Source organism: Engraulis encrasicolus, chromosome 2 (genome assembly GCF_034702125.1).
Source record: "Engraulis encrasicolus isolate BLACKSEA-1 chromosome 2, IST_EnEncr_1.0, whole genome shotgun sequence".
Taxonomy (NCBI): Eukaryota; Metazoa; Chordata; class Actinopteri; order Clupeiformes; family Engraulidae; genus Engraulis; species Engraulis encrasicolus.
The window spans coordinates 56,855,714-56,927,802 of record NC_085858.1 but is presented as its reverse complement, the minus strand read 5'-3'; the positions used below and the strand labels follow the sequence as shown (position 1 = coordinate 56,927,802).

The 72,089-nt window shown below is 42.6% G+C and overlaps 1 protein-coding gene across 1 annotated transcript; it reads right to left on the bottom strand.

Moving 5' to 3' along the window:
- Window positions 1–15,170: 15,170 nt before the first annotated feature.
- Window positions 15,171–71,659, bottom strand: LOC134465230 (IgGFc-binding protein-like). The gene is made up of 52 exons (XM_063218779.1): window positions 71,632–71,659; window positions 69,960–70,087; window positions 66,377–66,790; window positions 65,878–65,958; window positions 65,458–65,579; window positions 64,917–65,195; window positions 64,220–64,315; window positions 63,920–64,073; window positions 63,530–63,786; window positions 60,507–60,653; window positions 59,834–60,413; window positions 59,166–59,749; window positions 58,506–59,067; window positions 57,815–58,413; window positions 57,130–57,694; window positions 56,338–56,534; window positions 56,038–56,247; window positions 55,740–55,928; window positions 55,333–55,622; window positions 54,910–55,178; window positions 54,627–54,740; window positions 54,355–54,539; window positions 53,268–53,428; window positions 49,674–49,919; window positions 49,373–49,535; window positions 48,977–49,079; window positions 36,417–36,965; window positions 32,754–33,182; window positions 32,559–32,624; window positions 31,438–31,559; window positions 30,807–31,085; window positions 30,013–30,108; window positions 29,579–29,729; window positions 28,610–28,866; window positions 28,373–28,519; window positions 27,694–28,273; window positions 26,943–27,526; window positions 24,405–24,966; window positions 23,709–24,307; window positions 22,980–23,544; window positions 22,672–22,868; window positions 22,371–22,580; window positions 22,056–22,244; window positions 21,662–21,951; window positions 21,221–21,489; window positions 20,944–21,057; window positions 20,672–20,856; window positions 20,139–20,299; window positions 19,401–19,646; window positions 19,117–19,279; window positions 17,042–17,144; window positions 15,171–15,910 (listed from the first exon to the last, which is right to left on the bottom strand). The coding sequence occupies exons 2-52, from the start codon at window positions 70,012–70,014 to the stop codon at window positions 15,795–15,797; spliced, it is 13,851 nt and encodes a 4,616-aa protein (XP_063074849.1). The 5' UTR covers window positions 70,015–70,087; window positions 71,632–71,659; the 3' UTR covers window positions 15,171–15,794.
- Between the last annotated feature and the right edge of the window lie 430 nt (window positions 71,660–72,089).

Genomic DNA, 72,089 nt, shown 5'->3' with positions numbered 1-72,089 from the left:
ATAAATCATTTGGCATTGACGGCTTAAAAAAAGTTAATTTCTAGATGGGTTAGAGTTTATTTGGGTGGGATGGATTACAGTATATTTATTCCAGAAGATTTGTTTGTTACTGTGTAGTTTGAGCCAATGAGTTTACCTAACTCTCCCACAGATGGTTGTTGTACCAACTTGACTCTACTAGCTGCTAGCTAGATGTCATGAACCCATAAGATTCATTGCTAGAACTGCAAGGTAAAATGAGTATCCTACTGACTGGAAGTACAAGAGAAAGGTAAAACTCAATTATTCAACCCAAGGGGAGATGTCAAATAATCTTAAATGGTAAGTTACAGTATCGCTGTAGATGATGTGAGGCCTATGCACTGACTGACCTATCAATGTATTAATACAAATGTAGAGCCCTTACAACTGCAAACAACACAGGTCTACACTCAAGCCCCTCATAAAACAAAATATAGAGCTCTATGCTGCAAAAGGATTGATGTTGCAGCAATGCATTATATATTTCAATGTATGAGAAACTTCTTAAATGCTCTGTTACTGCCCTGTGCAAGGCCTTGTGTCGCTTAGCATGGGCTTTGTTTTGTCCTAAATAATAAAGACACTTTAATTTGGAGTAGTTCTACCTCAGTCAGATAAACTTTCTTCTCATTGTTTTACTCTGGATGTACAATCCCTTGGACTAAAGAGCACCCAAACCCTAGAAGACCACAAATTATTGGATTAAGAAGAGCACATAGTCTACAAAAGTAAAATTTCCTCATATACAGTCCCAGGAAAAAGTTTGTACACCCTTTGAAATTTCTTACCTTTCTGTCAAAATTGGTCATAAAACATGGTCTGATCTTCCCGGAAATCACAAGAAGGAACAACCAGAGTCTGCTTTAACTAATTCAACCCAAACATTTACAAGTTTTCATATTTTCATTGCCCATAAGATGTAAACAGTCACAGGACAGCAAGGCATAAGTAAGTACACCCTTGCATTCAATAGGTTTTAACCCTAAGTTAGTCACAATAACCTCAACCAGATGTATCCTGTAGTTGCAGATCAGATTAACAAAACAATCTGGATGCATTTCGTCTCCCTCTTCTTTAGAAAACTGCCCTTCTTCAGCAGGGTTTCTGGGATGTTTGGAGTGAATAGCTTTCTTGACCTCATGCCATATTGTGTGAAATGTTTTTTGTCAGAGCTTTGACTGGGCTTTTCCAGAATGTGTATTTAATTGTTATGAAGTAATTCTAAAGTCAATTGCCTCTAAAATATGGGTTGTTGTCCCATTTCAGCACCCATCCTCCTGTGTGCTTCAACTGTGTGACAGACTACCTCACATGTTTTCTGTAAAATATCTCAATAAACTTCTGAGTTCATTGTTCCACTGATAATAGCAAACTGACATGGGCCTGAGGCACCAAGGTAACCGCATATAATGTTGTTCCCGCCACCATACTCACAAGTGGAGATGATGTTTTGGTGAAGGTGTGGTTCTCCAGTTCTCCTCTAAACATGACATTGTGTGTTCCCCTGAACAGTTCAACTTTGGTTTCAACGTTGGTCTCCAGAATATTTAGCAGTAATTATGAAGCATATAAATGCTTTTTTGCAAACCTCAAAGGTGCTGCAATATTTTTTTGGTCAGAAACCCCATTAATTTTAGATTGGCAGAAACATTCTGTCCGCTTTCGGATGAGCCTGTGTATGGCCTCCCATCTGTGCTGTCTGTCACTTTAATATTTTATGGCCGAATCTTTAGCCGGCCAAGGTGGATTTCAAATCCCATGCTGGGCTGTTTGCAAGCACAGCGGAGGGTAGGAGGAAATTGCTCCAAAAAGGGAAACAAGTGATCATCAAAGTCAAAATTTTATAGTGAAAGTGAAGGAAGTGGTTCGGGACTGAACACACAGACACGCACACAGCAATAAGAAATCTCAGTGGAGATAAGGAGGGGGTAAACACTCAGTAATACCGGACCATATTGGGCCGGTTTTAGATAAAGCACATAGTAACTACTGCATGCAGCAGCAGAAGGGATGATGGATGGAGTTCATATTGACAACAGAATGCAGCATGGCTCCAGAGAGGGGACTTAATCCCTGTCCTAAAGGCCTGGCAGAATGAACCCCATTTTTAGCTATTCTTGGTTACATCTCCACTTCTGAGTAAGGTGGCGGGAGCATCATTATATGCGGCTACCTTGCTGCCTCAGGCCCTTGACAGTTTGCTATTATCAGTGGAACAATGAACTCAAGTTTATTGTGATATTTTACAGAAAAAAAACGTGAGTAAGTCTGTCACACAGTTGAAGCACACAAGAGGATGGGTGCTGAAATGTGACAACAACCCATACTTTAGAAGCAAATTGACTTTAGAATGGCTTCATAACAATGAAATACACATTCTGGAATAGCCCAGTCAAAGCTCTGACAAAAAACATTTGAGATTATATGGCATGAAGTCAAGAAAGCTATGCACTCCAGACATCCCAGAAACCTTGCTGACGAGAGGCAGTTCTCTAAAGAGGAGGGAGACAAGACACATCCAGATTGTTTTGTTAATCTGATCTGCAACTACAGGACAAGTCTGGTCGAGGATATTGCAACTAACTGAGGGTTAAAACCTATTTAATGCAAGGGTGTACTTACTTATGCCTTGCTCTCCTGTGAATGGTATAGCCTTATGGCCAATAAAACTATGATAACATGTAAATGTTTGTGTGGAATTAGTTAAAGCAGACTCTAATTGTTCCTTCTTGAGATTTCCGGGAAGATCAGACCATGTTTTACGATCAATTTTGACAGAATTGTAAGAAATTTCAAAGGGTGTACAAACTTTTTCCTGGGACTGTATTTGAAAAATACTGTAACAAATATAGATCCTTTTGATACTGCATAGATCCTACTAGATGTATATATCCTTTTGCAATGTACTGACTTATTTTGAACATTATTTTGGTGGGGGCTTTTTGCCTTTATTTGATACAGGACAGTGAAGACGTGGACAGGAAGCGAGTGGGGAGAGAGAGAGACGGGGAAAGGCCGGCAAAGTACCCGGGCCGGAATCGAACTCAGGTGAGCCGCGTACTGCGCGTAGCAATTGAGTGCCCTACCGTTTGTACCACGGTAGGGCCGACTCCTACATTTTTAATGAGGTAATATACAGTATATAGAAACACATAGATGACCAATTGACTATAATATAATATATAGAAACAGATGACCAACCAAAATCAAAATCCTATTTTGCAACTCTCTTTAAGGCTTGTACTCAGTAGCTGAGTATCTATCACCTACTAGATTACGTGGATCTGGAAGCAGTGTTAATTTCGTCAGTTTTTTTTGATTTAGTCTTAGTCTTAGTCACAATGACGAAAATCAATTTTAGTCTTAGTCATATTTTAGTCATTGTCTTCTCAATTTAGTCTTAGTCTTAGTCAAAATGACGAAAATCAATTTTAGTCATAGTCAAATTTTAGTCATTTTAGTCATTTTCGTCAACATTTCAAATTTTAGTCATTTTAGTCAATATTGTGGTGTAAAATAAATAACCTACAATGGCTATTGTTATTTCAGAAAGTATTACTAATATAGCCTATTGCAGCAAATATTCACCTTGTTACTAGGTCATTTTCCACCAAAACCCAAATCAGTCATTTCAACATCATAGAGCAAAAGAGCATCGCGCGCGCGCACACACACACACACACACACACACACACACACTTCCAGGTGCAGGCTGCTCTCTCTCTCTCTCTCTCTCTCTCTCTCTCTCTCTCTCTCTCTCTCTCTCTCTCTCTCTCTCTTGTGCATTAGAAGCTGCTGCATATTATTTGATTTTGAGTTTGATCACGGAGGAAACTACATGCTCTTCTTCACCTGACCGCGTGACTTAAAGCCTGCAGATTAGGTACCGGCAGTGGGAAGACCAGACATCCCAAGTCTCCATGAAGTTCAAGAAGTCTCCCTGATAGTGGCTTCCCGATGACCACGAGTCAGATAAAATATTGCTGATGTTAGACTATGCAGTTAGCGGTTTTTGTTTTCAATTGGCAATGCGAGCAGAGAACGATAATGACTCGTGCGACATGCGTGGAATAGGCTTAAATAGATTGCGCGAGCACACTTCGTATGCCCTGCAAAAGTCCCAGGAGAAATAGTTAGGCAGGGGTATGCAGACTGGACGATAGAAAGGACAAGTACATACAAATATTTAAACACTAATGCTGTTTTGTTTGTCGGGGGACTCTTGAAAAGAGTTTTTGGAACTTAGGAAGACGCTGCAGACGCATGGAAATGCTGTCGACTTCCTTTGGGTCTTTTAGCGTTGCTCTCGACAAGAACAAGTTTCAAATCTCAACAGTTTAAAACTCCTTAGCGATCGCCCATCCATTGATTCTTTTCAAAACTACAGTAGCCGTGCCTCTGTTTAGACAGGCCAACTTTCCCCCGCTGGCGCGCGCTCCGACGGTGACTGATTTAAATAGGCTACATTCACAAATCCGACCTTCATGATTTGCTTGCGAACTGCCTACTCACGTGGTTAAACAACAAATATAGCAAACATTACAAAAAAAGAACAGACAACGAACGCCGGGCAGCCTAAGTGAAAAGGAGAATAGTGGAAGCTCGAGGAGGTTTAACATGACAGTATCAGAGGAGGATTGGCGCGACGACTGTCATTACTGCAGAAACACATGTCTTCGTCATGGACAAGAGGGTTGTTGAACATGTTTCAAAATTACCACTTCCCTCAACGTCGGCTATTTTTTCTCTTTCTCTGGGAATGTTTTAGGACCTAAACTCAACTTAAATGGACTCACTGAACTACTAGGCTACAGAACTACTGACTGAGCTGCGCCATGGACTGGCTGGCTGCCAGCAGAGACAAGCGAGGCAACAGCGTGAGCGCGCAATAACCTATGAAGTTCAAGACACTTTGGCCTATATTACAATTACAAATTAATTATAAATAATTATATTTTTTAATGTCCATTCGTCCATGGCTTGGAAATTTCGTCTCGTCTTAGTCTCCTTGACGAAAATATTTTTTATTTTCGTCATATTTTTATTTGCTGGAGGCAATTTTTAGTGCGTCATCGTCTCGTCATCGTCAAGGGAAAAAGGGGCGTTGACGAAATATTTTCGTCATCGTCGTGGTTGACGAAATTAACACTGTCTGGAAGGAAACTGTACAACACCCCTTTGAGGTTTGTTTTTGGTACAATTCATTAACAGTGTTTCCCATACATTTTTACGATTGCCGTTTTTGTTAAAAACGATTTGAATAACGATTTCCTTCGCATTTTCCTCCTGGAGTAAATACATCCTATAGAGAAAACCACAAGTGCTTGAAAGACAGAGGGATCAAAAGCCTAGTAGCCTAGTTAACTTGGGTTTGGGAGCAATAAAAAAAACCTTCAGAGAAGGGACAGTTGGGATGAGTTTACTAACACTCCCCAGGCTTTGTTTTACAGTTGTAATGAGTTAGGCGACAGGCCTTCATTGACGAGGCAGAGGAGACATCGGGCTACATATAGAAATTAATGTGTAATGAATGTGAATATAGATAAATGTGTAATATGTTGTTCAGCCCTTTTAATGGGAGGAATTTTGAAAAACTGGCCCTGTGACCAGCACCCCTCATGTAGAATGTGTACGCCTATGTGTGTGTGGGGAAAGGCATAGCCTACCCTCTTAGACCCTTTTTGTTTATGCGTTAACAATTTCACAGTAATCTTAAATTCTTATCTCTGCTCCTTTCATTACATAGACCCCTGCATGTGTATTATGTAGCCTTATTTCTCAAAATATAAATGGCTGAAATGTAGGCCTAGGCCTATAGTTTCTCCATGCGCCAATGTCATACTGTACTCATTGTTTTGCCATTTTGCATTTACACTGCGCGAATGCACCACCCCCCCCCAAAAAAAGGCCCACGTGAAAAGACCCCCGTCCCCCCCCCGTCCCCCCAAACAAGGCCCGCGTGAAAAGACGCCTCCCCCCCCCCCTCCCGGCTACCCCCATAGTTTCAAACATTTCTGTGGGAAACACTGATTAAGCCTTACTTTACATTACATTACACTAAGCTAACGCTTTTTTTTTTCATCCAAAGCTACTTACTGTCATTTTAGATGCTGGGTATTGGCTACAGCCCCTGAAGCAGTGTGGGGTTAGGTAGGCCACCTTGCTTAGTAAGGGCACCTCAGCCATGGAGTGAGATAGGGAGTGGAAGGGTGGGATTCAAACCTGCAACCCTTCAATTTAAAGTCCATCTCCTTAACCACGAGGCCGTACCTTTTTTGACATACTGTATGCAGGTGTCCTTGTGTTGAACCCTGGAAGTAGAACCGTGGGCGTCAGAGATTCTTTAGTCTTATCTACTCTCTCTGGTGGGCGTGCTGCTCTGTGACGACTCCAGTGAGTGAGCTATGCTGACATGATCTGCGTTTTTGTTGTGTTTTGGTCGTGAGTGTACGTAAATCGTTTGTTTTAATTTTCAACTTCACTCTCTGACTAGTAACATGATTCTTATCAGTCAGTTGGCTAGGTGACAACAGTAAGAATATGAAACGTAAAGTGTCTGAGTAAAGGCATCATCTTACTTCTGTTCCCATGGCCCACACATTGTCGGCCACTCACCATAAACCAGTAAGTTATCTGATTTTCTCTAAACAGTCTTTGAGTAACCTGAAACACAGCTGGCTTCTGAGTAAATGGAGATCATGTGTGTTAGTTGTTGTCATGGGAGTGGAGAGCTTGGAATGAGCCTGATGATGCTGGGAAACAGGTGCTCTGCAGCATTCCTAACACACACACGCACGGACAGACACACACACACACACACACATGCGCGCGCGCACACACCACACACGCACACACACACAACACACACACACAAACACACACACACACACAAACACACACACACACACCAGCATTGTTTCATAACACCTCATCTTATGATGCTGAACAGCAGCTACATACACACCAGGTCCGCACTCCAGGGGGATATCTGGTGCTTCAGTAGACCTATGATGCGGCCAGTTCCACTCTTCCTCTTCACAAGAGGACACCAAACCACTTCAATAATAGTCACCTATGGGCAGTCATGTAGTCAGACTAGTCAAAAGGTTGCCGATTCGACTCCCTACCCGCCAGGTTGGTGGGGGGGAAGTAATTAACCATTGCTTTCTCCCCATCCTCCTCCATGACTGAGGTACCCTGATCGTGGTACCCTACCGTCCCACCGCACTGCTCCCTTCCGGGCGCCATTGGGGGCAGTCCCCTTGCACGGGTGAGACATAAAAGCAATTTTGTGTGCTGTGGACTGCTGCGTCACCATGACAATGGCAGTTGGAGTTTCCCAGTTGGGCTTTCTCTTCAATTTCTATGCAGCAGTTTGTTTTGGTAGCCTTGGCTGCTTTTGTCTGTCAAAAGAATTGTTGCGTTTGATTTATTTGACATTGTTTATTTAAAAACCTGAAGTTGTCTGGTGCTTTTTAAAAACATTAGATGGAGGTTCCCATTTGGCTAGGCTAGGCTGGGCCCTGTCCCCTTTAGATGGCTGCTCCTATTGGCTAGGCTGGGACCTGTCCCCTTTAGATGGCTGTTCCCATTGGCTAGGTTGGGGCCTGTCCCCTTTAGATGGCTGTTCCCATTGGCTAGGTTGGGGCCTGTCCCCTTTAGATGGCTGTTCCCATTGGCTAGGCTGGGGCCTGTCCCCTTTGGCCTACAGAGAATGGCAAATGGCTAGACGACACAGTATGTTTTTAAAGGGGCCCTATTATGCTATTTAGAATAACTTTCATTGTTAATATTTTGCTTTACTGTGGTTAGTGGAGTTAATTTCCAATGACCACGTGTTTTCATGTCCATTATTTTTTATCATTGTGTACATGTACCCTAAGCCGCCTGTTTGAAACGCGTGGAAGTGCAGAATTTTAGACAGTCAACATTCTGAAATCTCGGCGCAGCATGGAGCGTTTCATCAAGCATTCTATTACTAATATTACGTCAGCAGCACAGCTGTTTTTGACCTGGAATCCAACTCTGTAGCCTATGTCTAAAGTTGAAAGCCAAATAGTCCACCCAATGTTCACAATTAACTTACAGTAATCTGAAAAGGACGCATCATAAGTCCCACGTTATGTTATTAACCATTACTTTTGATTATACAATAGTTAGGTCCGGTCAATTTATTTTGCGATATCTGATTGGATGAGACGCGTTCTACTGGCATTCTACGCGTCGGTAAGGAGGATGATGTCTAGGTGGACATCATCCTCGGAGACTCATCACACCTAATAATCACTCCGCCGTGGATAGAATGTAACCAGGGCCGCGCATTTTGAACTCGCCATCATTCTATCTCATAGTCTATTGCGGAGAAAGTGAATGTAACCAGCGCCGCGTAGTTTGAACCCACCATCATTCTATTCCATTGTCCGCCCGCATGACAGAGAGCGTAGGCTATCCCAGTTGTAGCTGGATTCTGGCAGAGAGGAAAGAAGTTATCTGATTCTAGTGCAGTTGTCTGGGCAGTTGGCAGACCTCTGCGGCCGCTATTTCGTAGTCTTTTGAAGGCAATCTACCACGTAGCCTAGTAGTTTCAAACGGGGGATATGCGAGACAACGGACACTTTTTTGACACAGAGACAGAAAGGCTATGTCAGTCTACTGCAGTGTATACCGCTATAATCGGATCTCATTTGTGCTGCGGGAGAGGGAATGACGAGGAAGAGATGCTCTTAAAAATATAGCCTAGGCTATCAGCAATTGCCGTCCACCACGTGCAAATTAGTAGGCTACAAAGTGGGCATCTGGAAGCAAGATACCGTGTGCCATGCGATTTAAAATCATGGCCGCTTGGAATTGGAATGAGTTGCCTTTTCGTTCAGGAGGGAAAACGCGAACCCCTTTCTCGGGTTCGCACCCACATCAGACGTTTGCATGAGAAAGTGTTTCAGCAACAAAGTTGTAGCCTGCAGTAGCCTAAACTTTAGCAGACATCGGGGTATCATAGGCCTACAAGGGATTGATTTGTGTGGTTGTGCGTGTGAGAACAGCGCTCGGATCTCATGCGGCACTGGAGAGGAAAGGACGAGGGGGGGGTGTCTTTACGCAGCTAGCAGCAAGTTTGCGGTCCACAAAAATGTGAAAATCAATATCGGCTGAAAAAGGCGTATAAAATAGGCATCTAACTAAAATGTTGAAGTTGCACAGTGTTTTCATTTATCATGCATCATTTTAGTAAGCGAAGCCCAGTAGCAGTCCACACAGAAATGCACTTCACACCGTTTCATGGAACTTTGCGCGCTGGCGCTGTCAGCTTGTCAGCTCGTCATTGCATAGCAACCATACAATCAATTCGGAACTACTTTGCTTAGCGGAGCAGGTAAACAAAGTATGATTAAGGTAACTAATAAACAGGAATTCGAACATTTATTCTGGTATTTTGTTGGCAAATGAACTATTGTATAAAAGCAATATGACCCTCGTGGTCGGGATGATGTGCACTGACATCCTCCCTGGTGTGATTGCCGACGGCACTCAGCCTTCGGCTTCGTGCCTATGGCCGAACCACACCAGGGAGGATGTCAGTGCACATCATCCCTCCCACTCGGGTCATATTGCTTAAGCGCCTTGCTGTCTTATTTGCTGAAGCCCATCCTTATCCAATGCGAGTCTTCTGTGCATGGTTCAGTTTGATTTCAAAATCGCTTGGGACAATTGGGCTACCATAAATCTTAGAAAGGTTTGAAAAGTGCAGGGTACAGGCTATAACGTCCGATTTGAGGTTTCATGAAATAATACGCATTGCATATGATGCGTAATAACGCAATATTGCGGCCATATACAAAAACCTAAGCCATCTGCGCTGTCTTGTTTATTTCTGATATCCTGCGCCGAAGTCATATTTATCTTAAACATTATTAACGCAATAGAAGGGGCCTGATTGGTTAACCCGCTGTCTAGCCTTGCATACAGGCCTGAAGTTGAAGTTATCAGCCAAGCCAGTGTCGCGCTGGTCGTTAGGTGGGAGTCTAGATTTGCTGTTGACAGGTGGAAATTTGGAGACACAAAGAATATTTTCAGGGAGGATTGAAATCAGATCACCTTTCCTTGTTAATGGCCAGTTAACCTTCACAAAATGGGATATCCAAGAAGCCAATAATCTGCAATTATTCAGCTTAGTTGTGGCTATTTCTTTTCTTCGCTCCCGCGGCAGCCCCTTTAGCTGTCTGGCTGTCAAAGACGCAAACAGAAATTGAAAGAGTGCGCCCAGTAAGGGACTGTTCGTTATTTATTTAAGGGGCCGTCGGAAGATTGACATAGGGCTTCAAAAAAAATCGCTTGACCCTCCCCCTCATGTATATGAAAAATACATGACCCTCCCTCTAACGGCGAAAATTGTTCGATGACCCTCCCCCACGCACTTCATCGAGTTTTAGACTGCAAAACATTTTCTTTTCACAAAAAGCGTTGCATGACAACGCCAGTCTTTAAAGCCAACGCCATTGTTAAGGTATCTTGAACACTAGACTTCACGAAGGCGGTGGCGATTTCAGTACTGACAAACATTATTTGGCTTTAGACACAATACTAAAACAAAACAAACAAATAACAACTCCTTATTCATGATTATATCAAACATGGAACGTATTGGATAGGATACCTTTATTTGAAATGCATCTAGTGGGCACGCCAAAAGGCAGAACATATGCAGACCATTCAACAAAGCATAATGGGTAAAAGCTATCCATGATTTTGGTGTAACGTCAAAACTGTACGTGAGCCCGCAGCATGGTTGCTATGGCCACTTGGAGAATGAATCAGAATCTGACTAGGGGAGAGGGGGGCACAAAGTAACAGTTTTTGCTTTTGGGCTGATATCTTCACATATAAGGCAGTTACATTATTTATTTTTTAACACATGAAACGTACACATCTCTGTTACATATTAGCACTGGTGGTTCATTATAAAAACCTACCATTGCTTTACATTTTCACCGTTTGTGGAGGATGTAAAATGTTACATTTTACCCCACCAGTAGTGTAAGTTGTAACAGGGGGAGGATTAGTTGTAACACATGCTGAAAATATTTATTTAAAATTATTTATTCAATATCATTTCACCACAAGTCTGTTTGTTTATAAATCTATGATACTTAAAGATACTTTGTTACCAAAGACTCTAATAAAAAATAAATAAATAGGCTTTAGAGGCTTTAATTTTATTAGTCATTAAAAATCACAAAATGCAATTTCACATTATAGCCTAATAATAACTTTTGTAATCATTTAATATGAATAATATTTAAATAAATAAACCCATACTTCAAATAAAATGTGATGGGTTTGCATTTGTATGCCAATTTTATTTCACCTTCGTTTTACCATTGACAAGAATGAGAATTTCACTGAGATTTACCGTGTTACAACCAGCCCCTGGCGCCTCAGCCATGACTGTTGCCAACCTAGCACTGGCTATGAAGTAGCAACAAACTTCCACATGGTATCATTTTGTAACTGAGAAAACACAGTATCAGGCAATATCGGAATAGTTTTGGTAGCTTGCACCCATGCTTCACTAAACAAAAAACAAGCGACATGGGAAAAAATACTTTCAGGGTGCTAAAACACACTTTGTGGAATAACTCAATGAAATCTCAACGAAAACGTTTGAAACTTTTCCGAAGGCTACTGTTGACTGAAACAACCTTGTTTACGGAAGTAGGCAGAAAATGATGGGTCCGTCTTGATAAAAAGTCCGTGTTACATCTTGCCCCCCGTTAGTTTGTGCCCCGCGCTCCCCTACCGCGGTTTCGGCTGGCTCAGAGGGCTCTGGCCTAGCTGTTCTAGCCATCGACCACGTCGATGGATCTAGCTCTACGAGAGTTCTAGACTGTATTCAGCGGGTCCAGGATCAAAAAATGAGAATAAATTCTCTGACTAAGGCACTCCAAATTAAAATGTCTTTATTGATACGACAGGTCCTACATGGACATATTAAAAACAAGGCCCACGCGTAGCGGCATGAGTGCCTTCTTCAGGGCAGTAACACAAAAGAACAGAGTAGTGCATTTGTTAGGGGTGTAGGTAAGGACAGGTGCAGACAACTAGATGATTAGTGCTGAGCTTCTCCAACTGCTGAGCCCGCCTCTCACACAGCTCCCAGCAGTAGAGATCTGTCAATCAAACTGTCAAAACAAACTTTGGGCCCGCCTCTCACTCGGTTCCCAGATAGTAAACATTCACAAAATCAACAAAAGGATACATATTTTACATGTTTACACAATCTACATACATGTACATGAAGTAGCATATAAATAGATATAAGCTCCATATTTTCTTAAAAGACCATAGAATGCTGAATAAAAAGTTACAGGAAAGGTACATAATCTATTTCTTCATTCAAGCCTGGAAATTCCATTGCTTTTAATTTCCAAATCCAAAATGTTTCTCTAAGCAATAATAACTTGAGTCTATCACCACCACGTATTGATGTTTTTACAATTTCAACCCCTTGAATTTTCAGGCTTGAAGGATCACTGTGGTGTACATCCTTGTAGTGTTTGGCCATAGGGTAATCTTCATTCTGGACTCTAATTGCATACTTGTGTTCATAAAAACGCTCTTTAAGTTTTCTTTTCGTCCTGCCAACATAAAAACATCCACACGGGCATTTCAGACAGTACACCACATATTCAGAATTGCAATTAATAAACCCATTTGTCTTGAATTCTCTCTGTGTTCTCGGGTCATGCAAACTTTTGCTTTGGATAACTCCTCCACAGTGGTTGCAAGAACCACATCTATAAGTTCCTTTTAACTCTGTCTGTAGCCATGTTTTCTGTTTGGGGGCTGGTAGGTAGCTCCTTACAAGTGTATCCTTTATAGATGGTGCTCTCTGGAATACAGTAATGGGTGGATCTGGAAAGACATTTCTTAAAAGTGGATCACTCTGCATCATCTTCCAATTAGATTTGATAATTTGTTTCATTCTTTGGGCACAACTGCTGTATTGTGTGACGAAACAAGGTCTAGAGTTGGTCTTGGCTCGGTCGGTTTTCTTATTTTTCTTTTTCAATAAATCAGACTGAGGTATTGAGCGAGCCTTCACTATGGCATTGTCAATTAACTCGGGAGAATAGCCTCTTGTGCAGAACCTTGATTTCATGTCTTGAGCTTGCTCTTCAAAGTCAGCATCTCTGTCACAAATGCGTCTGAGACGCTGAAACTGGCCAAAGGGAATATTATTTTTGTATTCAGCGGGTGTTGGAGGAAGTTGGTACCGCCCTGTGAAGCGGAGAGTCGGGGATTTTACACTGAGTTCGCATGTTTTTTGCCTCATATTTCGAGAGAGAGAGAGAATATATATATATATATATATATATATATATATATATATATATATATATACATATATATATATTAATGAATCTAGGCACACACACAAAAAAATGAATGACCCTCCCCTTTAGATCAAAAAATGTTGGTTGACCCTCCCCTCAACACAGGAAAAAATGGCATGACCCTCCCCCATATTCTTCCGGTGACCCCGAAAATAAATAACGAACAGTCCCTAAGACAAGCGGCACGACTTGTTGTCGGACTCAAACCTATCAATTCAACGTCTTTCAGTGATACCGTGACACCCTATTTGTGATACGAACTCCGTGTTGAAATGCGTCTTGTGGTCTATTTGCAGGCCAGCCTGAATACTGAGCGCAGGTGTTGCTGTTGTTGGCTTTTAAAGATTAGTTCTTGTTTGCTCGTTGTCTGTAGGCCTAATGCAGAATGGCAATAGGCTATGCTTCATAAAAATACATTTCAGACCTAATATTTTCAGGTGCATGGTTTCATTTTAGTAACTGCATTTCTATTCAGTCCCCGGCAGAAATGAGGTGCCCGGTGGAGCTCCTGGTTGCGCAATGGGCTGTCCTCGATTGATTTGTTTCATACTGGGTCTTATAATAACGCCTAGCCCTATCTCTGTTTCGTGGTTTTTCTGTTCACATTTATCGACAGGACAGGAGGTTTTTTTAAGGCCTACAAATCCGTTTCAGTTTCAGTTTCATTAATTGCATGCCGCCCGACGACGCGACCCTTTTTTAAACGACCTCAAGCCAATATCCACGTTGCTGTTGCAGATATGATGAACAAAACTGCGTTGCATTTTAATTACTGAATTGTAGCCTATGCATAGCCTATAGCTACAAACTGGCTAAGCGTTGCCAACATTGCTGATGCAAACGGCTACTGGTCATGTTGTGATAGCCTAGGCTATACCCATTTGGATAAAATCAGCGCACGGTGCTGTTTCTGACCCGTTAGCCATAGGCCTACCTACCGGTATTTTATCAATGTAAATGCAGCTTTAATATCATAATCAAACAAAAAATATATATAACTTGGGCCACAGGTGAGTGTAGCCTACAGCCTAGAGTCCTAGACCGATGCTGTGTAGCCTATTTGACGGAGGCGATTTATGAATTGAAAAAAAAAACAAAAAAAACATGCGTAATGGAATAAACTTGTGGATGGCGAAATCCTACACTATCCTTGTAGGCTACACTATTCTTGTACACTGAGTGGTGTATTCACAAATAGGATACATCTCATCACAATACTGTCAAATTCAGATAGGCTATGTGGCTGCTATTAACAAATGCGCATTGGGTCTACAGTCTCTGCAATTAGTAAATGGTCTGTGACATCGTCAACACTCCATCCCATAAGCAGCAATGTTAGGTACAGCATGACGTAGACCCGTACAGGAAACAAAATCTATAGAATGTTGAAAACCCAACCACGCGTTCTCTGGCAGTTGAGAAATAGCGTTCCTGCGGCAGAGAAATTCTCCCCCAAGAGGCCAATTTGTGAAATGCAGCTTTCACCAAGCTTTTACATACAACAGATGCTGTTTAACCCAATAAATGGGTAGTGGACATGAAATAGCATAATAAGACCCCTTTAATCTAATACTGATGGTGTTTTCTAAAATGTTACTGTTGTCAGCAGTTGTGCATACAGTACATGGCACGGAATAAGCACAGTTTCATAGCAGGGAATAAGTTCAGTTTCACTGTGTGGCCCAATAATATGTTTGAAAGAAAATACTAAGTACCTTATGAGACACAGTGGTCTGCCAAAATCCTTCAACTGACTCAAAACAAATCAATGGAGAGGATTGGTAGTTAGTAGTGTTTATTGGTGCAGTACAGTACAGAGCCAAATGACAATACAGTACACACCCAAATGAAATACAACAAAATCCCCACAGGACCATAATCCAGATTAATGATAAAGTATGTCTCTCAAAAGAAAAAAACCCACAACCATTTAATGAACCCTAACCTGTACCAAATATGGATCAACTATAATGCTGAAACAAAAAATGTATGGTGAAGTCATATTCCCAAATACAGATGGTAAAGCTATAGAGATAATGCAAGACTTTCCCAGATGATTACATCAGGTATATTGTTACTATAGTGAATAATATAGTTTTAATATAGTGAATGGCAGGCACAGCACCTTTCACATACAAGATACAGCACATATCACATCTCTAATGCAAATAGGCAAGGAAAGCATTGGCTGAAGCAGGATGAAGATGTTGTCGGTGGAATTGGTTTCTTGTAATATATTTTGGAAAGTAATTGTATTATGCCTGCATGAGTGTTAAGATCAATGTGGTTGTATAGTGATGTGTGTGTGTGTTTGGGAGAGAGAGAGAGAGAGAGAGAGAGAGAGAGAGAGAGAGAGAGAGAGAGAGAGAGAGTGAGAGATAGTTACATGAGGAGAGTCTTTAGACTCAGGACAGACAGGAACAGCACCATGAGAGATGGAGTCAGACCCGGGGCTTTAGACGCCCGGACAAGGCGGGGAGATCTCATGGCTTTCCCATCTGGGGAATAAAAAAACACAAAACACAAATTCACAATATGTCAGTTGAGGCAATGATAAAAAGGGGATACACATGAGTGAGTGATGTAATATAATGTAATGTAATGTAATGAGTGACACTAAGCCTGGCGGTCATGTTATTACCTCCGATAAGGAGGTCATGTTTTTGGTCACATTGGTTTGTCTGTTTGTCCGTTTGTCTGTCTGTCCGTTTGTCTGTCTGTCTGTCTGTCTGTCTGTCTGTCTGTCAGCAGGATAACTCAAAAACTTGCGAATGGATTTGACAGAAATTTTGTGGAGTTGTTAGTAATGGAACAAGTGTTTAAATTATGGTGGTGATCCGGAGCACTAACCGGAACCAGGACCTTTTTAAAGGTTCTTCACCATTGCTGGCCTATATAGCTAGATGCCCCTAGTGACCAGAAATTGAATTGTGGGGACGCCACAAAAAGAAGACAGAAAGACTTAGGCTGTAACATAGCCAAATGTTCTATCAAGCAGCTTCCTTGGCGGAGGTCTGCACTCTTTGAGTGAGCTTCTGGTTGAAAATACAATCTATCAGACCACTCCTGTTGACTTATACCAGCAGTGGGCCTATGACACCACTCCTGTTGACTTACTGTATACCAGCAGGGCCTAATGCAGAACTAGTGCATCATTACTGGAAATGCTGAAATTTATTTCATTCCCACTTCTGAGAAAATGTGAAATAGCATAGATAGCAGGATAGGACAGGCTAGCTTGACTTGAGGTATGGGTGGCATAGGACAGGCTAGCTTGACTTGATTGGAGGATATGACAGGCTAGCTTGACTTGATTGGAGGATAGGACAGGCTAGCTTGACTTGAGGTATGGGTGGCATAGGACAGGCTAGCTTGACTTGAGGTATGGGTGGCATAGGACAGACTAGCTTGATCAGGAGTTATGGGTGGGCCCAGGTTTAGGGGGACTAGAATAACTAAGTGAAAGATCCATTTGAGGGAAGATAGTGAAAAAACTGATTTCAAACTGATTACTGGTCATGTTTTTGAAGGACATATTTACATGGATACAAATTCTCAAGGTTCTGGAAATCTTGCATGCTGGATGGCTGCATAGAAGTTTGTGGTCAGTATTGAGTTGCTAATGTTACCTGCTGCATCAACGTCCCAAACCAGCGGCCCCAGTGAGATGGCAGCACTGTCATGGAAATCAACAGAACGCTGATGCCTCACGGGGTAACCCGGGTAACAGTGCTGTAAACAAGAAAAAGGAGGTTTGGGGACGATAGTCAGAACTTTGTTCACTTTAACATGTTGTTCCTTTTGACACAGTCTCAGTCTAAACAGTCTCACTACATTCAGGAAAACAATGTGACACTGTGTCTTCAAAATGATGTGTTGAAATTCCAATAGTGCAGTCATTACTTGCCAGCACAAACATGTGACAGTGTGTGTCCACAAAATATAATATTATGGTCTAGGGCGGTGGTTCCCAACCTTTTTCTTAGGGGACCCATGTTTTTACTATGTTAAGCTTTGGTGACCCAACCACGCGAGCGCCCGCACGAGACGGAGTCACAAGATGCCCTCCGTTTCCTGCGATAACTTATTTTAGTTATTTTATTCCTCAATTCGTCTTTGGTCAAATATAGAATAAATGTTTAATGTAGCACTTACAATTTGTTTCGTCTATGCATTTATTAGTTAAATGCTTTGTCTTTTATTCAACATGGGCTATATATATTTAAAACGAAACCCCTTAAAATCAAGAGGGCTCCGCGACCCCCGTTGGATCTTTGGCGACCCATAAGGGGGGTCCTGACCCATAGGTTGGGAACCACTGGTCTAGAACACATAATATATTATTTTGACATTCAGAATATCTGAGATTGAGGCCCAATTACATCCCTGTAGAGTGACCCAGGGTCCATTAAATGTTACCCTCCTGAATGAATGAATGAATGAATGAATGAATGAATGAATGAATGAATTAATGGACATACAGTATACAGCAGGGTTCTAGCTAGCGTAAAAGTGCGTGGCAGCCCGTTACGCTATAATTTACACCATTTACACATATACAAATATACACCATTATTAGAGAGAGAGAGAGGGTCCGAGGCACTCTGAAGTCCGTATTGAGTCGTATTCAGAGTGCCTCGTACCCTCTCTCTCTCTGCTACAAGTTTTTGGGATACCGGCGATGAGCACCTTCTCACATTATTACCCCACAGACGCAACTCATCTATTCTCTCCATACACCATTATTAGTGTTGACAGGTACAGTAAATACTGGAATACTGGACAGGTACAGTAAATATTGGAATACAGAAAAACTGGAAAAACACTAGTAGGCTATATATATAGTATACTGTATGCATTTTTGTCATTTATATTCAGTTATGCCTCAAACCCACTCACAGTTTATCAAATCAGACCCATTCGCACTTTTGAATGCCACTCCGTAATTCTGATTTCTCTCAGTTAGTGTCTTATGATAAATCTATTGACTGTTAATTCAAGTTGCTCTTAAGTGTTGTGAAAGCACGAGAAAAACAGAAATTCTCAGCCTTATGGCAGTGTGTCAAAAAGACAACTTTCTAACCTCAATCTTTGTGAAATAAATATATGGGTACACTTGAACAAGGATAAAGGATTGTTAGATCAGTTAATTTTGGGTAACGTTTGAATCCCTCAATTCTAACTAAATCATGGAGATTAGGAGTCAGAAGACTTCAGCATCTACACTGGTTGGTAAGCTTAATTTCTCACTGTCCATTCTCATACTGCAAAGTGTATTGCCATCTGGATCTTGGGTGTATCCTTCACCAATAATTAATACAAAAATATCGGGACGTCACGTCATAGCAGGTACAGTATTCCGCGGTGTCTTTAGCTGGTAATTTGAGCATAGAGATAGTGTAAATAGACTAAGATCTCAACCTCCGCTGGTCTCCTAAAGGGGCGTTCACCTTATAAATGTCACATGGATCCCAGAAATGTTTGGGCTTGACTTGTCTACCTTTTCCCCCATGGCCCTGATGGCCCAATAGTGAAAGTTTTCTTTGGCCCATCAAGGTTGTGACTACGGGCCAAGTGTAGGCCGCGTCCCTGTGGTTAAGAATCCCTGCTCAAAGAACCACTAGAACTGTTCTCAAATACTACAATAAACCAGAACCTAATATTCCCCCACTAGTCAAGTTTTCTACTGAAGTGCAGGACTCACAGCTGTGCAGTCGGTGTCTGCCATCAAGCACAGGTGGATGTTGCAGTGCAGGTAGACCTTGGAGGAATCAGCTGTGAAGGTGAACATCCGGAAGGAGAAACGACCTGCTGTGCTGACCCCATTCTGAAGCAGCTCCACTGTGTTGTCATTGGGGTTGGGACACCTAGTAGACACATGCAGTACAAACACAGTTAGCTGGGCTTCAGAAGTCAATGTTGACATGGGGTAGACAGAAGATAATAGAGCATCTGTATTCATGACTTTAAGGACATCTTTTCTCTTACTCGTTCTTGACCAGGTCCCAGCGGATGTGGTAGTACGGTTGATTGACAGGAGTGGCCCAGCAGGAGTCAATCACCGTGGCGATCTGGCGACTGTCCACCCCTTCCACCCGCACCTCCACATAGAGCCTCTGGTCCACCACCACATTCACCTTCCCTGAGTAGGCATGGGAGAAGCCGGCATCCACAAAGGGAATCATTCGCACTCGGTAGGTTCCTGCCCCTCCTGGCAACGTCTGTGTCACAATTCTGGAAAAAGAAATGCATATTTATTTATAGTAATAGGTTGATGGCAGAAAGCTGAATTCGTAGTAGTTGATTTGTTGATTGTTCACTCATAATTTCACATAAGGTGTTCTGGAGTGTCTAGTATCATAAGATGGCGGTTTCAGAATTCAGCGCATAGGAAACAATGTGTTTTTGTGTGTGTGTGTGTGTGTGGGTCTGTGTGTGTGTGTGTGTGTGTGTGTGTGTGTGTGTGTGTGTGTGTGTGTGTGTGTGTGTGGGTCTGTGGGTCTGTGTGGGTCTGTGTGTCTGTTTAATTCTTTCCCACTGTAAACTAACCACAAATAAGGTTTTGAAAGAGTGCATAAAATGAATGAAAAGCCTAACCAGATGAAATGATAATACATACATTGTCGAGAAACTCCACATTTACAAACTTTGTCCATAATCTAAAGAGTAGTAATGTAACTACAATTAAAACACAAATAGTGAAATAGTGCAATAGTGAAAGGCCACCTCTCCAGTGGGTTGATGTCCACGTTCATGGAGAGGGTCTGAGTGAGGGGGTAGGCACAGCTGAAACTCAGGTCTATCTGTCTCTCTCTGCTGATGGGGCCACTGGCAGAGTTGGACTCCCCCTTGATCGTGTTCTCATAGATGAAGTGGGTGATGTTGCTCTGTTGAACAGCATGCATAGGAGACAGCACAGGTAGAATGTGTAAGAGTGCAATCCATGAATGAACCTACAAAATGGAACTGGATAGAACTTTCTAACGTATAGCAAACCTATAGCAAAATAAAAACGTGCAAATCTAAGCAAACCTTTGCTTTAAGAAATGCAGCCTTGATTACATTATATCTGAAAATCTCTCTGGAAGTGACACGCTTATGTACAATTAAATTAGTTAGTTAAAAAGTTGTTTTAAGTCTGTCCTCTGTTTTTCATCATCTGCAATAACAAGGTCACTCAGTTTGACTAAAATACATGTAAAATCCATGATTAGATAACTTAAACCAGTAAGCTGGTGAGCTGGGAAAAGCATTTGTACCGTGAGAGACGTGCCACAGATGTGGTTGTCATTGTTGAAGAAGAACTCAAGTCGACCATCTTGGAGCGTGCCATTGCAGCTGGGGTCGTTGAGGTGGAGGGCGTCTGCTGAGAAGCCGGCCTCAAACAGCTGGCAGCGAGACAGAGACATGGTTCCTGTGCTGCTGGAACACTGCTCCATAGAGTCTGGCAAGGGGAAAGATCACCGTGTGTCAGTGTCATATTGATAAATTGAAAGTATTGGATGTACATGGACATATTCCTGGACCTTACTAAAGGACGGAGGTCTGGCGTGGTCCTCATTGCAGAAGCAGCCGTAGAGTCCATCTTTCTGGCCACACCACTCATCCTCAGTACAGTCCAGATCCTCACAGGGGTCTGATGCAGCTACCAAATCACATGGCACATTCACAGTCATTTACAACGGCTATTCATATTGATATGAACACGATAAAAAATATTTAGATGTTCCAAGACACTACTAATTCAAGAGCACACACGTCTCAAGCTGATGCTGTATTGGTAGACAGAAATGTCCAGTTGTACTCACAGCAATGAAGTGCAGAGCGCCATTCTGGGGTTTGAAATCCCAGCACACTGCAGGCTGTCTCATAAGCCTCCACTGCTGAGCACAGCATGCCATTGGCTGGCGTGTAGGCACAGAGATCATACACACAGGAAGTGATGTAGGCTTGAGGGTCAACATGCAGGTGGCATGGCTGGAATGGCCCGCTGCTGTTGCTGATGATGCTACAGAGCTCTGTGTATTCTTCTCTGAAGAGACAAACGTCATCACCGATCCGGTCACTGGCACCACATCTATGGAGGATCGGGAGGAAAGCAGGACAAATAAGAATAATAAAGAGAAACTGAAAGAAGTCAGGTATGTCTTGTGTACAACTTGATTAATTCATATGAATCTAACAGTGATTTACACACCACATTACTATAAAGTAGTTGACAAAGTAGCTCCTGTACATGGTAAACTCACCCAGGGCTACTGACGTCTGATTTCCAACTCTGACCAAACTGTGTGTCAGTCTGTGCCAGATTTCCGTTGGGCAGAACCTTGTCGTCTGCTGGGTCGCCATTGTGATTCCCACACATCCCACACACTGATTGGTGGAAACCAGGGTTGAGTCTGACCAGGAGTCTACTGCGCCCATCGAACTGCACCACCAGCTCCCCTGAGGCGTTCACCACCACAAATCCAGAGTCTCGTGTCAACTGTGCAAGGGAGCCAATCTGAATGCTGTTTGCATTGTTCTGTTGACCATCAATCTGAAAGCAAATTAGGACCCAATTGAATCAAAGTGATTATAAGAACGTCTTTGATATAGGTGCACAGTAGCTGTAGATGTGCATGTAACATCAAAGAGAAGTACCTTGACTCTCCTGTTCTGGCCAATAGTGATGTGCCTTTCTACTCCTCCTCTAGAGAGCCACATGTCCACAGTGGACACAAATGACACAACCAGGTTGCCACGGTGACTGTTAGCAGCTACCACTCGGAAGGCTAAGGCATCCTGACTGATGTTGCCACAGGTGTGACTTATCTCATACGAACAGGTGCCCTGGGGATGGAAACACATTCATTCATGTAATGTTAATAATATTGGTTCTATTGAGAAAGTGGTGCATCATTCAAGAAGTATGGACACATATTTTAATAGACATACACATTTAACTATTTCTCTGACCTGAAAGTGAGCCACAGCTCCATCAAATGTGATGTAGTGAGGGTCTCCCCAGACGGTGCAGGTTGACAGCTGACCATAACAACCACGTCGGCCATCTTTGACTGAACACTCCTGAGCTGGGTGGCAAGAGGACTGTGTGCAACGGAGGTCTTTTTGGGCAACACATTCACAGCGCTGAGAGCAGTCTTCAGTCCAGAAAGTTTCTCCAATCTGAATATCAGAAGTAACATTGACATTTTTGAATATTATGTGCATACAGTATAGAATAATGGCACAAATAAAAATACAAAGTAAAATTTACCTCAAAGTAGAGACCATCATAGAGACAACCACACTGCTCCACTGGAACACAACGCCCCCCACTCCTCTCAAACCCTTCATCACAGAAGCAGCCCTCAGCACAGGTTCTGTCACAGCTGGCATCAATGCTGCTAGCACAGGTGTGGCCACAATCCGTGCCACACAGGTCATAGTGGCTGTTCTCTGGACACTCCATTTCTGTGTGAATGGTAAATTAACATAGTGTTTCAGACATTGAAGTGGACCACACTACAAATATTATTTATGGTATACTGATGATTTTAAGCCCCGGATACACTCAAGACTTACGGCAGGTGGAGTTTTGCCTCCAGGGGTAGATGATCACGTTTGCTGTTTGACATGCACTGACATAGGCCTCCATTGCTCGACAGAAGACATCGTCTCTGTTTCCAGAAAGGCAAACGTCAAAAACGCAGTCATTGAAGAATGTCTGGGGATCCACATGTGCATGGCAGAAGCTCAGTGGTCCATTGCTAGCTCTGAGTAGTTCACACTTGACACGGGCTCTCCGGTCATCATGGCATACTGGGCAGGAGTTTCCACATCCTCCAGTACAGGGTATGTCATCATCAACCTTCCAGTAGTTCCCAAAGTCAGAGGTGGAGAGGACTTGAGAGCCTGAAACCTGATTCTGGACAGTGAAGTCATCAGCCTGGAGGCCGTTGAAATTGCCACACAGGCCACAGGTGGCTCCACTGTAGTTAGATGGCACTGTGATGTCCAACACCCAGCGGCCATCGTAACTGACAGTCAGGCCAAAGTCTGTTGCCACAAATGTGTGGAGACCATTGCCATAGACTGATACCTTACCCTGATCAAGCAGGACTGGTAGGTTTCTTGTCTCTCCATTTACCTGAACACAAACATCTTTTTGTGAGACAGTGCATTCTTTACGATCAAGTGTCCAAGTACAATTTCACTTAAATAACCTCAAATAAAAAGAGGAACTACTTCACAATAGATTGCGAAACCAGCACAGTTGAGGTTGATTTAAAGAAATGTTGATGCAACACTTACTTGTACAGTTCCCGGATGGTATTTTGAGATGTAGACCTGATGTCCAGACACATTGACGTACACTGCCACAGTAATGGAGACCTGCAGACCGTTCCATGCCTCATTGCGGGCCTCCACTTGGAAGTGTGGTAGACCCTGGCTTCCATTGCAGACAGATGCCAGGACATAACGGCATGTGCCCTGGAAGTCGAAGGTTCGCCTGTCAAAGGAGGTGTAGTGAGGGTCTCCAGAGGCGCTGCAGGTGGCTTCAGGTTTAGGATGGCAACCAAACTGGCCGTCCACAATCCGACAGGACTCCTGTTCACTGCAGGAAGAGGCAGTGCAATGGGACTGTCCAGTCAGGCCATTACAGTGGCAGATTTGCTGGCACTCTTCACCATGCCAGTAGCTCTCTCCACTCTGTCTGTAGCGTCCACCATGGTGGCAGCCACAGCCTGTGGGAGGCACACAGCGATCCCCACTCAAGAGGAAGCCATCATCACACTGGCAGCCCTCCTGGCACTGCTGATTGCACAGGAAGGGGAAAGTCAGGCTCGGGCAAGAAGCTGGGCAGGACGTTCCACAGATCTCGTAATGGCTGTTTAGAGGGCAAGTTGCGGCTGTAAGAAGAAATAACACATTTACTTAACCATTTACTAAACAGTATATGTTACGAGATAAATGACTGACATTGTATGAGTATAGGCATTCCCTTACCACAGTTGGTGAGGTTCCTCCATTCCCCTATTATGATACCATTCTGTTGGCAAAGCAGAGTGTATCCACGCAAAGCTTCACAGAGTGCTTCTCGAGCCCCTTGTGTCCTCTCAAGTTCCTGGGCACAGTCCTCAATCCGCATTAAGGGATCAAGACTTGCTTGACACTGACCAAAAGGTCCATTGGCAGATCCCATGATGCCACAGAGCTCCCTGAAATGTGTAGTGTTCTGGTAGTGTCCTGGTTCCCAGGCTGGAGGTTCTACACAGTGTGCTGAAAGGGAGCCGTCTCTCCAGCTGTCCCCAAACTGCTGTGAGCTGTTCATTGGAACACCAGTTGGAGAGAAGAAGTCATCATCAGGGTAGTTATTCAGATTTCCACACAGTCCCCCTAGCGTGCCATTGTAGTTGCCAGGAGCAGTGATGCGGATGACATGTGGCCAGTCGGCTCTCACCAGCACACCAAAATCGGTCTCTATGACAACACCTTTGACACTGCTGTGGTATATGCGAATATGACCTGAGTTGACACTGAAAGGAATGCCAACTGTTTGTCCATCCACCTAATGAGAGAATAGTGATGTTAGAAGAACTGTTTGCCATACGATTGTTTGGAGGTAAATTTTCTTAAAGTGTTTATGAAACGAAAACAAAGTAAAGGAATTTGACCATTTCCAGGACAGATTCTGAAAGTTCTAAGCCTTGTGAATAAAATGGGATATTGTCTGGGTGATATTTTGTCCTAAAAGTCATGTTAAAACGTTCCCAAAAAGTGTTTTTTTGGTGACATGCAAATTTTATGCAAATGATATGCGTGACATAGAAGGGGTGAGTTCACCTCATTCCACCTTGTTCAGATCAATGGCGGCTAGTACCAAAACAAAGCGCAGTGTCAAGCAGTGTGTTGCTGGAGGGCCGAACGGTGCCAGCTGCAAAAATGGCTACTTGACAGAAGGAATATCTTTGCACAAGTTCCCTTCTGTGAAGAATGATGGAACTGTGGCCGACAAGGAGAAGGCTAAATCAAGCTAGGGCTCTGTGGATCCAATGCGTGGTTTTGAAGCAAGCTCTTGGTCACTGTTGTGCTCGGCACATTTCCACCCCTTGTGCTTCACCACAAATGTGGAGGTCGCGGGCATGGTTGGACTGAAAAGAATGCTATGGCCTCAAGCAGTTCCAACAATTGACATCGCCGGCGTGCAGACTGAAACTGCCCCTGTAACTGCTCGGGCACGAAGACAGGTGAGTGCACTGCTTGGCTTTAGGCTACTCGTTTTACCTTGTCCATCTGCTTTGTATGTTGTTTTCAGGAAAGGGTAATGCACATTACATGCCAAACCGATGCGAATGCTCTCGGAATATGCACTTTTTATTAATTGCCATTCAACTGGTCAATAAATTGGTTTTGGGAGGATATCCGCACATCAGCGTGGTGCTCTCAGTCGAGGACAGCCAACTCACAGATTTGGCTACTCAGGGCTTTTTCTGAACGGGGAAATAGGGGCGCTCCACCCTCATACCTCCGTGGGTGCACCCTCATACTTTTATATTTATATATATATATATATGAGCGCCCCTAATACATTTCTCATTCATGGGGGGGAACACCCCCCTTCACCCCCCCGCAACCTGCCATGATGCTCCCTCATGCCAAAAAATCCTAGAAAAAGTCCTGCTACTGCTTAGCAAATAAACAGAAATGCACATAGCGAAGGCCTACTTTGAAGCGTTGATTGTTTGTTTTTAGTATTGTGGTGCACGTGTGGCTGACGTTTGGACACACCTCGTCCTCAGAGTCCGGCTGAGGGACACGTGACACCTGTGACTTTGAGCACAAAAAATAATAATAATGATAAACGCTAAAAATATGCTGAGGACTCAGGCTATATAGGGCGTTTTTCCAACAGCCTAATACCTCAGTTTTTTGTCTAGTTGATGATATTTTTGCATGTAGCCTACATGCATTTCAATCACACTATATCGCGCAATTGAATCAAAATGCCCCCCATTTGTCAACAAATACACACGCCATGTCATCTGTGGGTCATGGCAAAGCGCCCTTAGCAACCGTAACCATAAACAAAACGAACTGTCAGGCTATGTCAACAATCGTCACTTCGCCTGTCAGACATGTCACTTTCTGCAGATGTATCAGTGCCTCTGAAATAGATTTGTGCTGCTGTTTTTTTTTTCTCATGAGGTTGGATGTGTGGTTTTTCGACACGCTGATGTTTGTATCAGAATTTTGGTTCCTTTATAAGATGTGGGTCCATCAAATGTGTGTTGTTTTCTCAGATCGCCATACTAGCAAACCAGGGACTCCCCTCTATGATGTCACAGCCCAGCTCATTAGTCACACCAAATTTCACAGAATTCACACTTTGAGTTGCCATTTTCACAAGTTCCTCCAGGATGATTGGGTTCAAAGTCTCATCGATGCTATCAGAAAAAACAAGGCTTTAATGGGAATGACCGTTTGTTTTCGTTTCATAAACACTTTAATCACCATCTGACATTTGCCATGTGATAAATCATTTACCTTTGTTGTGGCTCCATCCCCCATCTCCACAGAAACTTGTGTCCCTTCTGTTTCAAATTTCAGGTTTCTCATGAAGTCTCTGAGGCCTCTAGGAACTTTCTCAACTGTAACTTGAAAGTGTGTCAGTTGTGACTGTCCTCTGACTCTTGCCAGTGTCAGACTGCAGGCACCTGGGTAGTGGAATATCTTTCCATCAAATGTGCGGTATGAATCATAACCCTCCACCCAACAGGTTTCGTAGCTTACAGGTCTGCAGCCCCTCACGCCCTCATGGACTGCACACTTCTCCAGATCCCCACAGCCGTGTGCTTGGCAAGTCATTGACCCATGACTGCAGGTGCAACGCCTTCCACAGTCTTGGTCTAGCACCACAGTTTCCCCAGCTCTGTAGTACCGCCCTTCGAATGTGCAGCCACAGTCACTCTGCCGAACACACTCTCCAGCACTTAGGACGTAGCCTGAATCACAGATGCAGCTCTCCTGGTTGGGCAGTGGGCAGTTCTGGGGGGCATTGGGGTTGCTGCAACTAGCAGGACACCCTGTTCCTTCAGACTCATAATGACTGTTGGCTGGACAAGGAATTTCTGTGGAGGACGAAAATTAGATGTAAGACAACTTTCACAACATGTGTTGATCACAGTATTAAGCATGTGGTGTGTAAAGAATTATGGAGGTAGAAAAGGTGTCAGACAACTTTCACAACATGTGTTGATACCTGAATTACGAATTGGTTTAGAGAATTAGTACTCACCACAGAATCCCTCGCTTCTCCACGAACCCAATTGTATTCCCTCCTGTTGGCACTGGGCAGCATACACGTTGAGGGCTTGGCAGAGGATGGGCTGGTAACCACCACCCACACACAGATCATACACACAGTTCTCCTCAAAGTTCTGTGGGGGTAGGCTTGAGTGACAGGCAGCAAAAGGGCCAACATTGTTGCTGAGGATTCCACAGTGGGCAGTGTTGCCGTACAGCTGCCTTTGGCTCCAGGTGCAGGCAGCACATGCTAGTCCGGCACAGCGCACGGCATGGCAGCCAGGGTCAGTGTCCCCTGCCGCCTTCCAGCTGTTGGCAAACTCCACGTCCGAGCTGACAAGCTGGCCACTGCTCGTCCGGAAGTCATCATGAGGATGGTGGTTGAAGTTGCCACAGAGACCACATGTCTCATTCTGGTACTCGTAGGGAACTGAGATTGTGACATAGTGGTAGGCATCATAGGTGACTAGTAGTCCAAAGTCTGTACTTACAGCTAAAGAGAACCCAGACTGGTAGACTCTGATTGACCCATTTCTGAGACTAAATGGAGTTGTAACAAATGTCCCATTTACCTGAGGGAGATGGCAAGCATTACCAGTCGGCAAGGTGGCAGAAGAATGTAAAATTGTACATTTCATACATGGAAATATTGATACTGTTATGTTACTCACCATGGCTTGGTATGGATGGCCCTTGACAAGTTCAATTTCCTGATCATACAGAAAGACTCTCACGAGACGAGTCCAAGACACATGAGTGCTGCCCCGATGTTCATTCTTTCCCTCAACACGATAGTATGGGTTTCCATTGCCACATGCCTGGAAGATACAGCAGTTCACAAAGTTAAGTTCCTCAGTGTGAGATTCAGATATTTTATCCCCAAAAAGTACATAATATTCAAATCATACCTCTGACAGAACATAGGTGCAGGTGCCCTGGAAATGAAAGAGCTTCCTATCAAATGTGTAGTAGTGCGGGTCACCAGAGATGGTGCAGGTGCGTCTCTGAATATTCTGGCAGGAGTATTGGAAGGTTGCTGGTCTGCATGCTTGCGAGAAGGAGCAGGACTCCTGCTGGCATTGAAGGACTCCTAGATTGGCACACGTGCATCTTTGCTGACACGTGGCATCTGTCCAGAAGGAGTCTCCTACCTGCACTGGTAACCCTAAATGGGACCACATTGTATTGACACTGTTATTATTAATACAATGACCAAGTTATTTGATATGTTAGAAATCTACTAAAGCTCAATTCTCACACTCGACTTGTTCTTGAGTGCTCTCCAAAGCGAGACACACCTTGAATATTGACAGTTTCAGTCCTTAAAGGTACACTGTGTAAGATGTTTTGTTGTTTATTACCTATCATGAATACTTACCACCACTATCAAATTCTAAGTATTCATTATGACTGGAAAAATTACACTTTTCATACATGATAAGGGGGATCTTCTCCATGGTCCGCCATTTTGAATTTCCAGAAATAGCCATTTTTAGCTGAAAAAATGACTATACTTGGGCCATACTAGAAAATATTAGTTTATTACTTGGTAAACTTTCATGAAAAGATCAAATTTGGCAATAGGCAGCCCAGTTTTAATGAGCAGCATAGTTACAGTACCTTTTTTGACCATTTCCTGCACAGTGTACCTTTTAACAATGCAGTGGGAATACAATATGACTGGAAGTCTTTTTTTTAAGCCAGGAGAGACTACCTAACGTCTCTGGTGATCATAATTTCTGTAGGCCAATTATTTAAAACTCCAATATCGCGTGTCCCGACTCTGATTAAAGTCAAAGAGTTTGTGTCCAATCAGTAGCCTGGCAAACCAGTCTACAACATGAAAAGTGTAGCCTACCATGTTATTGAAAACCTACCATTGAAATGACAACCCCTTGAACCGTGATCTGTTCTGAATACCCACCGTCCAGGTACATCAACATTGCTTGTGTTGAACAAGTTCACATTCTTTGTAAACGATCCAGGAATTGAAAAATGATATGGGGAGTTGATAGTGTCATAGCCAGCCTGAAAAATATAACGGAAATTGTCCAAGTTGAAAGTTAAATCTGTATCATGTTACTATGTTTTTCTATATGCATCATTCTGTTTTAGAGTAGAGTACTTTTAAGAACGTTTTGTAGTGCTTTTTGGGTATTTTGAAACATGCTCCTAATAAATGTATGATTACCATACTTAATTCTCATTCAATGTGCTTACAATAGAAAATATTACCAAACATTCAATGTTTTGTTTTATTCAATATTAGGTAAATTCCTTCCTTATTATTTTGCATATACAAGTTATATACCTGGTAATTCCAGCGAGATCGGGAAATGAAACCGTAGTTCATAATGACGAACGTGTATTGTCCACCTGAGACCAGAACCACTTGGAATGATGCCTCCTTTAAAGAGATGTTAGCACACAGGAGTCACCAGAAGTTACTTCTAAGTAAGCCAAAATACATGGTCCTAAATTGACTTTTTAAATCACCAGCCAAAATGGCTTGTCGATGTTAATCTTACTAGCCAAACACACACTCACTAATGGGTCAAAGTGTCTAGTGAGTTGGTCTTTTGTACCAGCCAAACTGAAATTTCACCAGCATTTGGCCGATTGGCCGGTATTACCGGTAATTTAGAGCCCTGCACATACATACATACTTACTCAGTGGAAAATTATTCATCGCTTGAATTTGAAAAAAGTAAGAGGACATAAATAAATGTCTCCTAATATGAATATAATTCTAAAACATTGTCCCAATGTGTAATGGTCATTGTCTCTGTGAAATGCACACACAAAATTGCTATTAATGTCAACTAATGCATGGAAGTTGTGAATGCTGTGAGTGTCAATCTGCTATTGTTGAAGAGGTGTCTCAATTCGAAGGCGGTGTGTTTCAAGCCCTGCCCCTTACTGCTACATTCAAAGGGAAGAGGGCCAAGGGGAAGGCATAGGGGTAGGGGTAGAAATTAGAAATGGGATTCGGTCATAGTTTGTTCTGTGTGACACAGATGGTGTATAGTACTGTGTTTATACGTAGTTGCAAAGCAAAAGGCTATGTATGATCACACAAGCAGACAACAGTTGTTGGTGACTTACAGTTTTTGATCCAGAATAGTAGGGGACTCTGTCCCATGTAGCAGCAAAGACCCAGGTAGCGGAGAAGCTAATGGCAGGGAAGTACTGGTTGATGTCTGCGGTGGCTTGCTGCAAGACACTGCCACTGGTGTACTGGCGGTAGGATACGGTGCCTCCTAGTCTATTGTCCATGTCGGTCCAGAATGGGGCAATCAGATCTCTCTGCCCGTATCCTGGGAATCTGTAAGGGTACCATCTGTAAAAGCCACTGTCAAAGGTGAGGTCACCGTTGTTGTTCACCTAAAACAGAATTTTCAAGAATTAAATTTTTACCATCCGATTCATCCTTATTCACAATTGTACAACATTTTAAGAAGGCTACACCTTTGTGTGCCATTACATCTTTTTTTTAAGTGACTGGTGCAGGTCTCCAGTAGATCCTAGTTACTGCCTCTACTGTGCATCAAATTTGACAATGGAAATCAACAACTCTCCAACAGACATGCATAGTATTTACTAATTGCCAAAAATAACATGGCAAGTAATACTTCAATATGAAACATAATACATTGAAGTAATCCAAGAAGCAAAAGTACAATCTGTTTAGGGTACATTTTAAAAAGGACATAGAAAAGTGTTTGAGTGTACCCACAAATATCTGGTTGTGTGTTTGTCCAAAAAAAGTGAATGGTTCAAGTAGGTTGATTGCAGGAGAATATCCATCAAGTGCACGTTGATTCATTATGTCCTGTGCTCCGAAGGGGTAAAATACAGCTGTAAACATAAATACAGATCAAATATCTCATAAGTACAGGTCAAAAATTAAAACCGCTTAAACTAGTTAATGCTGCTTTTCACGCTGGCCTTGGGGGCGGGGTGGGGGGGCGGGGTGGGGGAGGTTGTATTTACGCAGCGTAAATGCAAAACGGCAAAACAATGAGTACAGTATGACATTGGCGCATGGAGAAACTATAGGCCTACATTTCAGCCATTTGTACTTTGAGAAATAAGGCTACATAAGATTTTACCCATGACATGTATAATAGCCTAGTAGTACATTGTCATTTATATTATAAATAAAATAAAAATGCAGTACAGTGAATCATTTGTGTTTACAACACAGTTTCATTCGTCCCTCATGCAGGGGTGTATGTAATGAAAAAAATAATAAAACAAAATAGGAGCAGAGATAAGAGCACTGTGAAATTGTTAACGCATAGACAAAAAGGGTCTAAGAGGGTAGGCTATGCCTTTTCCCCCACACACACATAGGCGTATACATTCAAGCGACTTGTCATGAAATTATCATTATTATTACATGAGGGGTGCTGGTAACAGGCCAGTTTTTCAAAATTCCTCCCATTAAAAGGGCTGAACAACATATTACACATTTATGTCACCCAACTAATTACTGTCACCTAACTCATTACAACTGTAAAACAAAGCCTGGGGAGTGTTAGTAAACTCATCCCAACTGTCCATTTTTTTTTTTATTACTCCCAAACCCAAGTTAACTACAACAACTTGACTAGGCTTTTGATCCCTCTGTCTTTCAAGCAGTTGTGGTGTTCTCTATAGGATGTATACACTCCAGGAGGAAAATGTAAAGGAAATCGTAATTCATTAACAAAAACCGAAATCATTTAAAAAAAAAAAAAAAATTTTTTTTTTTTTTTATTTTTTTTTTTTTTTTACATTTTTGGAAACTATGGCGGCCAAATTTAAACTATGGCGGGCCGCCATAGTTTCCTCAATGTATGGGAAACACTGTACCTGTTGTATTTGGATTTAGTGCTGGTCCAAGAGTTGTGTTCATGTTTAGAGCACTGTCACCAACATCTGAAAAAGCCAAGGTCAGTCATGGATCAGGACTGTTACAAGTACTATACCGGTTATTTATGTAATGAATATGAGTCAAGATGCAGTGCCATTTAAAGACTTCTATCCTTTTTGATCTCATTCACTCACCTGTACAGTAAGCCAAAGAGCATCTGTATGGACTGTGAAGTTCATACACATAGTAGTTTCCTGGACATGCTTTGATTCGAATATTGTATGAAAACTTGCAGCAGTCACTCTCATTAGGTAATCTCTGCTTCCAGTGACCACAGACCTGACGGGTCACAATCCCCTCTCCGACGTGGGAGTGGTTTCCATTGAGCCAGAGAGGAGCATGGGTACCACAGCGGTACATCCCCACGCAGTACTCTGGCATGTGGGCATCGGTCCCTCTGTAGTACATGCGGTACCAGACATTACTACCATAATAGCCATTCAAGCCATTCAAGCCATCCCAATAGCCATCACACCTCCAGTTGTTGGGGTCTTCATGGATTGTGTTATTTGCAGCCCTCCATTCATCATCCAGCACAGTGTACGAATGACAAGGGTCAATCCCTAGAGTAAAATAAGTAGTTACAGGCTGACCACATGATTTTGCGTATGAATCAGACGCTAGTGCATTCTGTGTGTTGGTGCGACGCCTTTTGAAGTTAAATCGTGCTCCTCAAACGCAATGGCAAAGCACTTTCATGCATTTTTGTCACGTGACAAGGTTTGCATAGCTTTCCTTCTGTGTCGGCGACTTTGTTTTGCCACTGCGAATTTCTGTTGCTAAACGTGAAAATGCTCTGCTGTGCTCTGACCAAAGCCACCCATAACCCTAACCTATCAGTAAAGTAATGTTTCTGCTTCTTTACTTTTGCCAAGAACAGCGAAATAAGCAAGGGATTGGCGAATATCTTACGAAATTGTGCCCAGACCAAAACCATACCTAAACCTAACCTGTCACAAGGCGTTTGTGGAGCACGCCTTAACTTGGAAAGGCGTATTGGACACACTCGATAGTCGGTTCAAATCAGCGTGTTATCTTAACGCAAGTCATGATGCCATGTTGGTAGTAATGTTGAGGAACAATACAATAATACAGGTATCCTCAACCGAGAAACAAATTGGTCATGAATCATAACAGTAGGCAGTGTTGGCTAAGTTACTTTTAAAAAGTAATAGGGTACTTAACTTTAGTTACTGCTTTCAATTGCAGTTGAGTTACTTTACTTATTACTAAATTTTAAAAGTAACTTGTTACTGGTTACTTTACTTTTCGCAGGAAAAGGTATTTGGGTCATTTCACGTGAAGTCAGACACTTTGGGACCCGACCGACACAGATTTCAATCATACTTGCTGTGCATTTTCAGTAGCGAGAACTGCATTTGTGTGAATCTGACTCCAACATTAAAGTGATACTGTCCCATTTTTGGAAATAAGCTTATTTTACACCTCCCCTTGAGTTAAATAATAGGGTTTTACCGTTCTCCCATACTTTCAACCGTTCTCTGGGTATGGCAGTGCAAATTTTACCTCCAAAGCTAGCAGTTAATATTGAGTCCTTTGAGACCAGTTAGCCGCCAGCTGGTCTCATAGGACTCAATGTTAACTGCTAGCTTGGAGGTAAAGTTTGCACTGCCATACCCAGAGAACGGTTGAAAGTACAGGAGAGTGGTGAAAACCTATTATTTAACTCAAGGGGAGGTGTAAAATAAGCTAATTTCCAAAAATGGGACAGTATCACTTTAATGTTGGAGTCAGATTCACACAAATGCAGTTCTTGCTACTGAAAATGGGACAGTATCACTTTAAGGGAGAAACAGACTAGCAAAGGTTTACATATGAGGGCAGGGCACTATACATTCAGCCTTGATTATATCAGTCAGTGTAAGTCACAAAGAGATGTCTGTGGTGTTGTTTGAAAGCTCTTTTCTGGCTCTACAAATTACACAAACAGCATGGAATACAACTCAGAATATGAATTAATTGAAAAATTAAAAATTGAATATCAAAAAAACGTATAGTCTAAAATGGCCAGTTCCTTGTCTAAACATAGCCTACAATGTCATGACCTGCAATCCTGGTGTTTGGTACTTTTTTCATTTCAGAGATAATGGGACTCAAAAATATAGCATCGCGCAGATCACATAGTAATAATATGGTAATACCATAGTAATATGATATCACATGACAGCATGTCTATCAGAATATGCAACCAGTGTTGCCAATTGGGCTGCTTAGGATGGCCGTCTGCGGGTAAAAATGGCATTTTGCTGGAAACCCCGCCCAATTTTTGGCCATAGAAATCAATAGAATTGGGCGGGATTTATAACTTCCACTCGGCTTTTGAGCATATTTTGGGATGGAAATTATCAGCCTCATCTGGCAACCCTGTATGCAACAAAAATGGTAAGTGCCCATGGTTCCAGGTTTTACAAACTAAGGCAGATGTTCATTTATATACACCAAATGATGATTTCTGAATGTTTGAACATCCCTGTACAGGCACCTGTGCCTCCCTTTACTTTAAAGAGAGAAACAGTGGCTACGCTCTCATGTTGTACTCCATCAGTGCATTTGATGCAGCAGATGTGTCTTTTGTACATAATGCATAAGTACCCTTTGAGTACCTGGAATAGGGACCCACGAGGGTGCAGGGCCCACTGGGAAAATGCCCTTTATGCCAGATGGCCAGTCCAGCCATGTCCCTGACACTACTCTATTACTACTTCATTACAACTCATTTCAACCTTTATGTCCCATTATCTCTTAAATTAATAAAAAACCACACTCACCATTTTCAGGTGTTGTTCATGACCTGACAGGCTACATTTAGACAAGAAAGCAGACATTTTAAAATATACTTTTTTTGATATTCAATTTTTAAATGTTCAAGGCTGAATGTATAGTGTCCTACCCTCGTATCTAAACCTTCCCTACTCTGTTTCTCCCTTAATATTCATACAAATGCAGTTCTGGGGTGCTACCTTGCTACTAAAAAAGCACACCAAGTATGATTTAAATCTGTGTTGGTCGGGTCCTAAAGTGTCTGATTTCACGTGAAATGACCCATGTTCAACCAGTGAACTAGCACACCTCATACACCTGCTTCCCCTGGTTGTAAGCCTAGGCTGTGTGAAAAGACTAATTACTAATATGTTCATCTGTGCAAACTATAGTCCTATGTCTATGGAATATCTCATGATGAGCCTATTGCACCGTCGTATCAGGATTTCCCCGTTGGCCTATTTATAATATCAATGTCAATAAAGTGGAATCTAATCTAACATGGCGCCATTAAGGATTTGACTAGACTCTACCTAATGCAGACAGTAAGATGTTTTAAAATGTCGTTCTCCCACGTTATATTTCCAATTACTTCACTAAGGCTGTTGCTGCTGTGCCGATACCCAAACTCTGTTTTTGGTCGTGTATTTTACCAATATGTCCTCATTAGCGAGCACAACAGAGGATATGGCATTTGCAATACAGCATACAGTTTCATTCATGACCTCGCATAACTGGTTGGGACTCGGAATGGATTGCATAGTTGGATTTCAGCGCAGCATCAAATTACTTTCGCTTTACCTCCACTGAAACAAATGGATGTGGAACTCACAAGTATTCTAGAATAGGGGCATGTAGAAAAATCTCAGTACGACGGGCTCATGAGAAGTGAAAGTAGACATGGGGGCTTAGCGTGCTGCGCCACAGCGCCCACGTTACTGCCAAAAGCAATTAAATTATAGTAAATTACGCGTTACTCCCAACACTGACAGTAGGTCTAGATGTACTATACGTACCTGGTGTTGTTGTTGACTGTGTGGTGGTGGTGTTTGTTGGTGGTGTGGTAGTGGATAAAGCTGGTGTAGTGGGAGTGGTTGTTGTTTGTATTCCGGGTGGGATGCCGGTTGGGGCAGGGGTGGTTGGTGTGGGAGTTGGATTGGAGGCTGCGGGTGGGGTGCTTAGTAGTGGATTGGAGACTGGGGGTGGTGGTGGGGTAGTTGGTAGATTGGTGGCTGGGGGTGGTGGTGGAGTAGTTGGTGGATTGGTGGCTGGGGGTGGGGGTGGAGCAGTTGGTGGATTGGTGGCTGGGGGTGGTGGTGGGGTAGTTGGTGGATTGGTGGCTGGGGGTGGTGGTGGGGTAGTTGGTAGATTGGTGGCTGGAGGTGGTGGTGGGGTGCTTAGTGGTGGATTGGTGGCTGGGGGTGGTGGTGGAGTAGTTGGTGGATTGGTGGCTGGGGGTGGTGGTGGAGTAGTTGGTGGTGGATTGGTGGCTGGTGCTGGTGTTGGCGCGAAGGGTGTGTCAGTTGATGGCTCTTCAGTTGCTGGTGCAGTTGGCATTGGTGTTCCTGGTAAAAGAGATCAGTACAGTATGTGTCATTATTGGTGTTCCTGGTGAAAGAGATCAGTATGGTTCATTAGAGGTTACTATTAGCCAGCTTCAGATTATCGGACTTTATTAGCCTGAGAGAAATTGGGAGGGAAAGTGGAAAACAGCGATCCTAGCGGTTACGTTCCAAACACCAGGGCGATCCTATTGAAACTCCCATAGACGAGTTTTAAAAAAAATCCCACAAAGATATGACTAGGAACTATAGCACCAGACACATTTTTCAGCGTACACAATATCAAGATCAGTGAAAAAAACGAACATTTTACCACCTGATTCGATAAAACGGGCCAACTTGCCTATAATATGACTGCCACTACTTCTACTTCGTCGTCAGGGCCGAGATGTAATTTTTCAAAGAAAAAACCCATTCATTTGTTGCAGGGGCTTGGAACGTTGCCCGCAGGGGGCGATGAGATTACTTTCCCTCCCAATAGCGTTAAGGTCTTGGAAGCGGTGTGTGTGTGTGTGTGGGGTGGGGGTGTGGGGGTGGTTGAGCAGCCTACCTACCCCTTCCTCACTTAGCAATTATGATCAAATAAAATGCTATATGTTTCTTTTCTGCATCTGTGTATAAAACGATTATTTATTTACAAATAAACTTGCCTTGCCTATACATGCATTTATTATTAGTTGCAAGTGCTTATGAGCTTCTTTCAATGGCTCTATATTTCTCAATATAAATGCCCACGACTATTCATCTAGAAAATCTCCAGGAAGACGTAATCTTATTAAGTTAGTATGTAGTACAGAGCCTGTCTATCCTGTTTGGAAATGGGCTGTATCAGTTCTCACAAGTAACCCTGTGGGAATATCTGTCTGACACAGTCTCAGGGTTAAGGACTGTGGCCAGAAAAAACAAGTAAGAAGTAACATTTAAAATCAGCTAGGTTGCCATATCTAATTGCTCTTGTTTTTGTATCAACGTATTTCTTATCAATAAGTTATGTATAAACATATTTGTATTTTGTCAACTTGTGTGTTTGCTATCTGTATAGAAAAACAAACTACTAAATACTTTCAATCAAATAGTCGCAGGTGATAGAGACATCAAGAGAGTTGTTTACAGAAAAATAATATGGGAACTCATCGCCTACCTTGCCACTGTGCCGCTGATGGTTCACCTGTTTGACAAAAAGATCATCGACTATGAGTACCAGTAGAGGGCACAAGCAGTGAACTATTTAGTAGCATCCAGTGTGTGTCTGTTTATGTGTGTGAACGTGTGTGCGAGTGTGTGTGTGTGTGTGTGTGTGTTTGTGCGTGTGTGTGTGTGTGTCTGTATGTGTGTGTGTGTATCTGGTTGTGCTCGTGTGTAGGAATCTGGCTTAACCAGTTTATGAAGGTCTTACCCATCATCATCATCATCATCAGCGCCGTGGCCAGCACACACAGAGACACGGTGGAGGTCATGGTGACTGCTGCACCAGATCTCTATCTCAAGCAGGACTTGGGACACTCCTCAGCTCCTGATATCTACACAGCATTGCACCATCACAGACACAGAAGAACAATGCATTTAATTGATAGGGAGGTGCTCTAGATGTGCAATGCTATTTATATTGTCTCCAATAATGTGAATGTTGTGGGAACACCCGCTTCTGTTATTTGATGACAAGACAGCTGCAGCGACTCGGGAATTAACAAGTGTGATGTAAGACACATGCACATATGCACATGCACACCAAGTAATGTGCTGATATAAATTATTTATTTTACCTTGCCAACATAAGCTTACAAACAAAATGTTCATACACAATGCCAATGCACATTTACAATTGAAGGACAGACAGTAAAACAGTACATTTCATTACATTAAACTTAGCAGTTGCTTTTAACTCAAGTTACTTAGTGTAATTTGGGTTCTGGGTAGTGATTATAGTCCCTAGAGCAGGGATGTCAAACTCTAATTGACTGAGGGCCAAAATCTAAATCTGGTGCAAAGCCGCGAGACAAACTCAATATTCATTTAAAAAACGGACTAAAATTCCGCGCACACTTAATTCTCATATTTAAATGTCACTAACAGATTCCCATCATAGTTCAAAGGTGCCAGCACATATTCTGTTGCATTTGTGTGCAAGCTGTTTCACTGGCCTGGGCCGACTAATATTCCTGTGATGCACGAAATTTAATACTTCATAAATAAACTTAATGCTTTCATGTTCAAGTCACACATTAATGGTGTATGTGGGCCAACTCTAATACACATCTGAAATGATATCGCGGGCCCAATAAAATGACTCCGCGGACCAGATTTGGCCCCTGGGCCTGAGTTTGACATCCCTGCTGTAGAGCAGTATGATAATGGCTGAGCACGTCAGGAGTTCACCTTGCTGCCCCCTATTCCCTATTCTCCAGCCATTTTAGTTACCCTTCCTAATATAATAATTGTAACTGGGACATTTACCAATGAATTATTTATGAGGAATTAAGTCTGGAAAATTAACTCATTGAAAACAAGTGTAATGAATCAAACTAATTTCATTCTCCTATCCTGGTAACATGCATTGCAGATCTTGCTAAAAAAAAAAATATAGATTGTATACCAGTGAAACACCTCAGCCAGCACCTTCTCATCTGTAAAGCAAGTAGCTATGAGCGGAGGGTCTGCTGGAGCTGCTGGGGGTAGCAGTCTAGATGGTTGCATTTACTCCACCTTTTAATTCTTTTGTACTCTCAATGATACATTTCATTGAGAGTACAAAAGAATTAAAAGCACTGGGGACAACTTTGTTTCTATTTGACGACTTGAGTCATATCGTAAACAAAAAGTGCTGTGATTCTGTGATTGAGATTAATTCATTACAAAGCCTCTAATTAATTCAATAATCTATAAACAATCTATGCCTAAAAGTAATTACTTACACTGTAGATACCCTTTTCTTCACATGTCTTTTTTGTGTTGGTACTGAGCATTTCTCCATCCGTTAAAAAGAAATTAAAAAATAGAAGAATTGATGCTTGCAAAATGCATATTAATTGAATCTGTAGTGCATTCATGATGTTACCCACAATGTCAGTTTTGCAGCCATCAGATACTACATAGTTAACAGCTGTCTTAATCTTACCTGTGTGAAGCCTCAGGCGGTGCCAAGTGGTATGAGTATTCTTGTGTCTTCTCCTCTTCAGGACCTGCAGGGCCTCATATGCCCATGGCTTTTATATAGGACTGCTGAAAGCACCACTTGTAATCCTACAAACCTGTTTTGCAGATTTACCAGAAAGCATTGTGGCACTTCTCGTAAAATGTTCACTGCATTTCCTTGATGATGCAGAATTGATAAAGAAGACAGCTGTTCAAATTATTATTGTTTGAAAATAATTATGGAAGTTGTGCTAAATGTCTTTTTGCAGAATTTCGCAGAATTGAACAGCCCATCCTCTATTGTCATGAACCAGTGTTGTAAGTCTAAAACACACTCAATATAATGAAACTCCCAATGTCATTGTGACACAGCTCTCCACAACACACATTGTGTGCGGCACACAAAGAAATTGCATTTACGCCTCATTGATGAACTCTTCTACAGTACATTTTCTTTGCCTGAACTTGCAAGGTTGCAAGATAAAATGTAAGGCACAACTAAGAACTGTATTATTCATGCAACCCAAAGGTGTAGGGTGTAATGTTTGTGTAGTGTTTGGGTGTAGTAATTTACACCAGCACATGAACAAAACACATGCACATGCACATGCACATGCACATGTAAAACATGCATGTTTCATCCAAAAGTCCAACCAGATAATGCTGCATCATTCATGATTTTTTTTTCTTTCTGCTATCTGTTTATCTGTTATCTGTTTTCTATTGCTGCGTGTGTTGACTTCTTTGAAGTGGTGAGCATGTGGTGTTGAGGAATCTGGGCCTAGTCCAAGGCAGGTGCACACAGGTGCTGCAGCTAGACAGGTGCTTCCCGATAGTGATAACCAAAGAAGGTACACACAGAAGAACAATCTCTTGGGGGTAAATGCATTGGCCACAGTGTAGTATGGGGGCCTGGCCGGGCCCGGTTGCACAAAACACCTTAAGTTTTCTCCCTTAAGTGTGACCCTTAAGGGCTCATTTTCCCTTAGCTAAGGGATCTACTTAAGGGGGTTGCACAGAATGCCTTAAGTCCTTCCCTTAGGTAAGGGAAAGCCCTAAGGGATTTACTACAGTAAAGAGGAGTTTACAACGGTAGAATTCTATTGTTTCCAAGGAAACTTTTTAAGTCATTCTTGAAGATTCTTCTCAAAACATCGTTAACCATAAGCTGTAGCTATTTATCTATTAGCTGTAGCTATTTATCATAAACATGGGCAATGGTAAGGCTAGAAAGCCAAACTGGTCAGAGGAGGAGAAAGTGGCATTATTAGAGGAATTTAACAAAAGAAAAAACATAATAAAAAGCAAATTCAACCCTCAAATAACGGCCGCGAAGAAGCAGCAACAATGGGAAGAGATCACCGCGACCATAAACTCGAGAAATAGGCCTATGGTGAAGAGGACAGTGGGGGAGGTAAAAAAAAATGAAAACCTTGCGGTCCAAGCGAGGAAGGAGCAACGCCATATGTCCATGGCTTAATTGTCGAACCAGATGTCTGGTTATGGAATACTGTGCTCCAACAGTTGTGTGCGTGCATAGGCTATGTGTTTGAGTGGTTCAAAGTGTGATTGTGTGCTCTGATCGTCGCATTGTTGCGGTTGAAATGACATATTCTTGCATGCATAGCCTACATGAGACGGGTGCTTGGGATATCGCAGGCAGCACCTGACCCAGCATAGCGTTGTTCGCAACATGTGCCCCGCCCGCCTCTCTTCACCGGAGCCATTCCGCGCTCCGCGACCTCCCTCTTTACAATTTAAGCACCGCTCCAAACGTTCTCATCTCTTCTCTTAGCAGACGTGGGCTCTACTCCCCATGCATTATTTTGTATTTGTGATATCATTCCATTTATCTTTAGTTTCTTCCGCGTTGTTTTTGGAAGTGTCAAACGGTAGCCTAATGCGAATTTTAAGAATTATAGGCTATGGCGCAAGCACTGGAGAAGTGCAGTGTGTCTCACCTGCATTTTCGAGCTCCTAAAACAACTCCCAAACAACTCCAGTGTCATAATTAACACAGCGAGGATCATTGATCATTGTCATCTTCATGCATGTTAGCAACATAAATGTGGGGTTTGAGGGCAATAAAAACATTTAGTGATGGTGGGACAATGGACGAGACTGTGAGGGAGGAAATTAATGAATGGGCTACCCTAACCCCGCGGCCATAACTTCATTCGAGAATCTTCATAATGAGGAAACACTGAATATAGGCCTACGCACATAGGCCTATTCGAGTAAAAATTAGACCTTTTGTTATGAGGACTTGACGTTATAGGTCTAATGAAGTGCCACCCAAAAATGTTCTGGCCCATCCAAAGCTGATTTTCTGGTGCCGTGCCTGGCGCAATCATCAGCTGCAAGACGGCAGGGAGAGCACAACTCCTGTAGCATGGTCCAATTCGAGACGGGTCGGATAATTCATATAGGCCTATGGATTGTCTATCAAATCTATAATTAATAATAAACGGTTCGTCGGTAAGCGTGCCTATCCATTGGGTTCTCCCGGTCGCGGAAAATTCTTATTTGAATCCGTTGATCACGTTGCTGAATGTGCATAAACTCGGCCATGTCTGACTTAAGGCGACGATATCGGTCCCTCAGATATTTTCCCTTAACTTGGTTGTTAAGGTCTTTTGTGCAACGATTTTAAAGAACTTTAAGGGATTTCTTAACTTTAAGGGAAACTCTTAAATAGCCTATTTAAGGGGAAACCCTTAAGGAAAACTTAAGGGGAAATTGTAAGGGTGTTTGTGCAACTGACTTTCACTTAGGGGACCCTTAACTCAGACTTTAAGGGAAATACTTAACTTAAGGTGTTTTGTGCAACCGGGGCCTGAGGACACGAGTGGATGGAAAAACTCCCTTGCACATGGTCAGTGGGTGCGACACCACAATTTCCGTACTCTGCAAAAATCAGAACTCCACAAAAATGTGCCAAACGAGGATATCCGGTTGTCAGTGTTCAGTGTTTGGCCAAATTAACTGCAGCTGTTAATTGCTGGGGGTAATTATGGACAGCTGACAAACATTCACGCTGTCCTATGACCTGTTCCACACTCCGACCCTCGCGGAAGTGGCATTGCACTTAACCATGCTTCCAATACTGACCGTAGAAGAAGAATTGTACTCCCCTCGCCATCATTCCGTACTATGCTGTTATGACGTCAGTACACCCTCCTATATATCTATCTCTCCTTGCTGATAACTCACCACCCACAAAGGCCTTGCACAATGCAAATGGCTATTGGGGGAGTAGATGCAGGTTCACTAGTTTGCCCTCGAGTGCTTGGTGTACATTATGCGTGTGTAGCTGCAGGTGAACTAGTTTGCCCTTGAGAGCTTGGTGTACATTATGCCTGTGTGGCATGCTGGCTGGTATCGGTCCTGGGATGCTTTAAAGGATGTCTCTGGAGTTGGAGCAAGTTTGCCTCATTTTTGCATGTTTGGGATGAAATACTGTCACTCTAGAGCAAAATCACAGCAAAAGGATGCGTTTTGAGAAAGATAATATCACATTTAGCCTCGTTAACCATATCAGTTATGCAATATGATAGATTGGGAGCATCATAACTCGGTGGTTACACCACATTTCAAAAACACAACATTTAAAACACTTACCTCGTAATATGTTGAGGGTCTCCACACACAAATTGAAGTGTCCCAAGCCCTTCATGTCTTCTTGAAAGGTCTGCAGAATGAGTTTTGTGAAGCCAGTACCTTGACAATATCTGCCGTTCCGCTCAAGCCAACTTTTCATTGAATTTGTGAAAGGTCAATTAACCCTTGTCTTGCCTTCAAATTCTGTTACCATCCATGGTCCTTTGGGTCGTGTATGACCTGTGTTTTATAATGGTAAATGGACTGCATTTATATAGCGCCTATCCACTCCTTCGAGAACTCAAAGCGCTTTACATTGCCTCACATTCACCCATTCACACACCGGTGGCAGTGGCTGCCACGCAGGGTACCACCCTGCCACCAGGAGCAACTTGGGGTTAAGTATCTTGCTCAAGGACACAACGATGGAGTCAGGTCGAGCGGGGCTTGAACCTGCAACCTTTGGGTTGCTGAACGGCTCCTCTACCACCTGAGCTACCACCTCCCCATGACGTAACAAACACTAAAAAGCAGTTATACCATCACATTTGTTTTGAATCTCTTAGATGCCTAGTTGTGAGGCTTCCTTTTGTGTGAAAATATTTGTTTTAATGTATTCAGTGTGGGTCCTGTACCCTTGTTTGTCAGCATGCCCCCCCAATAACCCTACTCATCCACATTCCCATGTATTTCTATGGGATTTTCTCACTCAACCTCATATTTCATCAAAAACATTACACAGAACTTCTCTTACTGTAGATTTTTTTCTCATTCGTGGCTGGTACTAATTTGAGATGTGCAGTCTTGTTTAATTAGTAGAAATAATAATTGTAATCATTTGTTTTAATTTTTAATGAATACAACAACACTGGAAAACAAGGCAAATTATGTCTTCCCAGCAGCTTACATATTTAGGAGAGGATGTGGTGCCCTTTCCTTTGGCCTGTAAAGCATGAATGATTTCTGTTGTGACAGTAATTATTACTTTATAAACTATTTCATTCATACCCGTGTCAAAAACGACTATTTTTATCTACGTAGAACAGTGGTGCTCAAACTTTCTGTGTCAGGTACCACCTGAGAAAATATTGAGCTCTCCGAGTACCACCAACATCATAATATCGCAGTAAAGGCTCCTATTCACTTCATGCCTAATGTGATGGCTGTTATTTCTGTTAACGGAGCACAGTGACTCTAGGCATATTATAGTCTCTCTGCTGAGCATGAATGTTGTACTGCAGCCGGCTGATTATGCTTTCAACTGCACAATATGTTCCTACACACCAGTGTGGTAGCCAGGCCGTGCCCTCCTTCCTAGTGACACAACACCTACGCCGTTGCAACTAGTCAGGTCAAGATCAATGCAACCTACTTTCTGAGTTCCCGAAAATACGGGAACTCCTTTCACTTTGTCGGGAAGCAAACAACCATAAGCAAACCAAGGGAGGCGGGTCAACCATGCCGTTTGGGAAATGTTCATTGTTATGCTCTTGGTCAGACCAAGTCTCGAAGAGATTTGAATGTCGATGATAATCAGGCTACCAGTGTGGAGTCAACAATTCTCACTCTTCCTCTCTCATACACACACAGCAAACACAGGTCATTTAGCCATTACTGCAGTCAAGACAGTTTGGAGTTTGAACTCCATCCAACAATTCTCAAACTTCATAATACACACTGGGATCTACATAAACACAATTTGGTCACTTTAGGAACATACCTTTGCCGTTTTTGGCTAATTGCAGACTGGTCACATGTAAGCAAAAACGTGACCATTTTCCAGATGAACAACTTGCAACAGGTTCCAAGTGGTAACCCCACCAGCTGATCTAGCTCATTTTTGGGTGCCAATCTTACCCACCTCATTGCCACACCCACCAGAGGGAACCCGGCAGACGACTAGTTATGTGGGTTGTATGTAATGTATGCATGTATGTCTGTATATAGGCCTGTGTCCTCCGTTTTTTTTCTTTTTTCTTTTTTCTCAGTTGTGCAATAGTCCTGTCTTAAGCGAGTGTTGCTCAGGGACACAAAAAGAATTTCAGTGAAAACTGACAATAAAGTCTAATCGTATCGTATCACAGTTCCTCTAACTGGGGACCATGCCAGACATCCTGCTACCCATATAAATTGGAAACCTTCCCAACTTGGCTGAACCCCCTGGGCCCATGGTCTACCCACACGGAAAAGATATATAAAATTCAGAACTTAATCTGATATTTGTATGGATAATCTATGAGGGACTGGCATCACATTAAGGTTTAGCTGTTGCCAAAATTTTACACGTTTCATTTTACACTAATCTACCGAAAAATGTACAAAAAATTCTCTGTCACATGACATATTTCAGAATTCATATAAAACTTGTAAGAATTGTGTATGAATTGTAACTTATATATCATTACTATATGGGTAGCAGCAGGGAGTTTCACTGTCTGGTCCAACAGTATGTTTGAAAGAGGATACTAAATGCCTTATGAGACATAGTGTTCTACCAAAATCCTGCAACTGACTCAGAAAAAAATCAATGGAGAGGATTGGTAGTTAGTAGTGTTTATTGGTGCAGTACAGTGCAGACCCAAATGGCAATACAGTACACATCCAAATGACAATACAGTGCAGACCCAAATGACAATACAGTGCAGACCCAAATGACAATGCAACAAAATCCCCACAGGACCATAATCCAGATTAATAATAATAATAATAATAATAACAATAACATGTCTCTTTAAAAAATAAAGTAAACATAACCCCCTCAATGATATAGTTTAATCGATCGTAACCTGTACCGAATATGGATCAACTACTGTACATCCGAAACAGGAAATTCATGGTCAGTTTATATTTCCAGATGCAGATGGTAAAGCTAGACAGATAATGCAAGACTTTCCCAGTCCCAGATGTTTACATCAGGTATATTTTTACTATAGTGAATAATGTAGTTTTAGTGAATGGGAGGCACAGCTGGTATATAAGGTACAGCACAGATCACATCTATGATGCAAATAGGCTGAAGCTAGGCCGAAGATGTTGGTGGTGGAATTGGTTCTTGTACTATGTTTTGTAAAGTAATTGTATTATGCCCGCTATGAATATGCGGGTTTAGATCTGGAGAGGGGGCTGTTCTATGCTGTGTGTGTGTGGTGTGCGTGTGCGTGTGTGTGCGTGTGTGTGTGTGTGTGTGTGTGTGTGTGTGGTGTGCGTGTGCGTGTGTGTGCGTGTGTGTGTGTGTGAGTTACATGAGGGGAGTCTTTAGACTCAGGACATACAGGAACAGCACCATGAGAGATGGAGTCAGACCCGGGGCCTTAGATGCCCACAAGGCGGGGAGATCTCATGGCTTTCCCATCTGGGGGGAAAACACACAAACACACAAGATGTCAGTTGAGGCAATGGCAACGGAAATACACATGAGTGACACGAAGCCTAGCAGTCACCACTCTGTTTCTTATTGAAAATCAGACCACTCCTGTTGACTTACTGTATATACCAGCAGGGCCTATGGCACCACTCCTGTTGACTTGTACCAGCAGGGCCTATGGCACCACTCCTGTTGACTTACTGTATATACCAGCAGGGCCTATGGCACCACTCCTGTTGACTTACTGTATATACCAGCAGGGCCTATGGCACCACTCCTGTTGACTTATACCAGCAGGGGGCCTATGGCACCACTCCTGTTGACTTACTGTATATACCAGCAGGGCCTATGGCACCACTCCTGTTGACTTACTGTATATACCAGCAGGGCCTATGGCACCACTCCTATTGACTTACTGTATATACCAGCAGGGCCTATTATATGACACCACTCCTGTTGACTTATACCAGCAGGGCCTATGGCACCACTCCTGTTGACTTACTGTATATACCAGCAGGGCATATGGCACCACTCCTATTGACTTACTGTATATACAGGGCCTATGGCACTTGACTGGAGGATAGGACAGGCTAGCTTGACTTGATTGGAGGATATGACAGGCTAGCTTGACTTGAGGTATGGGTGAGATAGGACAGGCTAGCTTGACTTGAGGTATGGGTGGGCCCAGGTTTAGACTGAATAGAATAACTAAGTGAAGGATCATTTGAGGGAAGATAGTGAAAAAGCAGATTTAAAACTGATTACTGATCGCTTCCACTGATTACATGGCGCTATTCAGACTAGGGATGTTAACCGATAACCGTTTAACCGATAGTCGACCGGATCAACTTTAACCGGTTAAAATTTTCTGCCACCGGTTAGCCGGTTGTAATAATAATAATAATAATAATTTCCTCCCAAAAATCCCCAAAAAACGATATTTTTGAGGTTTTAGTACGACAATGCAGCATTCTCCATCTGGCAACAGTGGTTGGACATGGCAGGTCCTGTCTGCGCAGCAAAAAAAAAGGCTTATGTGAAAAATCTATATTTTTTAAATCAGTGCTGTGCATATCAGGCACACGAACATTGTATAATTTAAGATTACCGGTTAACCGGTTAACCACCGGTTAATGAGTATCAGTAGCCGGTTAAGAGTTTTTCTCAATTTTTGCCATCCCTAATTCAGACATGCCGCTATTCTGACATTCTGTCTATTGTCTGAATACTGGCAAGTTTCCCATCGAAATCTGCTGTGTCTGTGGTTTGTGCCACGTTGCTCAAGTTTTATCAGTTTAGGGCAGTGTTTCTCTATATCCCAATGTGACTATGCTCCATACATTTTTTCATTTTTCCAAGTACCCCCTACAGTGTGCTCGCATACCCCTAGTGGTACACGTACACCTGGTTGGGAAACACTGGTTTAGGGAGAGTGCATGCAGTTACCCAAACCCAAACCCTGACCCTAACCCTAACCCTAACCCTGACCCTAACCCTGACCCTAACCCTGACCCTGACCCTATGGCATTTCGGTGTGTCTGGATAGCACTTGCCCCTTGCTTCCACCGGTGTTCTTGAAGAAGATATGAAGAGCTTCATTGCAAAATGATGTATATCCATTTTGTAACACTCCACTGGATAAGGCATTTCATTGCATTGTGTTATAAAATGCATTTTATATAGGTTTAAAAAGTATGTTCTCAAAATATTTGAATGGCAAGAATTCACACACAGATGAGAGGACATCTGAACAGTCATTTCCAATAATAAAATACAAAAGTCAAAAATGGTGGATACGTTGTTTTGTAATGAAACTTCATATTTACATGGATACAGTTATTCTGGGAATCATGTATGCTGGATGGCTGCATATACAGTAGAGGTTTGTGGTCAGTAAGTATTGAGTTGCTGATGTTACCTGCTGCATCAGCGCCCCAAACCAGCGGCCCCATTGAGATGGCAGCAGTGTCATGGAAATCAACAGAACGCCGCTGCCTCACGGGGAGATCCGGGGAACAGTGCTGTAAACAGGAAAGGAGAAGCATGGCACAATAGCTGATGATTATGTTGCTCCTATTGAAACACTGCAAGTGTACATAATCTCACAACAGTCAGGAAAACCGCACCTAGTGGTTGAAACCACCACTGAGACTGTCGGTGAACTGCAGTGCCGGTGAACGTCCCAATTGTGCACTCATTACTTCCCAGCACATACACGTGACACTGTGCTTTCACAGAATCTCCTCAATAGTGGAATTATTCTAAAATGCTCCAGTAACCTAGAACTACAGTACTACTTAAATGCAGGACTCACAGCTGTGCAGTCGTTGTTTGCCACTAAGCACAGGTGGATGTTGCAGTGCAGGTAGACCTTGGAGGCATCAGCTGTGAAGGTGAACATCCTGAAGGAGAAACGACCTGCTGTGCTGACCCCATTCTGAAGCAGCTCCACTGTGTTGTCATTCGGGTTGGGACACCTAGTAGACACATGCAGTACAAACACAGTTAGCTGGTGGCAACAGCAAGGCTTCAGGAGTCAATGTTGACTTGAGGTAGAGAGGAGTGAATTGAGTATCTATATTCATCAGTTTCAGGAGGTTCTCTCTCTCTCTTACTCGTTCTTGACCAGGTCCCAGCGGATGTGGTAGTTCGGCTGATTGACAGGAGTGGCCCAGCAGGAGTCAACCACCGTGGCGATCTGGCGACTGTCCACCCCTTCCACCCGCACCTCCATATAGAGCCTCTGGTCCAGCACCACATTCACCTTCCCTGAGTAGGCATGGGAGAAGCCGGCATCCACAAAGGGAATCATGCGCACTCGGTAGGTTCCTTCCCCTCCTGGCAACGTCTTGCACACAACACTGTTAAGCATAAAACACGACTTATATTAACACATTGAATCCCAGGCGTTGTTTGGAATTTTAGCACTGGACTCCAGTCAGTTTAACCACTCTATAATTTTTTGAACAGCCACCAAATATTTCGTCTTAGACCTACAGACACATGTCATGGCTTGTTTAAAAGCTGAATAGTAATGGTGGGGTGGCGTCCGCGCCAATCTCTTATCCTGAGCGTTTCGCTCGGTGCGTAATTCCAAGAGCAGTATAAAGAAAAGGGAGAAAGGAGTTGCACACTGGAGCTGAATGCAAAATCAGAAACTGTATTAAACAAAGCCGAAAAAAGTAAATGAAACCGACAGACAAGGGACAAACGTTTCGGGTCTAGCCTATCATCAGTGTTCCCAGTTTAACCCCCAAATTGGGAACACTGATGATGGGCTAGACCCGAACCCTTGTCTGTCGGTTTAATTTACTTTTTTCGGCTTTCTTTAATCATACCTGCAAACTCAGGAGGGTTGAAAAAGGTGACAAACTAATCGCGGCGCCGCGGCAAACCCGCGAGCCCCCCCCCCTAACCGCCACAAAAAAGAACAGTTAAAAAGACGATATTATATATACAAGGCTTACACTATTAGAAATCAGACTTCTGAACTAATTTTATTCATCACCAGCCAATATATGTCTTACAAGCCACCCAGAGGCAATTCTACGTTAAGCCGGGACCCTAAGCGAAAATTCAACAACTACTGTAGTTTAAAGTCTTAGCTGTTGTTCACCATCTAGTTTGGGGGCTCCAAGCGGCTGCCTATCTAGCTTAGTGACAAAAAGCGCCTCTGCACTCACCACCTGTCAAAATTTAAGTTGTCCTATTTATTATTACCAGCCAAAAGGAGGGAGCACACGGTCACTTGGGGTTGTCTTAACTTTGAGCCCCACTGCAATTGACTATGAAAGCATTTGCTGCTTTTGGCTAAAGAGGGTAAATAATAGGGAAATGTATAATATAATAAGCTGTATAAAATAGTACCAAGGCATTTTAGTGAATTTATGAATGAATGAGAGCCGAATTTCAGCATTTCCCCAATTGAGCTCTTCAGCGTTGACGTCAACTTGTATGCGGCGTTTGGACTACCGGTTCCATGGCGATTTTTTACATTGCAAAATGCCATAGAGATTCAGGTTTGGCAAAAATATAAGTTGCACGGCAACAACGAACATTAGCGTGTCCCCGCATCCCTTTCTCATTAGTGGAACGGATCGTATCATCATGTTGGTGTATTCACATGTTAAATCATGACGATTATAATTCAATATTGCTAACCCCTTTCTGATCATTAAAACTTCCGAACTACATACTTTCCTTTGGTTGCCATGGGTACAACCTTCCGCACGTACATGCCGTTAGATACTGGCGCCGTTTCTGTAGTCGCCAAAAGCTTCCGGGTTTAGCATATGGACGCAACATCGTATTTATGTCGAAGTTTGACACAAAATGATCAACCATGTCATACCTACAGCCTATTTTTAACACCCTCGACAGTTTGCGGGGGTTCGCTAAGCGCGTGCTTGCACTCGGAGCTTATTTTAAATTTACCCCTATTCATTCCCAACGGAGGCCGGAAGCCGATAGGAACCAGGACGTCCTTAAATGCTAACATGAAAGACTACAATCTACTACATGCTTCCGCTTCCGCTGAAGAACTCTATACAATGGTGTTGTAGCCTACTATGAAGAAGCATTGGATTGTAGAAAAAGATAAAGACAGATGTCATCTAGGTTAATAGGCTATTTAGATTAATAATATGATGTCCTTGGTTGCTAACATTAAATTCATGATTGCACACGTTGCAAAATGAGTCATATAGCTATTGAGACAAATAGCCATTGCTATGCATTCCTCTGACGTTTATGAAGGTTTCATCGAGTGTGTATCTGACATAAGGGAACTAAATTTAGTTCTCTGCTAATCTGCCAATTTATAGCGCAGTCAGTCCCTGCCAACCGCCATTCTAACACATTTTCTCACTGAAGTATTTAATACCGTTTTGGTCAAATATCAAAACAAGCATGAATATATTGCTGTCAATTTAAATAAAGCAAAACATCCATGTTAGGACCGCAGACCTGCTGCCGTTGGGCTAGGCTATTTATTTTCACAAGTGGACGGCCTTAGCTAATGAAACAATTCACAATTCCCAAACCCTGCTCAAATCCTTTACCTTTGAAACGGCGATTTGGACAGCGGTCATTTGTAAAAGGGAAGCGACAGTACCAAGGTAGAAGATAATGACAGGGGGGATACGTGTGTTTCGCGAACACCGTTTCAGCTGTTCACTCCGACTGGTGCGGTGGCTCGAGTTTTGCCGCTAATAGAACCAGCCATCTGAATTACCGCTCTGATTGGCCTATGTTTCCCCCAACACACGTTGCGGCCAATGGGAACTACAGGCAGAGATCAATAGAATGTCGCTCAACCGTAATGTCTGTAGAACTAGCAGAGATTCTATGAGTACCGTATCCAGTCTATCTGTTTGTAATCTGTCTACCCCCCCCAACAAAAAAAACCTCTTCGGATCTACACGATTCACATACGTGACCTATTTTGAGATCAAAAAGGCGAATTTCGCCGAAAGGTGACAAGTTTGCAGGTATGTTTAATACAGTTTTTGATTATGCATTCAGCTCCAGTGTGCCACTCCTTTCTTCCTTTTTTTGTTTAAAAGCTGAGAATCTCAGATTACTATATGTGGAAACGGTATGTTCCTTCTTCAATTCTGAAGTTACCCCACTTTAAGCAAGGGTTAGCTTAGCTACTGACTCTGTAGGAGTTTTGACTTTGTAGGTGTTTTCATGATCGATGTCAGATCTGTTCATCACATAATTACAAAAAATCATCCAGAATGTGCTTTAGAATGTTTGGATTTGGAATTCATTAACCTATACAGATTTCAACTTTCTGCCTTCTATACATTTCTATATGTTAACACATTGCCTCCCAAATCACGTGAAAGTTTTTGTGTGTGTGTGTGTGTGTGTTTTTTTTAATGAATTCTGAATCTACACATTCTAAAGCACATTCTGGATGATTTTTTCCATCATAGAAAAGTTATGACAGTTAGAAAGGACACTGCAAGTTAATTGAGGCTAACCAGACAATTACTTTTTTGGCAACTTTATGTAGAAGATTGACAATTATGCATAAATTGTCAGAAACTCCACATTCGTCAAACGTTTTCCATAATTTGGAGAAGTAATTCCAACGTAAAAAACACAATGAAATAGTGAAAAGACTAACGAGACGAAGTGTTTAAAAATATGCACAATTTCAAGTATAAAATTCTAAACACAATGAAATAGTGAAAGGCCACCTGTCCAGAGGGTTGATGTCCACGTTCATGGAGAGGGTCTGAGTGAGGGGGTAGGCACAGCTGAAATTCAGGTGTATCTGTCGCTCTCTGCTGATGGGGCCACTGGCAGAGTTGGACTCCCCCTGGATCGAGTTCTCATAGATGAAGTGAGTGCTGTTGCTCTGTTGAACAGCATGCAAAGGAGACAGCACAGGAGAATGTGTAAGTGTGCATTGCATCAAATAACTTGATAATAGCTCTTGTATTTTTCTGTTTTTCAAAACGTTTTCTTAAAAGCGGTGCAAATATTTACAGTGTCCCAAATAAACTTCCAAAATGCAAAACAAAAGATAAATGCAAAATAAAGTGGCTTTAAGTTTGCCAGGCTAAATCAAAATGACCCTGAACAGAACTACACTACAGCCTAAAATGTACAATACCTTTCCCCAAGTCAGCCTAACCACAACTGAAGCTCTGGAGCCTCTACTGGCCTTGTATACCCGTAGCCCCTCCCCACAGATGAGTCCAGTTGCAAAAGTAAATCAAGTAACTAAATAACAAAATTCTATATAACAATTGAAAAGAATGAACACAAAGTGCATAACACCCAAAATAAATCCCCTCCACACATAATAAAATACATTTTCCCCAAATCCAGTAAAAACACCCAGGCCACTAAAATCGTATGCACCGCCCAGTGTGCTCGGACCACCCAATAATTACTCAGTGGACCGGTCCCTCAGTTTTGTTTTAACAGATGAATGAGTGTTTGGGAAAAAATATTGTGTGTTGAAACGCGAGTGGTTAAGCAAACAAACAAACAAACGCTACCAAAATGCTGGTTGGCCACCCCTGCACTCGGTAACAAATGCAAATGAAATGCTATGGAAAATGGTGAAGTGTTTAACGTTGAAACCGGTTAAACCATGACAGAAAACAGTATGGGATGAAATGCTACTCACTGCAGTAGGTCAGCTGGTGTTTTAAATGTGCTGGGAGAAAGCTGCCTAGATGCGCTTATGTTAGTGACGGTGTGTGTGTGTGATTCGGTGTAAGCCTCACGGCTCACTCCTTGACAGTGGTGATCAAGTGGGAAAAGCATTTGTACCCTGACAGACGTGCCACAGATGTGGTCGTCATTGTTGAAGGAGAACTCCAGTCGGCCATCTTTGAGTGTGCCATTGCAGTTGGGGTCGTTGAGGTGAAGGGCGTCTGCTGAGAAGCCGGCCTCAAACAGCTGGCAGCGAGACAGAGACATGGTTCCTGTGCTGCTGGAACACTGCTCCATAGAGTCTGGTCAGGGGAAAGATCACTGTGCGTCAGTGGCAGACTTGATAGAAATTACTGGATGTACAAATTGTAAATATACTTGGACCTCACCAAAGCACTTAGGTCTGGCGTGGTCCTCATTGCAGAAGCAGCCGTAGACTCCATCTTTCTGGCCACACCACTCATCCTCAGTACAGTCCAGATCCTCACAGGGGTCAGCTGCAGCTACCAAGTCAAATGGCACATTCACAGTCATTTACAACAGCTACTCATATTGATATGAAGACTATAGAAAAAATATTTTGATGTTCCAAGACACTACTAATTCAGGAGCATAAAGGTCGCTGGCTGTGCTATACTGTATTGGTAGACAGAAATGTCCAGTTGTACTCACAGCAGTGAAGTGCAGAGCGCCATTCTGGTGTTTGCAGCCCCAGCACACTGCAGGCTGTCTCGTAAGCCTCCACTGCTGAGCACAGCATGCCATTGGCTGGCGTGTAGGCACAGAGATCGTACACACAGGAAGTGATGTAGGCTTGAGGGTCAACATGCAGGTGGCATCGTTGGAATGGCCCGCTGCTGTTGCTGATGATGCTGCAGAGCTCTGTGTATTCTTCTCTCAAGAGACACGCGTCATCACCGATCTGGTCACTGGCACCACATCTATTGAGGATGGGGAGGAAAGCAGGACACATAAGAACCCCACTTCCTGCATCCCTGATTGACATTGACATTGAATTCTGAATTAGGTATGTTTGTGTTTTAAAGGTGTAAAACTTCAATGTTCACACCAACCAACCATCATCTCCTAACTCACCCAGGACTGCTGACGTCGGATTTCCAACTCTGACCAAACTGTGTATCAGTCTGTGCCAGACTGCCGTCGGGCAGAACCTTGTCGTCTGCTGGGTTTCCATTGTTATTCCCACACATCCCACAAACTGATTGGTGGAAACCAGGGTTGAGTCTGACCAGGAGTCTACTGCGACCATCAAACTGCACCACCAGCTCCCCTGAGGCATTCACCACCACAAATCCAGAGTCTCGTGTCAACTTTGCAAGGGAGCCAATCTGAATGCTCTTCGAATTGTTAGCATGGCCATCAACCTGAAAGCATATTAAGACCCAATTGAATGAAAGTGCATGGAGGTGTCTATGAAAACACAAAGTTTTAAATTGTTGCACACTGGGTGTAGAGGTGTATGTCACAGCAAAGGGAAGCACCTTGACTCTCTTGTTCTGGCCAATGGTGATGTGCCTTTCTACTCCTCCTCTAGAGAGCCACATGTCCACCGTGGACACAAATGACACCACCTGGTTACCACGGTGACTGTTGGCTGCAACTACACGGAAGGCCAAGGCATCCTGACTGATGTTGCCACAAGTGTGACTTATCTCATACGAACAGGTTCCCTACGGATGGAAACACATACAGTACATACATACATCAGTTCTTGTGTGTTACAACTGAACATTGAGACATTCGGAAGTGATCCTCTTAGAAATGTGCTCTTTGTCCAACCTGAAAGTGAGCCACAGCCCCATCAAATGTGCTGTAGTGAGGGTCTCCCCAGACAGTGCAGGTTGACAGCTGACCATAGCAACCACGTCGACCATCTTTGACAGAGCACTTCTGAGAGGGAGGGCAGGAGGACTGGGTGCAGCGGAGGTCGTTTTGGGCAAAACATTTACAGTGATGAGAGCAGTCTGCAGACCAGAAGGTTTCTCCAATCTGACAAATACAAGGAACGCTGACATTGAAAAGCATCTGCATGCTGTGGTGTGCACATGAAATCAGGACACATAAGGATGTGAATTTTACCTCAAAGTAGAGGCCATCATACAGACAGCCACACTGCTCCGCTGGAACACAACGCCCCCCACTCCTCACAAACCCTTCATCACAGAAGCAGCCTTCAGCACAGGTTCTGTCACAGCTGGCATCAATGCTGCTAGCACAGGTGTGGCCACACTCAGTGCCACACAGGTCATAGTGGCTGTTATCTGGACACTCCATTTCTGTTTGAATGGTAAATGAACATAGTATTTCACGCATTTTAGTGGACAACACTACAAATATTATTTATGGTATATATAAATATTTATTATATGGTGTGGCTTCATCGGTCGAATGCTCCATTCATTTCAATGGGGCTCCCCAACGTTCGCACGTCTGATATTTGAGATAACGGACGTGTTGGTCTATATCAGACCGCTGTCAATGGCAACAAGACTTTTCACTGCTAAAGCGAATGTTTCATATCACTCCGCAGGGGGTCCGGTCTTTTGTCACTCTAATCAGCTGCTGTGATAGACAACACCTGTTGTCTAGGCTACCTGTTGCCTAGCGGTGTTCCACAACGGCACTGTTTTGTTTTGCGCAGCAACAATCTTTTGACATGAAAAATTATAATAAACTTAACATTAAATAAAGAAATGTCCCCACCATGTGTGAATCATTTAAGTATATCCATATAATAAGCGCGCTTCGAGGTCTAAAGATTCTCTCTGTCGTGCTGCTATTCCGCTGTAGCGACCTTCTCGCCGAACGTTAACCCTTACATAATATATAATATATTGATGATTTTTAGCCCTGGATACCCCAAACACTTACGGCAGGAGGAGTTTTGTCTCCAGGGGTAGATGATAACGTTTGCTGCTTGACATGCACTGACGTAGGCCTCCATTGCTCGACAGGAGACATCGTCTCTGTTTCCAGAAAGGCAAACATCAAAGACACAGTCATTGAAGAATGTCTGGGGATCCACATGCGCATGGCAGAAGCTCAGTGGTCCAGTGCCAGCTCTGAGTAGTTCACACATGGCACGGGCTCTCTGGTCATCATGGCATACTGGGCAGGACTTTCCACATCCTCCAGTACAGGGGATGCCATCGTCAACCTTCCAGTAGTTCCCAAAGTCAGAGGCAGAGAGGACTTGAGAGCCTGAAACCTGATTCTGGACAGTGAAGTCATCAGCCTGGAGGCCGTTGAAATTGCCACACAGGCCACAGGTGGCTCCACTGTAGTTAGATGGCACTGTGATATCCAACACCCAGCGGCCATCGTAACTGACAGTCAGGCCAAAGTCTGTTGTCACGAATGTGTGGAGACCATTGCCATAGACCGATACTTTGCCATGATCAAGGAGGACTGGTAGGTTTCTTGTCTCCCCATTTACCTGAGGACGGATATCATATTGTGGTTAAGTGTCCAATTACTGTACAGCAATTTCACTTTTGACAAAGATTGCAAAACCTGCAAAGTTGAAATTGATCTAAAGGAATGTCGAAACACTTACTTGTACAGTGCCCGGATGGTATTTTGAGATGTAGACCTGATGCCCAGACACATTGACGTAAACTGCCACAGTAATGGAGACCTGTCGACCGTTCCATGCCTCATTGCGGGCCTCCACCTGGAAATGTGGTAGACCCTGGCTTCCATTACAGACAGATGCCAGGACATAACGGCATGTGCCCTGGAAGTCGAATTTCCGCCTGTCAAAGGAGGTGTAGTGAGGGTCTCCAGAGGCCCTGCAGGTGGCTTCAGGTTTAGGATGACAACCAAACTTGCCATCCACGGTGCGACAGGACTCCTGTTCACTGCAGGAAGAGGCAGTGCAATGGGACTGACCAGTCAGGCCATTACAATGGCAGATTTGCTGGCACTCTTCACCATACCAGTAGCGCTCTCCACTCTGTCTGTAGCGTCCGCCATGGTGGCAGCCACAGCCTGTGGGAGGCACACAGCGATCCCCACTCAAGAGGAAGCCATCATCACACTGGCAGCCCTCCTGGCACTGCTGATTGCACATGAAGGGGAAAGACAAGCTGGGGCAGGAAGCTGGGCAGGACGTTCCACATATCTCGTAATGGCTGTTTAGAGGGCAGGTTACCTCTGTAAAGAGAAATGACATATTAATACCATTACTAAATATTGTATGTTACGGGATAAAAGACTGACATTGTGTGGGATAGTCATTCCCTCACCACAGTTGGTCAGGTTCCTCCATTCCCCTACTATAATACCAGTCTGTTGGCAAAGCAGAGTGTATCCACGCAAAGCTTCACAGAGTGCTTCTTGAGAGCCTTGCATCCTCACAAGTTCCTGAACACAATCTTCAATCCGTGCCCGGGGGTCAAGACTTGCTTGACACTGGCCAAAAGGTCCATCGGCGGATCCCATGATGGCACAGAGTTCCCTGTAATGTGTAGTGTTCTGGTAGTGTCCTGGTTCCCACACTTGGGGTTCTACACAGTGTGCTGAGAGGGAGCCGTCTCTCCAGCTGTCTCCAAACTGCTGTGAGCTGTTCAGCTGAACACCAGTTGGAGAGAAGAAGTCATCGTCGGGGTAGCCATTCAGATTTCCACACAGTCCTCCTAGCGTGCCATTGTAGTTACCAGGAGCAGTGATGCGGATGACATGTGGCCAGTCGGCTCTCACCAGCACACCAAAGTCAGTTTCTATGACAACACCTTTGACACTGCTGTGGTAGATGCGAATATGGCCTGAGCTGACACTGAAAGGAATGCCAACTGTTTGTCCATCCACCTAATAAGATAAAAGTAGTGTTAGAATTGTTAGCAATTCCCATATTTCCACCTTTTTTTAATCACCCTTTAAAGTTGGCCACCTGACTATTCATTTACCTTTGTTGTGGCTCCATCGCCCATCTCCACAGAAACTTGCGTCCCTTCTGTTTCAAACTTCAGGTTTCTAACAAAGTCTCTCTGGCCTCTAGGAACTTTCTCAACTGTAACTTGAAAGTGTGTCAGTTGTGACTGTCCTCTGACTCTTGCCAGTGTCAGACTGCAGGCCCCCGGGTAGTGGAATGTCTTTTTATCAAATGTGCTGTATGACTCGTAACTCTTCACCCAGCAGGTTTCATAGCTAACGGGTCTGCAGCCCCTCATGCCTTCATGGACTGCACACTTCTCCAGATCTCCACAGCCGTGTGCTTGGCAAGTCATTGACCCAAGACTGCAGGTGCAACGCCTTCCACAGTCTTGGTCTAGCACCACAGTTTCCCCAGCCCTGTAGTACCGCCCTTCAAATGTGCAGCCACAGTCACTCTGCCGAACACAGTCCCCTGCACTTAGGACGTAGCCTGAATCACAGATGCAGCTCTCCTGGTTGGGCAGTGGGCAGTTCTGGGGGGCATTGGGGTTGCTGCAAGTAGCAGGACACCCTGTTCCTTCAGACTCAAAATGACTGTTGGCTGAACAAGGGATTTCTATGGAGGAAGAAAATATGTCAACAAGTTTCTCAACGTATGGATGACTGTATAAAGAATATGGTGTAGACAATCATTACTCACCACAGAATCCTTCATTTCTCCACTGACCCAACTGGATGCCCTCCTGTTGGCACTGGGCAGCATACACATTGAGGGCTTGGCAGAGGATGGGCTGGTAACCACCTCCCACACAGAGATCATACACACAGTTCTCCTCAAAGGTCTGTGGAGGTAGGCTTGAGTGACAGGCAGCAAAGGGGCCAGCATTGTTGCTGAGGATTCCACAGTGAGCAGTATTCCCATACAGCTGCCTTTGGCTTGAGGTGCAGACAGCACATGCTAGTCCGGCACAGCGCACGGCATGGCAGCCAGGGTCAGTGTCCCCTTCCGCCTTCCAGCTGTTGGCAAACTCCACGTCCGAGCTGACAAGCTGGCCACTGGGCGTCCGGAATTCATCGTTAGACTTATGGTTGAAGTTGCCACAGAGACCACATGTCCCGTTCTGGTACTCATAGGGAACTGAGATTGCGACATAGTGGGAGGCATCATAGGTGACTAGCAGTCCAAAGTCTGTACTAACAGCTATAGACCGTCCTGACTGGTAGACTCTGATGGCTCCATCTTTTAGACTGAATGGGGTTGTTACAAATGTCCCATTGACCTATGACAAAATGACATATTCATCATAAGATGATTCTGTGATGATTTTATGATTCTGGTATGGTTTCATTTCAAGTAAGCTGTTCTCACTTACCATGGCTTTATAACGGTCTCCTTTGACAAGTTCAATCTCTTCACCATACGCCCACACCCTCACAAGGCGGGTCCATGCCACACGTGTGCTTCCTCGATGTTCATTCTTACCCTCAATTCGATAATAAGGCAGTCCATTGCCACATGCCTGAGGGATTTCAGAGATATTAAGCCATCAAGTGTCACATTTTAAAATGGGGGGGGGGTTATTTGATGAAAATGTTCAGATTCAACTTTTGCCCAGATTTAGGAATTTAAAAATATGTATCGTTCCACCCATTGATGCTGGATGTTGCGTTGTGCAACATTGGCCCTGGCGCCTGGAGCTGCATGACGCAAAATTCAGGCTCATGAGATTTGAGACAAGTGCAGGTGGCGCAGGAAAAGCACTGCCAGAGTCCTGCAAAATGAGATTTGCAGGCCACTGATGTGCATGTTTCTGCTCAAATGGTCAGAAATAGTCTTCATGAAGTCTGTAGGGGGGGGGGGGAGGGGGTACCCAGCTGTGGGGCCTATGCGTACAAACCGTCACGATTTGCATGTACCAAAAACATCAAGATTGGCACATTCACCATTGGTGCCATTGATGTCGTTAATTTTTCCTCACATGTGTGGTGGAAGAGGGTTTTGTCACTGAATAATAAGCCCACATTACAGTTTTCTAAGCATAGTAGAAACACATAGATCTGGGGTGCGATTCTCAAAGTGCGAAGTAGCTAGTTTGTTAGCAATGTTGCATAGTAAATACTATAAAAGTTGCTAACTCTTGTGTCTCGAACGTTAGCACACAAAGTAACTACTGCTTGGAGTAATGTGCACTCTGAAGTAGTGGTGACTTTGAAAGTGAGGTGCCTCCTATCCGTATCTGGACAGTGAAGTTGAAGTACAGCTGGAGTAGATCCATTGAGTCCAGACATCACCTCAGCCACCCCAAGTAACACACAGCGCTAGTCTACTTCAGAGCGTGACTCCACCCATTAGCTAAACTTGTAGTACATATTTGACCACAAATGTGTCAATATCTTTTAATCCTGTGGTGCAAAAGCGATGAAAATCAATCGACATGCACACAAAGTGATGATACAGCTGTGAGAGTGTTCAGAACACAAATTCACGTCATGTCATTTGTTCGTGAAAAAAAAACCGTCATATCCTTGGAATCTGATGAATCCCACACTAATAATATACTTTTAGCTGTATGCCGATTGAATTGCGTCTCATTTCGATGTGTAATTTGTGAAATATTTAGATAAGAAAGTATTGGTTTCTCCCGGAAATGCGCTGGATTACGTGTCAACTATTTAAAAAATTTTGGCGCGAATTTCATTTCATAGCCTAGGGGTATTTACGCTTGCCTATCAATGGGAAGACGCGAGCCACGCAGGTTCGAAACTAGTGTGCAGCATGTTGACAACAACTCGTGAAATCGTGTTTTGGACCCTACAGTGTAACACATTTTCCCTTGGCTGCACGTGTGTGTTGGTAATGCACAACATAAATTATCTATTTCTGCCAGATATTTCCAAAATTGTGGCACTGTAACCATGTGGATTCGAACCGGTGTGGCTTCTGTTTTCCCATTGGGATGCAAGCGTGAATACCACTAAGCTATGGAATGAAATCTGCGCGAAAATTTCTCAGGGATATGACACTTTAACAGACGATTTTCTGGGAGTAACCACAACTTTATTGTCCAAATATTTTACAAATTACACCTCGGAATGAAACGAAATCCAATCGGCATGCAGATAATACTGCATTATTGGTGCGGATGGTGTCAGATTGTAATGCCACGTCCGTGTTTTTTCACAAAGAAATTACAAGGTGTGTTGTGGAGGTAACTACAAAGTACGTCTGTAGTTCAAAGCTAACATTGCGGGAACGCACCCCTGATTTGAAATTGTTGGCATTCTCAAAGTTCACTGATTTATCGTTTTCACTTGGGTGATCCAACTCGCTTGACTTTTGTCACTTTGGTCCCTTTCGTTCTTTAACTTACACCACATTATTGTGACATATTAACAATATCTGTGATTTGACAAAACTGTGTTAATATTACAGGGTTTTTCCTTTAAAGTTTGTTTTTGTGAAAAACGGTTTAACTTGCAAAACCACCCACACCCCTCCATCAATACTGTATTACCTTTGACCTGTATTATGACCTTGAACCTTTGTAGCTAGCATTGTTCAAAGTATTACTGTGATATGTAAGATCATAAAATTGCTATTAAGGGAAATAATTCATTTGTTGTACTGGGACAGCCATCGAAAAACACCTATTATACCCTTAAAGGGACACTGTGTGAGATTTTTAGTTGTTTATTTCCAGAATTCATGCTGCCCATTCACTAATGTTACCTTTTTCATGAATACTTAGCACCACCATCAAATTCTAAGTATTCATTATGACTGTAAAAAGTGCAATTTTCATACATGAAAAGGGGGAAAAGGGGGATCTTCTCCATGGTCCGCCATTTTGAATTTCCAAAAATAGCCATTTTTAGCTGCATAAATGACTCTACTTGGATCATACTAGAAAATATTTGTTTATTACTTTATTACTTTATTACAAATTTGGCAATAGGCAGCCCAGTTTCAATGAGCACCATAGTTCCAGTACCTTTTTTGACCATTTCCTGCACAGTGTAGCTTTAAAAATTGATTCTTACATTAGTTTGACCTTTATTATGACCTTGACATTGCACTTATATAGTTCAAAGTACTACTGTGATATAGCATCACACATGTAAGATTTTTTTAATGGCAAATCATGAACATACTCATGTGTAGTTCTGGGATAACCGTGGATAAACTGTTGAAATAGGTGAACAACGCACATTTTCTGGGTGGAAAAAAGTAATTTCTGGGGTAGAGGGGGGTGTTAAGAAGATTTTTTCAAAACAACTACACAGGGGTGTTTCAAACATGTGTTAGCATCAGAAAATCAGGGCAATTGTGGTATTTGGTATTCCCCCCATTTAAAACATCATGCAAGCTAATTAAAAAGTAATATCTAAATCATACCTCTGACAACACATAGGTGCAGGTGCCCTGGAAATGAAAGAGTTTCCTGTCAAAGGTGTAGTAGTGCGGGTCACCGGAGATGGTGCAGGTCTGTCTCTGAATATTCTGGCAGGAGTATTGGAATGCTGCAGGTTTGCACGCTTGAGAGAAGGAGCAGGACTGCTGCTGGCACTGAAGGACTCCTTTACTGGCACACGTGCATTTTTGCTGACATGTAGCATCTGTCCAGAAGGAGTCTCCTACCTGCACTGTAGAACCTGAAAAAGCATTACTTTTGAAATTATTTACATTTTCACCTTGCAAAATGACTCTGTATATCTGGTATCACTGCATGGAATGATTTCGGTCTCGTGAAAATAAATTGTTTTGAATAGATTTTTAAAAAATGACCATGAAATTGGCAGCCTTGAGGTCCATCATCGATCTGGAATGCCCAACGACCTGGCGTGTTGACATTGCTAGTATGCGGTAAATTTGTGAAGTTTTTCATGAAGGAGCCGGGGATTGAGAAATGATGTACAGAGTTGATTGTGTCATAGCCAGCCTGAAATCCAAGAAAGAACAAATACATGAGTTAATAACAAAGAGAATATCATTAATAATGGATTTTAAGGCCCTTTTTCATTACTGTGTACAGTACTGCACAGTCTGGGCCTCCTGGATATGAATATTTCATTGTGGTCCCCCCACCTGCACATGATGACGCGTTGAGGCCAGTGCTCCGTAATTCATTAGTGCAAATGAGCGTTGACCCCCTGCGATCAGCACGACCTGAAATGATGTTTCCTGCAATGACAAGGAGATGACAATTCAGGACTCAAGTACTAAAACATGATGTTATTAGATGAAGGTGTTTAATAGCATAATTAAGGTCCATGTTCCAAAGGTCCAAAACAAAACAGGTGTGCATTTCTCGAAATTGTAGTTGTTAGCTATTTAGCAACTTGGGTAGTTGCCAATAGGAAATTGCACTGAAAACGACAAAGTAGTTAATGAAGTTAGCAACTATGGTTTCGAGAAATGCACCCCAGTCTTGTCCTTTATGAGCCCATTGTTTAGTAGTTTACTTCTAACATTTTTGTTGCCCGCTCACAGATTTAATCCACCTAGTCATATATGGTAAGTTTACGTTACCAAGTCATAATGAAAATTTGGAAATTGCCGGTAAATATTTGTGAATGAGCAGCATGAATTCTGGAAATGATCCTCTAAAAAAATGACACACTCTACTTTCAGCATCAAGTTTGCTCTCCTTTTAAAATACCTGAACATTACTCTTGTTTAAAAAAAAAAGTCTGTTGTCACATTTTGTAGTTGCGGTTAAATGATCACAAAAAGAAATAAAAAATGGAAAAGATAAAGATAAAAATGAAAAAGGCATATTTACCGTTCCGGAGTGTTCGTAGTATTCCACTTTGTCCCATGTAGCAACGAAGACCCAGCTAGCGGAGAAGTTAATATCAGGGAAGTATTGGTTGATGTCTGTGGTGGCTTGCTGCAGGACACTGCCACTGGTGTACTCGCGGTAGGATATGGTGCCTCTGCGCGAGTTATCAATGTCAGTCCAGAGGGGTGCAATGATGTTGCGGTGAGCATATGCAGGAAATTTATATGGACTCCATCCTGTCCATGCATTCTCAAATGTGAGGAATCCATTGCTGCTAACCTGCAGATGATTTAACATAATTATTCACTTTAATACAAAAAAACATGTTTTTTACTTCTAGTTGTGTCTGACGATGTGGACAAAAACAAGTAATGGCCTACTTTATGAAAAAAGTTTACAATATACAGCTATATGTTGGACTTGAACAACTTTTTTTCTTTCAAAATTAAAACCTGTTTTAGCCACATTCTCAATAATCAGTGCTATATTTTACGCAATACTTAATCTGAGCTGTAATGAAAACCAGACAATATTGACTTACGTGTATCGTGGATATTGTCTGCTTGAAATAGAGAAATGTTTGTGCAATGGCGACTGTACTCAAACCATCATCATTTCGACTGATGTCGGAATCCCCTTGACCAAATGGGTAAAAATGGGCACCTGGAGAAATTGGAAAAATACATCATGTGTGTCGTCTTGTACAGATCATGGATAGTAGAAAAAATAAGATTGATAGTGGACGAAAATTCAGGGCCAAAAAACAAGATTGATTGTGGGAGGAAAATCGGGTCAAACTCAATTTGAATCACGCATTTTCACTTCAATGGCGGTTAACGCTCAAAATGCATTGCGGATGATGGTTGTTTCATTAATTTTTGACATGAGCGGCATACAGACTAGAACAAAGTCACAGAGGTAGGAATATCAAAATGAAATATAAGGGAAACAAACCACTTACTTGAAGGGTAACTCGTTGGATGTAGTGTTGGTCCAACAGTTGGTTGTGGCGCAATCATGTTTAATGCAATGTCTCCAACATCTGTAAAACCCAAATGGATCTATTTAGACCAATGTCTCTCAAACTTTTTCAGACCGAGGCCCACTTTGTCCCCCTCAAAAATTATCGGGGACCACCTGTCATCTGAATTGGCAGTTGATGGATGTTAATTTGACACTGCTAATTTTTATGCAGATCACTTACTTTTTATTCACATTATAAGCCTGTCTTATTGTGTTGAAAACATGAAAATATTACAAATATTACAAATATAGCCTACTGCTAGCTTATCTTGGAAAATTAGAAATCCCCTCGCGGACCACCTGAGCTCTGTCGCGGACCACTAGTGGTCCCCGGACCACACTTTGAGAATCACTGATTTAGACTGATCACTAGTATGGTACTATAATCAATCTTTACTGTCATTAATACACTCTTATGTTTAATCTCTCCCACTCACCTGTACAGTAAGCCACAGAGCATTGTGTTGGTGCCGTAAACTCATACACATAGTAATTTCCAGGACAGGCTTTGATCCGAACAGGTGGGTTTGAAAACTTGCAGCAGTCGTCTTCGTTGGGTGCTCCCCACTTCCAGTGGCCACAGACCTGACGGGTCACAATCCCCTCGCCGACTCGGGGGTGGGTCCCGTTGATCCAGAGAGGAGCATGGGTACCACAGCGGTTCATCCTCACGCAGTACTCTGGCATGTGGGCATCGGTCCCTCCGTAGTACATGCGGTACCAGCCTTGCCAGCTGATGTGCTGGTCACACTTCACGATGGCGGCGTTGTCATGTATGGTGTTGTTGGCAGCCCTCCACGCATCATCCAGCTCAGTGTAGTCTTGGCAAGGGTCCAGTCCCAGACTAGAGCCTAGATTATGTCAACAGGTATTAGGTGTCATTGTGAATGGGGTGCCTACGTCATGTCCCTCCACTTGGACCATAGATCACAATTTGCCAAAATTTTGAATGGAAGTGAATGGAGCGAGTCAAGCTAAATCCTGATTCCGTTTGACATGAGCTCTGAATTTCACATGGTAGCAGGGAATTGTAAAGATTTGGATTGTTGTTGGAAGATCATTTTTTGGCAATCAATAAAAGTTATTTTTAGTTATGTGTGAGACTAGGTAATAGACTACATTGTACTCCTCACATATTTGACTTGAACTGGCGTGCTGCCAACCCTACGGCTGCACTGTGGTGTCTGCACGTGGCAGCCTGTCAGACATGCGACTTCTCTTTTGCAGTCCAAATCATTACGTACTTTTACATGCAGCTCATAAATTGCTTGCCAAATGAAGTCTGCCATCACACCCTAGGTTATCATAAATTCTGACGTACCGCATATGTGTGAAATAGGTATTATCAGTCCATTAGACCCCATTCAAAACGTTGGATTTCTCAGGGCTGCATGGTTGTAGCATATCCCTCTATGTTGACTATTACAGCCCCAGAGTTGGGCCTAGTTAAGTTAACATGTATGAAGTTTGTTTGTCTACTGTTGTAGCATATCCCTAAGTCAACCATTAAAGAGCCATTAAAACTAGGTGAAGTATTTAACAAGCCCTAACGAATGGTGGCAGAATATTATGGTAACATACAGATTTTTTTCAGTACAAAACCTGGAAAAAGATACAGTAAAGTTAGCTGGAGATACTTATGAAATATGTATTATTTACCCCATATAACACCACATTTTACTTGTAGTTTCACAACTGTATCACTGATTCTTGAGAAAGTGGCTAAAACAGGTTGTAATCTTGAAAGAAAAAAACAAAGTGAATTACAAAATAATATGGTATATCCTCGTAGACAAAGGTCTTGGCTTTTCAGAAATGCACAAGGCCAATCTCCCCATTTTCCATTTTTTTTCAGAAATCAGGTTTTTCTCCGATCATACCTTGTTTTTTGTCAACACCGTCAGACACAATTAAAAGCAATAAAAAGTGTATTGATTTGGATGCATATGTATCTGGAGTTTTTAAGTGATTGTGTGTGTTTTTTGGTTCACAGATACGCCTTTAAATGTTGAAAATTCACTTTCATTCTATTTTAATACTGCTTCATGTGTTCTAATTTAAAAATATGTGCTGTCAGACAATGCTTACTTAATGGCTAAATAGATCAAACATTTTTTTGTAATTTCACAAATATTCGTGTAGGCTTAAATTTGCTATTACTTTGATAATTCAACAACTACAAAGGAAAATTTTGTAAGCACATTCATTTAAAATGTCCAAAACTCCTTCTTACGGTGGTGACTTAAGAACTGACGGTGGTGACAGTAATCTGAAGGTGGTGAAAGTGACCTAATTATTACCTACATTTAGCAAAATAAATAGCCCTCTCAAGTCAATGACATCTAGCATAAACACTTTATTTTTGTGTGTGCACAGTATGTTTGTGCATGTGTTTTTTCTTCATTTGTTAGATACTCTAGGAAGTAGGCCTTGATTATTGAAAATGTGGCATAAACAGGTTTTAAGTTGTTCAAATCCAAAATATAGAGGTGTATTATCATAGATGAACGTCTGGGCTGTGCAGTGAATGTATTGGACAAGCTCCCCATGTTTTACATTTTTCATAAAATGGGCTCTTTCTTGGTTTTGTCACCAGCGTCAGACAGAATTAGAAGTAAAAAAATAAGTTTACTGTATTTAAGTGAATTACTTTTACAATTTAACATAATTGTAGATACTTATTGGAAGCATATTCTTAAAACTTGTCAAAAACATGTAAAACACATGCTTTTTTGTGAACTACATCAGATGTCACCACCGTCAGGTTTTGTGACAAAAAACCCTCCAAATGCACCTCAGTGGAGGCTGGAGTATAAGTTTGGGTCACAATTATTACTAGCATGTCTGGTAATGTTTCATTAAAGAGCACAATTTAGTAAAAATATGGAACAAGATGATGAGCGGAACAAAATCTGACGGTGGTGACATCTGACGGTGTGAGACAAAAAAACACTCTTTTACATATTGTGCATTTTTTGCTCACATTAGCCACTTCGTTTTCGCTCTGTTTCTTAGGGGCTTCATGACGCTTCTGAAAAAGTATATATAATTAACATTAATGTAACAATAATACTATTAAAACCCCCGACGGTGTTGACAGTTTATGGTTGGGACAGTACCAGTGTCCAAACAAATTATCAAATTGAGGAGAAATTAGTAAACTTACAGGAGCTTCAGTGATGGTGAAGTACTCAGTAGATCTAAAGGTTTGAAAAGGGGTCCTAAGTAATGACAATGACCTTGCGCATACCTGATTTTATTGTCTTTTTTTAAAAATCTGACGGTGGTGACTAATATGCTGGACACACTTTGAGCAATCAGAAAATAGTAGTAAATATTGCTTTACACGCACTATGTGCATATCTGCAGAACCACTTCAATATGGACTTTCACATCATGGTGATATTATTCAATAATATCAGTGATTTTTACATTTTAAGTCAATTGAAATGATGATGTCTGTCCTAGGGACAGCTGTTTTTACAGGGTGTGGGCAGGTTTATAGCCATGAAAAGTAATAAAATTACACTTAAATATTTCAAACGACTGTACATTTATGTAACAGACCCCTGTGTCTTTACCTGGATTCATTTTGTTCATGAAAATGTAGTTTATTTTCAACAGAATTGGCAGTTTATTGCAGACATGTTTTAGCCGCTTTCTCAAGAATCAGTGGTATACGAAAAGAAAGAGACTGCCTGACCTACTGCCTGAGTGTTGGGCCTACTGCCTGAGTGTTTGGCTTTCTAGCCACTTAGGTGCACACTGGGGACATCAATTTCTCAGTGGCCTGTACCACCTAGTAGGCCTACATCACTTGCTAGCTTTAAAACCAACTGTAAAAAAGCAGTCATGCCCTTTAAGCCAAAGATTCTTCATTGTTGGGAAAAGTTCCAAAAAAGGGAGAAAACAATATCATATCTTGGGCTTCTGCCAATTGCATCTGTGTGTGTGGGTTTGTGCATGTGTGTGTGTGTGAGTGTGTAGGAATCTGGCTTAACCAGTTTATGAAGGTCTTACCCATCATCATCATCAGCGCTGTGGCCAGCACACACAGAGACACGGTGGAGGTCATGGTGACTGCTGCACCAGATCTCTATCACAAGCAGGACTTGGGACACTCCTCAGCTCCTGATATATACACAGCACTGCACCATCACAGACACAGACATAGACACAGAACCATGCTCAGGTTAGCAGAACACAAGACACAGAACCATGCTCATGGTAGCCAGACAGAGAAACAGAATCATGCTCAGGTTAGCAGAACACAGACACAGAACCATGCTCAGGTTAGCAGAACACAGACACAGAACCATGCTCAGGTTAGCAGAACACAGACACAGAACCATCATGCTCAGGGTAGAACACTGTGGCAGACTTAAAGAAAATACAGCAATAGACATACACCACATTATACATAGGCCTATTATATTATATACACTATATTATATTATATATCATGAGTACATTTTAATACAGTGTGTCCACAATTTCTAAAATGTGCTCACGTCATTTTGAATGCAAATAAATCATGATTGTTGACACATTTGAACCTTGAACCTTGACACATTTTATAAATCAGGTCCACACTTTCCTAAATTGTGCTCATACTTAATTACATAATTAATAGTAGTATTAATAATAACAATAATTTTATTTGTAAAGCACATCTTCTTACATAAGATGTATCTCAAAATGCTCTAACAATAAAAAAACAGTAGAATTAACACCAGCAATGAACAAAGCAAATTATAAACAGAATAAGAGATACAGAGATACAGAAAGTGGGCGCGTCTTAATATCAGCGAGTGCACAGTTTTAGTGGCTGGGGCTTAGTGAAGCGAGCGAGGGCCCTCTATTGAGTTAACACTGCTGTGTAGTGAAGTGAGCGAGGGAACACTATTGAGGTAACACTGCTGTGTAGTGAAGCGAGCGAGGGAACACTATTGAGGTAACACTGCTGTGTAGTGAAGCGAGCGAGGGAACACTATTGAGGTAACACTGCTGTGTAGTGAAGCGAGCGAGGGAACACTATTGAGGTAACACTGCTGTGTAGTGAAGCGAGCGAGAGCTCTCTAGGTAACACTGCTGTGTAGTGAAGCAAGCGAGGGCCCTCTTTCCAAAGTGATTTCTTGTTTTATGGACTGCCTCGATCTGTGGCCCCTTAGAAGCTCCATTTACTACATTACAATAGAAACAGTGTAACTTCTCTGTTTTTTTAACACTAGATACATAGAGGAGTATTTTGCAATTGCATTGTATCTGCACCCTTTATCTATAATATCGATGAAGACGAATGAAATCCCTTTTGATTAATTAATGAAAAATATCAATGGCAATTAATCAAGTTTTAATTTCAAGTCATTGCAATAAAATGAATGACACCCTCAATTTCACCTTCTCTTTGTTTAGAGTAGCTCTATTTGACCAATATCAGGTCCTGTGTGCTCCTGGATCCAGGTAAGGCTGTCTGCTGCCCGGACTGTCTGTATGTACAGTAGGCCTACTGTACAAAGCATCAATAAACAGACCTCAGAAGAACACACCGGCCTGTTTACCCATGTCAAGGTAATAAGTAGCCTCCCTTAGATGTGGAGGGCAATCTGGATATATTTTTAAAAAATAAACACAACAACCAAATACTCAACAATAATGAAGTATGTATATACCCAGTAAAACCTTTTCTTACCAGTTTGAAGTCTCGGTCTCGTTACCCCTGTCTGTCTGTCTTTTGGCCTTTTCTGTGTCGTTTATATTGGACTTTAAGATGTAGGTGGGGCACTTGATAGATTGGCCAAAATCCTGCCTTGACAATGAAGTATAACATGCTTTGTCTTCAGAGACAAGAGTATTTGTTAGATTTGATTGATTTATTGGGCAGCCAGCCGTGACCATGTGATTAAAGGTGGGGTTGCAGGTTAACCAGAATTCTTGAATAGAATGCGATGATGACATCACGTTAGGGGTTCCCCCTGGGTTTCCCCCTGGGTCTGTATTGTCTCTGAATAGGGAAGGTTGCAAATAAATAATCAAACAAACCATATTTATTTAGCCTTTTATATTTATGCTGAACAGAACCTATTATCACCCGGTGAGCAGACGGAACGTCTTCTGATTGGCTGAGCAGGTGTCCTTTATTCCCCGGTA

Bases quoted from the DNA above. Each gene is read 5' to 3' on its own strand.
- LOC134465230 (XM_063218779.1), bottom strand. From the start codon at position 70,014: ATGACCTCCACCGTGTCTCTGTGTGTGCTGGCCACAGCGCTGATGATG. The intron at 55,929-56,037 runs GTTGGACAAAGA...TTCCATCCGTAG, and splicing joins GGGCTGTGGCTCACTTTCAG to GGAACCTGTTCGTATGAGAT. The intron at 20,857-20,943 runs GTAAGGTCCAGG...TCCCCTTGCCAG, and splicing joins CGCCAGACCTCCGTCCTTTA to ACTCTATGGAGCAGTGTTCC.